General features: G+C 40.4%; 3 protein-coding genes across 3 annotated transcripts in view; all 3 read left to right on the top strand.

The window, feature by feature from the left end:
* The window catches only part of LOC124287954 (cytochrome P450 20A1-like), a 26,737-nt gene extending 3,633 nt beyond the window's left edge, over positions 1-23,104 (top strand). The window contains 11 exon segments of the mRNA XM_046724451.1: positions 4,506-4,558; positions 9,689-9,782; positions 9,784-9,859; positions 11,075-11,220; positions 12,919-13,086; positions 13,296-13,377; positions 15,104-15,280; positions 19,393-19,516; positions 20,340-20,451; positions 22,284-22,348; positions 22,705-23,104. Coding sequence (XP_046580407.1) covers positions 4,506-4,558; positions 9,689-9,782; positions 9,784-9,859; positions 11,075-11,220; positions 12,919-13,086; positions 13,296-13,377; positions 15,104-15,280; positions 19,393-19,516; positions 20,340-20,451; positions 22,284-22,348; positions 22,705-22,957 — 1,350 coding nt within the window. The 3' untranslated portion in view covers positions 22,958-23,104.
* Positions 23,105-43,473: 20,369 nt separating this feature from the next.
* LOC124288032 lies at positions 43,474-50,571 on the top strand. The gene is made up of 4 exons (XM_046724589.1): positions 43,474-43,661; positions 46,747-46,779; positions 50,044-50,162; positions 50,563-50,571. The coding sequence occupies exons 1-4, from the start codon at positions 43,478-43,480 to the stop codon at positions 50,569-50,571; spliced, it is 345 nt and encodes a 114-aa protein (XP_046580545.1). The 5' UTR covers positions 43,474-43,477.
* A 3,782-nt stretch (positions 50,572-54,353) lies between these two features.
* Positions 54,354-71,790, top strand: LOC124288042 (calpain-A-like). The gene is given in 13 exon segments (XM_046724605.1): positions 54,354-54,461; positions 63,110-63,412; positions 65,561-65,692; positions 66,167-66,363; positions 67,169-67,352; positions 68,118-68,183; positions 68,870-68,958; positions 69,753-69,916; positions 70,375-70,426; positions 70,428-70,483; positions 70,663-70,757; positions 71,086-71,297; positions 71,651-71,790. Coding segments are annotated over 12 exon segments (1,584 nt in total). The 5' UTR covers positions 54,354-54,461; positions 63,110-63,121; the 3' UTR covers positions 71,697-71,790.
* Positions 71,791-72,089: the final 299 nt, after the last annotated feature.

Below are 72,089 nucleotides of genomic sequence, written 5' to 3'. Positions count from 1 at the left end.
CGCCTCCATATGGCAAACGTTGGTTGATGTTAACGTCAGCATACCTCCCTCCTGGATGCCGATACACACGAGTTCTACCATCATTGAACTGTAGAGAAAACCTAGACTCATCAGAGAAAAGAACTGATGCCCACTGAGCACGTTGCCAACGAACATGGCGTCTACACCAGTCATGTCTTGCCGTCATGTGTCGCTGAAGGAGCGGTGGTCGTACTGCTGGTCGCCATGCCCGAAGATTGTTCTTCGTCAGTCTGATCAGATACCAGGGTACTTGTGGCAGTTCTCAGTTGGTCACGGAATTGTCTGGCAGTTACTCTGCGTTGTGGGAGGGCCATATTTGTCAGGTATCGGTCTTCTCTAGGAGTTGTTGATGGAGGCCTGCCAGAACGTGGCCGATTATTCAGCATTCCAGTGACACGAAACCGGTGTCATAACCTTCCAATGACACTCTGACTCACATTTAGTCTCTGAGCCACACTGCGTTGAGGTTCGCCATCTTGAAGCCAAGCAAGAGCTCTTCCTCTGTCTGTCATGCTCAGTTGACGTCTTGCTATTGTTGAATTTCAAGTGACAATAACAATGCGACAATTACAAGTTTTATAGGGAAAATAAGCATGCACAGCACTAATCCCACGAAGAACACATGCATATGTTGTTCATGATGAAACATCATCTTCCACAAGCACAGTGGTGGCGCTTCTGTGAAGGTCTCGATGTTTCAATTTGTTCATTTTTTAACACCCTACGAAATGATGACTATTGGCACCATGGTTATCTGCAGCTTTTATCCAGGTTCTGCAATGGTTTTGAATAAACTGCCATACACGGAATGTAAAGTTTTATTCATGCATAATGCAACCAGCCTCATCAATAACATTACATGATGACATCGCATGACCCTTAACTTGTTCTGAGTAGTATATTATAAGATAAAATTTAATTGGTTTTTCGTTAATTTCTTATCAATGTATTTGAGGCTTATACGGTTTAGATTTTCATCCACGGCAATCCCTGAGACATCAATAGGCACATCTGGGGTCAAAATACGGACCCCCTCGAGGCTTACTAAGGGGGCCGATCCTGGTTGTACGATGATACGGCAACGTTGGTAATTGTGTCTGTCTTCCCACACTATTCCCAACCCTTGTAAAGGGTTTACACCGATATGAGTGTTCCCGAGATAGAATTCTATGATGAGTGTGGTGTCTTGCCCCATAACTGAAAGCCCTCGCTGGTAATCGGGTGATTCGGACCCTAAAATTATATAGTCATCGTTTGGAGCTAAAATGTTGCCCGTGTAACCTGGTATTCGTATAACTTGGGTATTATCCGACGGAACAAAAGACGTGAGAATGATACCGTTGTTCTTAATTTCGGAGACGAAACCATTTGTTTTAAAGGAGATGTAAGGTGCGGTGAGGGTAATGTTGATCAACCATTCGGGTTCTTTAAAGTCTGCCAGAGACACCCGCTCGTACAAGTTGCCTTTTAAGTGCAGGACGTACAAGGCGTCTTCCTCATCGGGTCGACCGAACCCCTCCATGACTTTGAGTTTTGTCTGTGACCGAGGCATATCTATATCACAGTTAGAAATTCTGACAATGCTAAATAATGACGTTGCTGCTAAGTATTGAACTGAGAAAGTGACTCGGTAAGAAGAGGTGTGGGATAATAGTCAAATGTAATTATATAAACAGTTAAATCGGTGATCGACTGTCATAACTTATAAAAAGCTTGCGCCTGTGATATATCAACAAAACATTAGAAAAATAGCTCACATCAAAGCCTACACAGAGTACTCACCGCCAGCGAAGGTTTTCCGTCTTGAAATGTCGAACACTTCACTGGTTGACACATTGCTGAGTACATCTAGATCCTTAGCAAGGTTCTTTTATGTAACGAGTAAATTATTTACTATTTGTTGTTTGTGTACACAACCAAGATTAGACTACTCTTGCTCACGACCTTATAATCCGGGCATCCTGCTTGAAGCTGCACAAATGTATTCACTGCGCATGCGCTATAAGCGCAGCACACCACAGCTGTTGAAACCACTTTTCACCATCGCGTTATTTTTCAACTTTATAAGTTGAATTTGCATTTTTGATAATTTGTTACTGTAAGTCCAAACCGAAAGGTATCAGAATCTGCAAAGTTGTGTTTTGCGTTGCATATGACCTTTGAAGTTAGTTATCATAGATCAGAGAGATTACATAGGTCACAGGGTTCTCAGATCAGTGTGAGCATTTTCATGTGTTATTTGCAGGGTGCGATGTCCGTTTTTTTTTCAGTACCAGCACCGAGTGCAAACTGGCTTATAGGTTTGGCTGCACCTTCAAAATGTTGGTTGCACCACAAAATAATGTCACTGGTTCTAAAACGTAACATAAATACTTCTTTAGCAACCTTCATAACTAGTACTGGCTACCGAACAGTTATCGCCATGTTTTAGTGTTATTTACAAAATTACTCCGCCGTCCGTTAAATTAATGAAACAAAATTAATCATGATACTTAATTAGCAATTCACTGATGTGTCCAGCCCATTCACTGCCGCCGATCATGTTTTTATATAACGTGGCGGAAGGGAATCATGGCAGTATAAATAGATGTTTTCTCACAACTAACTGTAACAGTTATTGCCATTTAGGATTTCTCATGCCATTCGTGAAATAATATATATATTTATATCATTCAGTTACCTCGAATAATTGATTGTGTGACTACTTGTGTGTTTCTTTTACAGTATATTGATAGGGAATGAAACAATTAATGACTTGTGAGTGAGTGGGTGAGTAAGTATGATTTTATGCCGTTTTTAGCAATATTCCAGCAATATCACAGCAGGGGACACCAGAAATGGGCTTCACACACTGTACCCATGTGGGGAATCTAATAATGACTTGTGAACTTGAATTTGCTATTATATAGGTCGTGGGACATCCCCCTGACTAAGTATATTTATTGGATTCATTACTTTGTTTTAATTTTCTCTTATGTTACTTAACATGAAGAATGTTCTTATTGTTGTCAAAGACCGTGGGGGGGGCGGTGGGGTAGTCTAGTGGTTACAGCGTTGGCTCGTCACGGCGAAGACCAGGGTTCGAATCCCCACATGGGCACAATGAGTGAAGCCCATTTCTGGTGTCCCCCGCCGACGTGATATTGCTGGAATATTGCTAAAAGTGGCATAAAACCAAACTCAGTCAGTCAGTCAGTCAAATACCGTGGGGGAAAAATACCGGAATTGACTGGAACTGCGCACGTATGATACAGATGTATTGGCGATAATTGTTACGTGGCGATAACTGTTTGCTAGCCAGTACAGAACCATAACCTAAAGTCGTGGATAACCTTGATTTGTGAATCGCTGTAATTATCATGCTATCTCATAAATTAAGTCTCGACTGACGTCATGAAGCGGTACTTTTGATGTACATGCAATGCCACGCCTCGCTGGCAAAAATGTCCGATCTCTGCATTACACGAAAGTATACTAACTCAATTTCTAGCACTGAGATAAATAGCCCAAGATCACTAATGCCACCATTACCAAATTCTATTTTTACAAAATGTCATGTAAAAAGATACCAAGAGCGTCAACCTTGTCACATCTCACCGTCTGCTTTCCTTAGTGTCAATACTTACTGCGATGGACTGTCGTACATAGTTATATAAATATGATAAACTAACCGACTACGTAATCCATGAAACAAGGTGATGTCAAATTTGGGGGCACACAAATGGGTGATGATTGCAAATGGCTTTGGTAAACAAATGTTTCATTCACAAATGGAATATTAGGCTTTTTCAATTTGCTGATTCAGTGAATAAAATAATGAGTAAGTATACAAAATGAAATCGTGCATTTGAAATATGATTTTCGCTGCACTTCCCTTATATCCACGAATCAAGGTTACGCGAGTGTACTAAATATCAGATACATGCAACAGAACCAGATCCAGTGATAAATGATGAATGATTATGTGGTAGTTTTGCATTACATTTATTTAAAAATCTCAATTATATGATTACTGCTGCATAACTGATTAATGAATACACAAATGTTCATTCTTCTAATGAGTCTTGTTACTTCTTGCCACTTACTTCCCAATTAAGACACACCAATCACAAATGTTGGAGGATTTATTGTTACCTGCACTGAGTGCAACCTGTTTCTAAAGGCATCCTGCACCAGCTATTTTGAACATGCACTGGTGCAGGTCGTAAATAACGAAATCGCACCCTGATTTGTCACAGGCTTTAATTATTCATAATCACAATTATAACTTCATGATCTTGCTTCTGCCAAAATAAATGATTATTGACATCAACAACTGAGAGGAATTATGAAAGCTGATGAGTAACGTTTCCATGTATAATATGCCCTGACTACCCCTGCAGGTAATACATGTGTATTCTTCATTATTTTAGTAGGAGATGGTTAAAATGATTATTTACAAAATCTTTGTACAATCAATTTAATCGTTTTATAATTTGTTTCAGAAAAGTTCCGCCAAAGGGACGACAGTGCCTGGTCTGTCTCCAACCACTACAGAGTATGTATTAGTGGTGTTCCGATTAATTGAAAAAATCGAAGATTGGTCGCAGTGACCAAACGACAAAGCAATCGATCACATTTTCTCATAATCGAACACAAATGATTTTGAAACTACTGTTTTAGTCTTTGAAATACTTGACGATGGAACGTATCTTAGAAGTTGTCAGGGACTGAAAACATGTTTAATACTTAGAAAACTCACTTCACTAGCTGAAAAGTCATGACTGAATATTTCTTGAAGACTCCAGGAAGTTTATGTTCATGATATATTAGTCATCACTTTAATGTAGCATGTTGCAACATGTTATACTTTTCTGCAGTAACAACCTGGATAGGAAAATCTGAAAAATGACGCTAACCAAGTTTTTTCGATGATTGTTCGTTGGTAATGAAGCAATCATCAATTGTGAGATTTCAACCAATTCCTAACACTAGTCATTCTCTTCCCACAGAGGTTACTCCTGTCATATCTTCCTACGTAACCTCTGTTCTAATACGGCCCTTTCATGGTGTGAGCGTTCAAGACTTGTGATTGGAGGCAATCAGATTTAGTTGTGCAATCAGCGACGTTGTTTCAAAAGTGATCATTCGCAAGGCCTCGGTAATTTCCGTATGCTTCGAGAAAACTAAACTTCTTCCCCTGCGCGATGCGCAAACGTTTCTTCTAGACAGAACTCAGTCATGTTATGGCGGATCAGTGGCGCCGTCGTTGACAACGGACAAGCTAGCCATTAAACGTCTTGTGTGTAACATCAACACAAGTCCCCGGCAGATGGTGTATATTTGTGGCCCCACATTTGGTTGTGTTAGTCAAGTTGAATCTAAGTCGATGTAACACGTGTTCTGATTGGATAGAAAGAAGGGAGATAATTTGTGTTGCGATCTTTTGCCACTAGGGAATTTTACGAGAACCGGGAAATATGGCCGTATTAGAACAGAGGTTCGTAGGAAGATATGACAAGTAACCTCTGTGGGAAGAGAATGAACACTAGTATGTATATTCTATTTTTTACCATTTTGTGTGACATCCACGGTCACACAATGAAATATTGTTCTGTTCTTTTAATGAACAAACATGTCATATATACTAAAGTAGGCGTTGGGGTAGCCTAATGGTTAAAGCGTTGGCTCGTCACGCCAAAGACCCGGGTTCGAATCTCCACATGGGTACAATGTGTGAAGCCCATTTCTTGTTTCCCCCGTCGTGATGTTGCTGGAATATTGCTAAAAGCGGCGTAAAACCAAACTCAGACAGTCAGTACTAAAGTAGAGCAAGTTAACTCAATGGTTCATCACGATCTGTTCATTCTGATCTCCAGCCTCAAGCCTGAAGTAAATGTCTGTAAAACCTCCCTCACTAAACTTGACATTTCCTAATTCATGCTCTTTTGTAACTGCTGAGGTGGGGTGTGTGTGATGCTATGGCTTTGTATTTCTTTGATTAATGGTGTTAAGATGACATGTTGTTGAACGGTACTGTATTCACTGCCAACATCTGCGATTTTATCGTAGTCACTATGAATTTTAGCCTCAGACTATGCCAATATGATTGCGCTAGAAATTCTAAGAAATTTGGAGAAAATTCATTAAAATTAGGATAGATAGACAAAACCATATATTTTCGTCGATTAAATACATTTTTGCCAAAAAGAAACGAGAAGAAAGGTAATGCTGATAATGTGGAAATCTGCTGTTGGAGGTGTGTGAAATTAAAGCTTCACTCTTGATTAGTGTCATATTATCTTTCACAGAATCCATCATGATTTAAAGTTATTAGTTGACTACTAATTTTATGGTCAAACTACCAATTTTGATCCTTGAAACTACTATTTGCAACACTTTGGGGTTGGCATCTCTGCTTATCAGTCTCAAATTCTGAAACACAGTGAACAAAGGAGGAGTTATTTTCAGCAGAAGTGTGTCAGGGTGTGCATAAATACCTCTGGCTCCGACTATAGTTCGTCCATGCTTAGGTATGGGTGTTATGATCATCGTAGCACTAACATCGCTTTGTACAGCAGCACCATGGTGTATAATGAAAATTGCAGTTGAAGGTTTTATTGTCAGAATACGATAAATCATGAAATTAATGCATCACAAATTTAATGCGAGTGTGAGGGTCTAGTCTAAAATACGTCATGAAATTAATTTGAGCTCAGGAATCTGTGTTGATGATAAAATGTGACACTCTGAATCTTTGGTGTTGTTCTTTTTTCTTTTCACACTTGTTATTTACCAAATAACCTGAATTGAGCTTGTTAAGCAATGAATGGAAATGAGCTGACGATGTTTTGATTACGCTGCCATGTTTGATCACGTGATTGCTTGCTACTACTTGTCTTATGACTACATGTATAAACGTAATTCGACTTGAAAGACACAAGTCATCTACCTAGGTACAACAAACAAGTGGGGGGTCTTCTCGTTTATCCACCACCTATTGTTCTAGGTGGACAAGTCACTGAAGCGGAATAATCCTCAAGACAATAGATGTCCCTGAAATTTTGTTCCCTGTGAAATAAGATCCCCCCTTGAATGTAGTAGTAAAAAAAAGTAAGTCTTTCTACATTTTTTTTTATTTCAACAATACATACAATATCAAAATTAACAATACATTCAATATCTATGACAATCCTCAATAGCCTGTTAAATGGGATACTGCATCCCAATATGCATATACATCCATATGGCCAGCCAAGAATTGCTGTTTGATGTTACATAATCTGTTTGTTAAATTGACATATTTAACTTTTTGCGCGAGGAGGTTTGGCACCTCCTCTTAATTGCATACATGATGCCTCTACGCATGCCGATTGTTCTTTTTCAAGAATTCAATAATCTTGAAGATATTGGGATGGTTTTCTAAACAGGAAAGCTTCCTGTGCCAGCCCTCAAACATGATTAGTAGTGCTGGGGCCTTCGTGGCTTAAGTGGTTCCACATGGTCCTGCCATGGTCACCCTCCACCCAGTACGATGTCATATAGTCTGTAAACTGTTCCACCCCAGGAGGTGCATCTTCCAGGGCCTGCCACCACACATCACTCACACAGTCCACTGGTACCAGGGGTAAGCAATCGCCAGTCTTACAAGACGACCTATGTCCGGTTGTCCTTATATTCAGTTACCATTCCAAGCTTCTGAACTTTTCTCCAAACACTCTGGCTAAAGTGAAAGTAGCAACCCTTTAATATGGCATTTTGAAAAGTCATCTTGATGGCGCTTTGGAGCAGCTGACTCAAAATCAGTGAACACACTCACTGGATCCAATACAATGTTCTTAGAGGCCGCTACATTCTTCACATTTTCAAAGAAACGCTCATATGTCGATCGCTTTTTATCTGGGAGCAGACCATACACCAAAGGGCACATCTTATTTTGCACAAATGCATGAATGGTGTAAAGCTGGGTGAACACACCAGGGCACTTGTCAAATGTTCGTCACAGTAGTACACATCTGCTTCGGAGAGAAGTCGCGCAGTTCTCGCCAGTCGGAAGGTCAGGATCTTGTCATGGTCGCCGAAAACAGCAGGAAGTTGTCATTGGCATGCGCCTTAGTATATGCATCGGGAAGATCTATTGCTGATCTAGTTGCTGGCAGATGGGGATGTCTTTGGCTCGAGCGCGGTATAGAGCAGGGCGTACACTGTCAAAGATGGGCACTTCTGCAATGATGTCAGGATTCATCACTCAGACCTAGAACAGAGAAACACAATGTTAAATTCAAAGAAAACTGTTGTAGTATTTTAGTATTTAATAGTAATTAAAAAGTTGCCAAGTATTTATGTTAATATTTACCTGATAACTCCTCCTGATAAAGAGATGGAATTGGTTTGGAATCTTTTCGGACAAGGTCCTTAAGATTGGCCAAGAAAGAATCTACAGCGATTCTATTCTCCACAGATGCATGGTTATGCTGGTCTCTGTAGGACGTGAGAATATTATCTTTGGTGTTAACCGTGGCATGGCAGTTCTTCTGGGCGCAGTTCCAATGGACAGATGTTCCTCGCCTTCTTTAACTACAAACTTGTAATTTTGGAACACTAAGTACTGACCACCTCTACCATTAGGAATAAACTGGACATTAACCTGTTGGTTAGCCATCGTGACTGACCTTAAAGAACCTCATGTACCATTTTATAATCGTGTAATAGTGAAAAGTGTTCACTGAATTAAAAAAACACAAATAGCATAATCGACACAATTTAATTAAAGTTCACGAACACTGTTCACTGTAACAGGGCAAATCAGCTAATTAGTGTCACCCACCAGGACCAAATTTCAGAGTGAGCAGTGTAATCACTAACCCGTATCAACTAATCCCATCTAATCCCTTGTCAAAACTAAAGGGTGGTGGATAAGTGAGAATGAACCACAAGTGGCTGGAGAATGTCTGGTATGGCTGATGTGCTTGAGTGATTTTAAACAATGACCAGTGATTGTAACCAGTAATAATTACATGTGGTTTGAGATACCTGTAATGAGGAAGTGACCTGTATTGGTGTAATGTGTAGTGTCAACAGATTTACGTTTTATTAAGTTCTCAAAAGTAGACATGTTCAGACTGAAATGCGTCATTATAATAATGCGAGAAGAGTACAGATGCAAATTTTTCACATTAGTAAAATGCTCTCATTAATTTCATGATTTACAGTAATTAAACCTTGATATACTTTTGTGGCATATGTTTAGGTCATCTTGATATCATCAACATAACCGCTGATTTTTGTCTGTTGTCTTGGGCATGTTGGGTGACCTCCCTTGGCTGTGCAGAGTTGTGTCCCATAGTTGTAGGTGGATCTGGTCATTAAGAGTTTGAATCCAAGATAAATATGTAAAAGATAAGTAATAAAATATCAGTAAATAAATATATAAATAAATAAATGAACTAACAAACTGATATATAAAACAAATAAATGAATACATAAATTTAAAATAAATAAATAAATGTACCTGCTACATACTTTAAGACATGTGAAACAAACATGTCAGTGAGTGAGTTTAGTTTTACTCCGCACTCAGCAATATTCCAGCTATATGGCGGTGGTCTGTAGAAACAAACATGTCTTTGCCAATGTTAGTGATAGGTTTCCTTGATAAGTCCCTTGATGAGCTGTGTATTGTTGACAGAGATGGCAACCTGGCTGACATTGGAAGGGCTGGCAGCTTGCACGAGTTCTTGATGGACCTTCACCAGCAGTTTGGGCCTATCGCCTCCTTCTGGATGGGACCAGGAGCTTGTTGTCAGCATTGGATCTGCTGAACTGTTCAAGCAACACCAGAATGTGTTTGATCGACCTCGTGAGTTGCCTTGATGTAGTTTTAGTACAAATGTTGTGTGTTGTCAAACCACATGTTTATGGCCCGTGAAACTGCTACTTCTTTCAACACTGTTTATATTCAGAATTGTGAGTAAGTAATTCTATATGCTCTTTCACACTTTAAAATTATGCATTTAAGAAAGTAGGATACGTTCCTTCTTCAAAATAACCCGTGAAGGTCCGGGTTAGAATGTGCCTTCAGTACCCCATGCTTGTCGTAAGAGGCGACTAACGGGATCGGTTGGTCAGGCTCGCTGACTTGGTTGACATATGTCATCGGTTCCCAATTGCGCAGATCGATGCTCATGCTGTTGATCACTGGATTGTCTGGTCCAGACTCAATTATTTACAGATGGCTGCCATATGGCTGGAATATTGCTGAGTGCGGCGTAAAACTCTCTCAACTTCTTCAAAATATATCTTCCAAATTATTGACATTTTTTCTTCAAAATACATGTAGATAGATTGTGAGAAATATCTTTGCTATTGATGTTACATGTTCTTGAAATGAAACTTCATCAGTGATCAAATGATGTGATAAAAAAAATTATGTCAGCATCTTCATTCATTGTAGACTTCTACCATTCTACTGACAACTGGAGAGTGATTGTGTTTAGTTTTACGCCACACACAGCAGTATTACAGCTATATGGCGGTGGTCTGTAAATAATCGAGTATGTACCAGACAATCCAGTGATCATCAGCATGAGCATCAATCTACCCAATTGGGTTTTGATGACATGTCAACCAAGTCAGCGAGCCGGACCACCCGATCCTGTTAGTCGCCTCTTATGACAAGCAGGGGTCGCTGAAAGCTAACAAAAGAAATAAAAATACCAAAATGTGTTTTGATAACAGATTACTTTGATAAAATGGCATGTAATATTACTTGTAGAATCATTTTGGAGTGTCAATTTCTGAGCATACTCAATAAGAATGTCTCTTTTCCCTTCTCCCAAGCCATTGTTCAGTGACTGTCATGAGCGGTGGGGTAGCCTTGTGGTTATAACGTTTGCTCATCACGCAGAAGACCCAGGTTTGATTTCCCACATGAGTATAATGTTTGAAACCCATTTCTGGTGTCCCCTGCCGTAATACTGCTGCAATATTGCTAAAAACTAAACTCACTCACTCTTTCACAATCAAACATTGTATCAAATAAAAATTTATATTAACTTAAGTGTTTTTTTTCTAGCGAAGCTGTTCCGGCTATTTGAGCCTATCATAGGAACCAAGAGCATACAGTATGCTAATGGTAGTGATGGACGAGGTAGACGGGCAGCTTTTGATAAAAGTTTCTCCCATGAAGAACTGAAGATGTACTACCCTTGTCTGCAAAAGGTGAGATGTGAGACTGCACCTCGGAAGATTAAAGTCAGTGTATGAAATAAGGCCCGTCTGACCTCCCAAGAGGGGCTAGATTTCTCCCGGACGGTCTAATTTTACAGCTAGCCAGCCCGGTGGACGGGTGAAAAAAATATTCAGATAACGTGTCCACTGGCACTGCCTATTTAGGCAACAACTGGTTAAATCTCTTCTGGGCTGGTAATTTTTGAAGTTACCAGCCCAGATGTCTGGCTGGGTTTTTGGCTAATTTCATACACTGTTAAAGTGTGGTGTAATAATTAAGCAGCTCTCTTCAAAGAGGTTGTTAGTTTTGTGGACATATCATGGTTTGAGTAAAAGGATCTTTAGCATTCTTTGGCACATTTTCAATACTGTATAGTTTCTTCATCTCCCATGACTGCCTCTGTGGTGTAGTGGCTGAGCCTCTTGCCCTGGTATGCAAGTCGTTGATGAATTAATTGTGAAGGAAGTAAAGAGGTGGTACTTGTTGTTGCCCTGCCTGAGTAGGGTATCCATTTTAGACTGTGGCCTGGTATCTTAGTGGGCAAACCGTCCCAAACTGGAATGAGTAGGGACTAGAATATGCAGCTAAACATGTACGCACGATATATGTGAAGTAATCTTGACTTATAACAGGCATGGTGTTTAGGCACAATCTTTCTGCCCAGACTACAAGTCCTAGCACTGACACGTAACTCCCATACTTTTGTATGAGAGTAGCTGCAAAATTGCTGATACAGCAATCGGCAATATTCACTCACTCACTCACTCCCTCCCATACTTTGGCCTAAAGGTATGGCTGTCATACTCTTCAAACGAAATTCTCCTACTTCAGCACAGTCATAGCACAAAGATCTCTTTGTGAAACGGAGTCTGTACTCATCATAAAATAGATGGAAGTCCACTCTACTTTGCGCTGCTTCACCTCTCTGCTCTACATCGCTAAATTCAACTCCACTTCACATAGAATCACAATGCTCTGCCAGTCTGGTCCATTCCACTATGCTACTTGTGAAAATCCGGGTTAGAATTGATCTTCAGAAACCCATGCTTGTCGTAAGAGGCGACTAACGGGATAGGGTGGTCAGGCTCGCTGACTTGGTTGACACATGTCATCGTATCCCAATTGCATAGATTGATGCTCATGCTGTTGATCACTGGATTGTCTGGTCCAGACTCAATTATTTGCAGATCGCCGCCATATAGCTCGAATGTTGCTGAGTGCGGCGTAAAACTAAACTCATTCGCTCACTCATTCCACTATGCTTTTCCGTTCCACTGTCTCGCTCACTCACTCACTCACACCTGCACTCACTCACTCACTCAGTGGTGTAATGGTTAGAGCATCTGCCAAGAGAGCAGAAGGTCGCTGTTTCGATCCCCAGCTGCGTCATACCAAAATATGGTACTTATTGGTCCCTGCCTGGTGGTCAGCATTAATGGGTACAACAAGGACTGGTCGGCTCGGGAGTCAGTATATTGTGTCTTAGTGGGGTATTCATGCTTAACTGCGGCATGGTATCTCAGTGAGCTAACACTATAAAACCAGCTTAAGTCTGGGCTAGTACAAGCAGCCACACATACACACACTCATGTTGTCATATGAGCAAAATGTTCTTAAGTACACCGTTATACCCCATTTCACCTCACTCACTCGCTCACTCACAAACTCACTCACTCACTCTGTTTCAGGTGACTGACGACCTGGTCAGCAAGTGGTCCTCTATGGTCAAGGAGGAGCACATTCCACTGGGCCAGTACATGTTTGCCTTCGCTATGAAGGCAGCACTGGTTACACTTCTCGGGGATTTATTTGAAAATGACAAAGAAGTTTTGACTGTCAAGACCCACTATGACTTGGTAAGTAATCAAACTAATGTATTAAAGAAAGCATAAAACAATTTGAAATGTTGTGAAAGTTGGAATGTTTCATGATCAGCCAACAATCAAATTGAAAATATGTCATCTGGAAAGTTGTTTCAAACCCTCCTGTAATTCAAGAAATGGTTGTGATTGCTAATGACTTTGTAATGGGTGTTGTATTATTGTTTTGCTGTGAACTTTTTCAGGTGTGGTCCGAATTGGAACACCGATTGGCTGAACCTACCATTCCAGATGATGACTCCCCCAGGGCAAAAGCGTTCACTGATTGTAAGATTGTTGTCAGTATTGATTGTAACGTTGTAGGTAGTATTTATTGTAAGATTGTTGTCAGTATTGGTTATTGTAAGGTTGTGGGTGGTTTGGATTGTAAGATTGTAGGCAGTGTTGATTGTTAGATTGTAGGGAGTATTCATTTAAAATTGTAGGCGGTATGGATTGTAAAGTTGTAGGTAGTATTGATTGTAAGATTGTAGATGGTATTGATTGTATGATTGTAGGCAGCATTGATTGTAAGATTGTAGGTGGTATTGATTGTAAGGGTTGTAGGTGGTATTGATTATTGATTGTAAGGTTGTAGGTGGTATTGATTGTAAGGTATTGATTGTAAGGTTGTAGTATTGATTGTAAGATTGTAGGTATATTGTAAGGTTGTAGTTTGTTGTAAGTATTGATTATGTAGGTAGTATTGATTGTATTGTATTGGCATTGTTGTAGGTTGTAGTATTGATTGTAAGGTTGTATTTGATTGTAAGGTTGTAGGTAGTATTGATTGTAAGGTTGTAGGCAGTATTGATTGTAAGGTTGTAGTTGTATTATGGATAGGTAGTATTGATTGTAGTATTTGATTGTAAGATTGTAGGTTGTAGTATTGATTGTAAGGTTGTAGGTGGTATTGATTGTAAGGTTGTAGGATGTATTGATTGTAAGGTTGTAGGCATTGATTGTATTGTAGGCAGTATTGATTGTAAGGTTGATTGTAGCATTGTATTGCAGTATTGATTGTAAGATTGTAGGTTGTAGTATTGATTATGGGGTTATTGTAGTCAGTATTGATTGTAAGATTGTAGTGTATTATTGATTGTAAGGTTGTAAGGTTGTAGATTGCAGTATTGATTGTAAGATTGTAGATTGGCAGTATTGATTGTAAGGTTGTAGGCAGTATTGATTGTAAGATTGTAGGCAGTATTGATTGTAAGGTTGTAGGTATTGATTGTAAGATTGTAGTAGTATTGATTATTGATTGTTGAAGATTGTAGTAGTATTGATTGTAAGATTGTAGGCAGTATTGATTGTAAGATTGTAAGATTGTAGTATTGATTGTAAGATTGTAGGCAGTATTGATTGTAAGGTTGTAGGCGAGTATTGATTGTAAGATTGTAGGCAGTATTGATTGTGGATTGTAAGATTGTAGCATTGTTGCAAGATTGTATTGTATTGATTGTAAGATTGTAGTCAGCATTGATTGCAAAGATTGTAAGATTGTAGTATTGATTGTAAGATTGTAGTCAGCATTGATTGCAAGGTTGTAGGCGGTATTGATTTAAGATTGTAGTCAGCATTGATTGCAAGATTGTAGGCGGTATTGATTGTAAGATTGTAGTCAGCATTGATTGCAAGGTTGTAGGTAGTATTGATTGTATGGTTGTAGGTGGTATTGATTGTAAGATTGTAGGCAGTATTGACTGGTTTGAAAGTTTGCTGGCAGTAAAAGTTGAATGTGTACCAGATTTAGATGGTGTCACAGAATCACTACAGCTTCTGTGGTGTACATATACTTGTTGACCCATGATCATAAACATGAAATTATGGCTGTATAGATCATGATTAATTGTAGAATTTGTGTTGACTTTTGTTTGAAAGGAAATATTTGTCATATGTGTAATAGTGCAGAAACAATTCAGTTTAGTAAAAATAAGTATTAAATTGTTGGGTGAAATTTAATCCATTGCTTTTTATCAAACAACAATCACTTGTATACCCTTTTTCTTGGCAGCTAAGGGTGTGATCTTGAATACCGTCAAGAAGTCTGTGGAATATCGTAAGAAGCATGGCAACAAGGCTGAGGATTACCTTCTGATAGATCGAATCCTAGACTATCATTCAGAAATGGACACTACCAAGCTGGACTGTTTGACGTACCTTGTCGGAGCATTCCACACAACTGCCAACTGTAAGTTTGTCTGATGTACCAGGTTGGGGGTTCAGACATGTTGTCTGATGTACCTGGTTGGGGGTTCTGACAAGTTGTCTGATGTACCTGGTTGGGGGTTCAGACAAGTTGTCTGATGTACCTGGTTGGGGGTTCAGAGGTGTTGTCTGATGTACCTGGTTGGGGGTTCTGACATGTTGTCTGATGTACCTGGTTGGGGGTTCAGACATGTTGTCTGATGTACCTGGTTGGGGGTTCAGACATGTTGTCTGATGTACCTGGTTGGGGGTTCAGACATGTTGTCTGATGTACCTGGTTGGGGGTTCAGACCAGTTGTCTGATGTACCTGGTTGGGGGTTCTGACATGTTGTCTGATGTACCTGGTTGGGGGTTCAGACATTTTGTCTGATGTACCTGGTTGGGGGTTCAGACTGATGTACCTGGTTGGGGGTTCTGACATGTTGTCTGATGTACCTGGTTGGGGTTCTGACATGTTGTCTGATGTACCTGGTTGGGGGTTCAGACATGTTGTCTGATGTACCTGGTTGGGGGTTCAGACCAGTTGTCTGATGTACCTGGTTGGGGGTTCAGACATGTTGTCCTGATGTTGTCTGATGTACCTGGTTGGGGTTCAGACATGTGGGGGTTCAGTCTGATGTACCTGGTTGGGGTTCAGACATGTTCCTGTCTGATGTACCTGGTTGGGGAGGTTCAGACATGTTGTCTGATGTACCTGGTTGGGGGTTCAGACGTGTTGTCTGATGTACCTGGTTGGGGGTTCAGACATGTTGTCTGATGTACCTGGTTGGGGGTTCAGACAAGTTGTCTGATGTACCTGGTTGGGGGTTCTGACATGTTGTCTGATGTACCTGGTTGGGGGTTCTGACATGTTGTCTGATGTACCTGGTTGGGGGTTCAGACATGTTGTCTGATGTACCTGGTTGGGGTTCAGAGATGTTAGTCTGATGTACCTGGTTGGGGGTTCAGACATGTTGTCTGATGTACCTGGTTGGGGTTCAGAGATGTTGTCTGATGTACCTGGTTGGGGGTTCAGACATGTTGTCTGATGTACCTGGTTGGGGGTTCAGACATGTTGTCTGATGTACCTGGTTGGGGGTTCAGACATGTTGTCTGATGTACCTGGTTGGGGTTCAGACGTGTTGTCTGATGTACCTGGTTGGGGGTTCAGACATTTTGTCTGATGTACCTGGTTGGGGGTTCTGACATGTTGTCTGATGTACCTGGTTGGGGGTTCAGACATTTTGTCTGATGTACCTGGTTGGGGGTTCAGACGTGTTGTCTGATGTACCTGGTTGGGGGTCCTGACATGTTGTCTGATGTACCTGGTTGGGGGTTCAGACATGTTGTCTGATGTACCTGGTTGGGGTTCAGACATGTTGTCTGATGTACCTGGTTGGGTGTTCAGACCAGTTGTCTGATGTACCTGGTTGGGGGTTCAGACAAGTTGTCTGATGTACCTGGTTGGGGGTTCAGACGTGTTGTCTGATGTACCTGGTTGGGGTTCTGACATGTTGTCTGATGTACCTGGTTGGGGGTTCAGACAAGTTGTCTGATGTACCTGGTTGGGGGTTCAGACATGTTGTCTGATGTACCTGGTTGGGGGTCCTGACATGTTGTCTGATGTACCTGGTTGGGGGTTCAGACAAGTTGTCTGATGTACCTGGTTGGGGGTTCTGACCAGTTGTCTGATGTACCTGGTTGGGGTTCAGACCAGTTGTCTGATGTACCTGGTTGGGGGTTCAGACAAGTTGTCTGATGTACCTGGTTGGGGTCTTCAGACATGTTGTCTGATGTACCTGGTTGGGGGTTCAGATGTACCTGTTGTCTGATGTACCTGGTTGGGGGTTCAGACATGTTGTCTGATGTACCTGGTTGGGGTTCAGACATGTTGTCTGATGTACCTGGTTGGGGTTCAGACCAGTTGTCTGATGTACCTGGTTGGGGGTTCAGACATGTTGTCTGATGTACCTGGTTGGGGGTTCAGATGTGTTGTCTGATGTACCTGGTTGGGGGTCCTGACAAGTTGTCTGATGTACCTGGTTGGGGGAGTTCAGACATGTTGTCTGATGTACCTGGTTGGAGGTTCAGTCGTGTTGTCTGATGTACCTGGTTGGGGGTTCTGACAAGTTGTCTGATGTACCTGGTTGGAGGTTCAGACATGTTGTCTGATGTACCTGGTTGGGTGTCCTGACAAGTTGTCTGATGTATCTTGTTGGGGGTTCAGACAAGTTGTCTGATGTACCTGGTTGGGGGTTCAGACATGTTGTCTGATGTACCTTGTTGGAGGTTCAGATATGTTGTCTGATGTACCTGGTTGGGGGTTCAGACCAGATGTCTGATGTACCTGGTTGGGGGTTCAGACATGTCTGATGTACCTGGTTGGGGGTTCAGACATGTTGTCTCATGTACCTGGTTGGAGGTTCAGATATGTTATCTTGGGGGATGAGTACCTGGTTTCTGATGTACCTGGTTGGGTTGTTCAGACCAGATGTCTGATGTACCTTTGGTTGGGGGATTCACATCCTAAAGGGACAAGTTGTCTGATGTACCTGGTTGGGGGTGATGCAGACAAGTTGTCTGATGTACCTGTAAGGATTGGAGGTTCAGATGTGATCAGATTTAGTCTTCAGAGAAATAATTCTTGCAGCTGTATTCTGTACTTTCTGTAGTCTGATGTACCTGGTTGGGGCCAATTCAGACTAGTCTGTCTAGATGTACCTGGTTGGGCACATTCCGCTGTGATGTATTCCTGACAAGTTGTCTGATGTACCTGGTTGGGGGTCCGACATGTTGTATGATGTACCTGGTTGGAGGTTCAGATGTGTTGTCTGATGTACCTGGTTGGGGGTTCAGACCAGATGTCTGATGTACCTGGTTGGGGGTCCTGACAAGTTGTCTGATGTACCTGGTTGGGGGTTCAGATGTGTTGTCTAATGTACCTTGTTGGGGGTCCTGACCAGTTGTCTGATGTACCTGGTTGGGGGTTCAGACGTGTTGTCTGATGTACCTGGTTGGGGGTTCAGACGTGTTGTCTGATGTACCTGGTTTGGGGTTCAGACAAGTTGTCTGATTTACCTGGTAGGGGATCGTGAAAAGTTGTTTGACATATTTGGGTTCAGGTCTTGTCCAGTTGTCTGACGTATTTGGTTTGGTATCCAGACCAGTGGTCAAACTTCTGTCTACGTGACATGAAACCGAACTCAATTGTTCTCTAATGTGTAATTATCCCCTGCCGCGCGTTTAACATGAACCTGGGGATTAGGCTCCGTCGGTCCGTACGTACGAATTGGAATATCTTAAGAACCGTTGACTGGATTCTTTTCATATTTGGTACCTAGGTTCATCATAGTAAAAGAAAGGTCCCAGTCAGGGTTGGCGACCTTGACCTTCGTTTCAAGGTCACAAGCGGACTTTAACGTTTTACCCTTGTCAGCGAGGTATCTCAAGAACCGTTCACTGGATTTCTTCATATTCAACACCAAGCTTTATCTAGGGAAGGTGCAGGTCCCAGTCGATTTTGGTGACCTTCACCTAATTTTCAAGGTCATGGTGACGCTCTGAAGATTTCAGCATGTTAAGCTGCATGTTAAGATTGTCAGCGAGATATCTCAAGAACCGCCCACTGGACTTTCTTCATATTTGACACAAAGCTTCATCTGGGGAAGGTGCAAGGCCCAGTCGATTTTGGTGACCTTCACTTAATTTTCAAGGTCACGGCGACACTTCGAAGATTTCAGCATCTTAAACTGCATGTTAAGATTGTCAGCGAGATATCTCAAGAACAGTTCACTGGATTTTCTCCATAGACTTTCAAGACTTCCCTTGAATGCTTTTCAATAAGCAATTTCTTTATTACTATTTTTGCATATTTCATACACTAAGACATTCATGTCAAGGTCAAAGTGAGTCTTGAAAATATTTGTGCGTTTGAACAACTACAGAGCAAGATATCAAGAGAGGTTGACTGGTCATGTTTTTGTTTACATTTAACTTCATCTTAAATTACAACCTTCACTTTCATTACTCTTTAAGTTTGATTTGATAATTTGCGGCGGGGGATTATGTCACCTTAGTGACAATGCTTGTTATCAATGTTGTATGTGCTGTTTCAGTGTTAACGTGGGCCTTCTACTTTTTGGCAACCCACCAAGACATCCAGGAGAAAGTGTACAAGGAAGTCATCAAGGTTCTGGGTCAAGACGACTTGGTGGAGCATCACAATCTCAATGACCTGAAGTAAGTGTGAGCTCTTGATCTTAATGACCTGGAGAAAGTGTGAGCCTATGATCTCAATGACCTGAAGTGTAAGCTCCCAGTCACAATGACTTGAAGTAAGTGTGAGCCCATGATCTCAATGACCTGAAGTAAGTGTGAGCCCATGATCTCAATGACCTGAAGTAAGTGTGAGCCCATGATCTCAATGACCTGAAGTAAGTGTGGTCATATGATCTCCATGACCTGAAGTAAGTGTGGTCCCAGGATCTCATTGACCTGAAGTAAGTGTGGGCCCAGGATCTCATTGATCTGGAGTAAGTGTGGTCCCAGGATCTTAATGACCTGAAGTAAGTGTGCCCAGGATCTCATTGATCTGGAGTAAGTGTGGTCCCAGGATCTTAATGACCTGAAGTAAGTGTCTTCCCAGGATCTCAATGGCTTGAAGTAAGTGTGGTCCCATGATCTCAATCACCTAAAGTAAGTTTGGTCCCATAATCTCAATGACCTGAAGTAAGTGTGAGCTACTGGTCTCAATGACCTGAAGTAAGTGTGGTCCCATGATATCAATGCCCTGAAGTAAGTGAGATCCCAGGATCTCAATGACTGCTCATTGAATTATTTAACATTTAAAACAACAACAAAAAACACCCAAATAAATGAATCACAATGTGTGCTTTAGCCAATGAGAATATTGATCTGTTAATTCAGCCTAATTTCTATACCACATTGATCAAGAAATTTCGCTTTGTATGCATAAGAATCTACAGTTCCTTGAATCTTCTCAAGACAAAAAATTTAGATATGCCACTGACTCTTGTCAACCCATGTCGTTTTCCTCGAACAGGTATGTTCGACAGGTGATTGACGAGACACTGCGATGTGCTGTTGTTGCTCCTTTGGCGGCCAGGTTTCAGGACTTTGATACAGAACTGGGAGGACACAAGATTCCTAAAAATGTAAGGATAGTAAGAGGCTCTCAGATGCATCATTGCCTTTGAAGGTACAGGTTACAAGGGGTCTTCGGCAGCCCATATCAATGCTGCAGTCAGACTGTGTAATTGCAGGATTCCCGCTAATTGTACTTACCTTGGCACTTTATTTATAAATTTATGAGTCAACAATGGTGCAAATTCATTATTTATAATATGTTTTTATATATCGGGCGCGCGTAATCAATTTCAAAATACGACTATTTTCATTGAAAGGTATGTCAAACATTCGGAAATCAAAATCAAAATATTGAAACTTCTAGAATTCAAAACGAGGCTTCGTGAGCTCTGCACATTGCTAGTACGTCTATTTGCATACGAAACTGTAATATGAATTTCTGTAAGGAGCTCGTTTCGCTGTATGGAGCTCGACTTGATGTACAGAGTTTATCATCAGATCTTTTTTGGCTGTCAAAATGTCAAAGAGAAGGATTACACTTTTGGTTATTGGCCCACACTTTCTAAAGGAAGGGACCACCTGGAAATGCAATCTGTTGTGAGGCTACTAATGGGGTGAGAAAGTGAGGACCACTGACCTGGCCGATGCATGTCGTATTATTACTGTTGGGAATTAGTTAGAAACTGATGATAGGTACATTACAACAGACCAACCATAGAAATCATTTATGAAATTTTCCTGTTATGTTTGTTAATGCACAATTAAAATAAAGAAAAAACATGCAGTTTGTAGCACAAAATGCATATGCAAATTTCACATATTTAAAGGATGAGTAGTATGTTAGGAACATTAATTTCCTGGAGTCTTTGAGATAAATTGAATCATGACTTGGAACGAGCTTGTAGTGGTCATGAAATGTAAATTTAATGACACAGAGAAAACCAGCGTTTGGAAAAATTGTTGATGCAAACAAGTGTTCCAAAATTGTTTGTGTTCGATTTTGAGAAAACATGATCAATTGCTTGGTGGTTTGGTCTCTGCGACCAATTGTCAATTATTTCAATTAATCGGACTACCACTACTTGTTATCCTGTTTGCTTTGATCCATGCTGTTTCATGGTAACCTTAGTATATGCAAACAAAGTATAGGCTCTGGCAGTGAGTATTTATTGTAGTGTCAATATTCACAATTTGTATTGACAGAATCATCACTAAGATTTTATCAATTCATTGTTATCACAATATGGAAAAACATCCATAATATAACGAGTACCCATGAAGATCCAGGTTAGAATTGGTCTTCAGCAACCCATGCTTGTCATAAGAGGTGCCTAACGGAATCCGTTGCTCAGGCTGGTTGGCTTGGCTGACACATGTCACTGTATCCCAACTTTGTAGCATGATGCTCATGATGTTGATCACTAGATTGTCTGGTCCAAACTCAACTATTTACAGACCGCCGCCATATAGCTGGAATATTGCTGAGTGGCGCCATTTAACAACCAACCAACCAACCAAGAGAAAGTGCAAGTTCAACAACCAAGTACAGAGTGTTGTTGATATAATACGGAAACAACTTATGAAACCGATTGAGTGAGTGAGTGAGTGAGTTTAGTTTTACGCCGCACTCAGCAATATCCCAGCTATATGGCGGCGGTCTGTAAATAATCGAGTCTGGACCAGACAATCCAGTGATCAACAGCATGAGCATCGATCTGCGCAATTGGGAACCGATGACATGTGTCAACCAAGTCAATGAAACTGACCACCCGATCCCGTTAGTCGCCTATTACGACAAGCATAGTCGCCTTTTATGGCAAGCACATGGGTTGCTGAAGACCTATTCTACCCCGGATCTTCATGGGTTGAAACCGATTGAGCACATTTCCTTCTATTACAGACCCCAGTGATCCATGCCCTAGGGGTGGTGCTCCAGGACGAAACCGTATGGCCTCTGCCTAACAAGTAAGTAGCTGTAACTTGAAGTGGTGGGAAAACCCAGGGGTTAAAGGTTCGTTCATCACACCAAAGACCTGGGTTTGATTCCCCACATATGGTTTACCCTGCCGTGATATTGCTGGACTAAAAAGCGATGTGAAACCATACTTGCTTAATTATTTATATAGCTGGATTATTCCTGAATTTTGCATTAAACCAATATTTTAACAACCAACCAAACCTTCTGCAGTACGATAAGCGGCATTTGTAAGCAAATAAGCATGAGTCAGGATAAGTATAACATATTAATTTTATCATAATAATTACATTTTGTTTGATATTTATTTGATATTTTATGTTCCACTATTTCAATCTGTTTACAGATTTGATCCTGATAGACTGTCGACAGAACAAAGTAAAGATCGACCTACCTTGGCATTTTCTCCATTCGGCTTTGCTGGGAAAAGAGTCTGTCCAGGATATAGATTTGCTTATGTTGAGAGCACAATGTGCATAGCATCTCTCATACGCAAGTTCAAGGTCAACTTAGTTGAAGGCCAAGTTGTGAAACCAAAATACGGCCTTGTCACACATCCCGTTGATGAAATCTGGATCACAGTCAGTAAAAGGAAGTAGCTGTGCTATTGCATACTTTGCTGTGGAGGAAAGAATGAAATGATAGAGTAACTTCCCCTGTTGTTCTGTACACAGAGCTACAGATAACTTTTTGGGTCATTGAGTTATGTACTCGCTTGTCTTCATCTCAATTGGGTGTCCTAATTTTCCTTTGAGTAACGAAATGAATTGTACTCACCTCACTCAAACTCAGTTGGGGATTTTGCCATTTTCCATTAATTTTAAAAATATAATAAATTTTAAATGTTAGTGTTTGTTATTTACATTTCATCTGTAATATGGGAAACAAAAAGAAAGACTGGAAGTTGTCAAGTTCATGTCCTGAAATAGAACCTCTCAATATACTTCAATTATTTTATCTATCCACCGATACACGCAAGCTACGATTTGACATTTTCTGTGTACGCATGTAAGATCACATTTACTGAGTATTTACGACACTTCAAACGTACTTGTACGCAATAGACTTAATAGGAATTGAGTTTTCACATAAATATTTGCGTAATTTACGCAGATATGCAGCTTATCTGTACCTCTGTGTACAAGTGTGAATGCAGCTGGATTGTGTTGAACAACACCATATTAAGCGGGCTGAGTTATTGAATTTAACAAAGTAGGAATTTATTTAAACCATAAACCATTTAAAATTTTTTTATCAGAGATTGATTAGAAGGGAACAAACTTAAATCAAACATTGATAAAGCTAACCTTGTTTATAATAGTGGTTACTAGGCAATTTAGAACCCTGTCTACACTGATATGATCTGTCAACAAATCTGTGCTGTGAACACTAAGGTATGAACTTTGATGTTTGTTTTCCGATTATTTTGTAGAATACAGTATTTCCAGACCCTTCCAATACCAGTAGTCTCCTGTCCTTAAACAGATTAAACAGGTCACAGGTTATACAGTTACCGGATGTGCTGGTATTCACTATATAGAGTTGTGTCCCTTGGTCATGCCAAGATCCTCTGATCAGTGTTTCTGTTATCTTTTTGTGGTGAATATGATCCTTGGAATCTCAAGATTATCACTTTTCTGCTTTCCTCCTGCTTTCAGCTGAAAGCACGATATCTACTGCTTCAAGCAGCATTGCACTCAATTCACTCACTAACTGAAACCTACTAAATTATTGGTCAGGCCTTAACTAATTATATTAATATTGTTTGCTATTGGCATGTACGAGGGGATATCAAAAAGTTCTAATTATCACCAAGACATAATTATTCAGGGTACAAACTTTATTTCGCTTTCTTGTCCTTATGATTTCTCTACGTAGTCACCATCCCGAGTTACACATTTCTGCCACCGTTTTTTTGACCTTGTGCAGACCGGCTGAATAGAAGTCCCCTGATTTCATGCACCTTGGCCTTTTTCGGAGGGGTGACGTGGCATGTTTCCACTCTTTACTCATCTCTCTTGTCTCAGGATCATACAAATAGACCCAACATTCGTCCATGGGTACAAGACATCTGAAGAAATCCTCTTCACCCTGCTCCAGAAGCTCCAGTGCCTGTTGTAACATGTCCCGTCGAGTCTGTCTTTGAAGATGAGTCAGTAAGCGAGGAACCAAACGTGCTGGACACTTTGGACATGTGCAGTTGGTTATGAATGATGTTCCATGCACTGCCATAGCTCAAGTCGGTCTCATGCATAGCCATTTGTATTGTTGCACGGCGATCTTCCTGAACCAGCGCCTCGACTTTTTTTCCCGGTGTCCAAATCATCAGTAAGTGAGGGGTGTTCACTTCTTGGCTCACCTGTGAGGGACATGTGACCAGTTTGGAAATTCCTTTTCGATGTCACAACAGTGTCATAGGATGGGCTATCATGACCATAAACAGATTTCATCTCATCGTGAATTTGTCGTGCAGTGCAGCCCTTCAAGTGCAAGAACTTAATTACACTGCGCGCTTCAATCTTGTCCATACTTGTGGTTACTGGTGTGTAGGATCAACTCGCACATGACTGAATGTAGTGAAGAAGATAGTTCTTGGTCCATTAACTAGATAAGGATCACTGATGTTACAGTCAAAATTTTATCCTGATTGCTCAATAACCTCTTGGTGATAATTGGAACTTTTATACCCCCTCGTATATCCTAAATACACCATAAATACCATATAAACATGATAAAGTTAGTGCCTCTGATGCTGATATCCAGTCACAGGGATTTATCTAGACATAATCTGAGGCTGATATTTGACCCAAGGTCTGCTACATTTAAATGCCCAGTTTCTCTGAATTATGGGGTAGCAAAGTGGTTGAAGTGGTCGCTTGTCACACCAAAGACGTGGGTTCAATTCCCCACATTGGTACTAAGTGTGAAGCCCATTTATGGTGTCCCCCACCAGGATATTGTGGAATATTGCTAAAAGCTGCATAAAACTAAACTCACTCACTCCCTGAATTATCACAATTGGCAGATGATAACAGATCACAAAGTTGACAACAAAGTTGAATGGTATATTTCCCCGATTTACCGATTTGCAAATGCCACTTGGTTCTAATCCTAAATACATCCCCGAATCAGTAATCAGAATAGTAGTCCAGAATTATTGTGTATGAAAGTAGCCAGATTTTTCAATCTTCAGCCAAATTCAGCAAAAGTGATGTATTTTTCTTTCTTATAAGATATTTAAAACAAAAGATTAATAATCATGTTGACTTGTGTTTTGAATGTTTATACAGTGTTTGTGTATGAGGAAGAATCTGACAAGAGAGCACGTTCTGAAACATGTAAGTTTGAGAGTGCGAAGCTGCCTTGTGTGTGTCCTCTTTAATGACTGCCACTTGCGTGCAAGCTTAAAACGCTAGTGCTGTCTACCCACTTTACTGCCAAACTATGTTCCTGGTCCATGTTCCACAGAGCAATGGTAGCTGTATGATAATCGTAAGCCTATGTTAAAGGATGGGAGTTACGATCTCATAAGCACTAAGAGTGCTTTGTGAAACGGGCCCTTGGATTGTTTTCTGTTTATCATTCAACGGGGATTTCTGTTGTAGGGTAACTACAAAGTATATTGAAAGTACTGGGGTCCATGTTTTAATCATCATGTTTAGAGATACATAAGCAACAGTGTAAGACTTGGTCCAACTCACAGTGAGTTAGAACTTGCCTATGCAAAATTTGAATGCTGCTGGTTTCAAATAACAATTAACTTTTAGTTGTACAAGTACAAGTTATTAACTAGAGGGATACATAAAATCACGTAAACCATGCCTACCCTGAGGGATACCGTTGCAAACTTTGCTGATTTGTTTCAATCTTTTCATGGTTAATGGTTTGAAAAAAACCCAGCTGTTTGATTGAGCAAAGGTTAACTTGAGCTTTGTCTCATGACTTGTATTCCTTCTAATTCTGAACTAGATGCAGTATTTTATTTCATGACAGGCTGCAAGAGAAATGCACATGCAGTCTGTTTTCTTCGTGCCATGGTATAAAGAATATATTATCCTGCTCGGAAATATATATCCATCTCAGGTGAGATATGTAGTTCTTAATCAGAATCATGTAAACCAGTTAGATCTCTTCATTCTAAAATTTAGACAATATAAAATGATTTGATTCACAGTCATGCCATGCGAGAAGGATATTTAAGTTTCTTAGTGACTGAAAACCAACTTCATGAGAATGTGATTGGCTGTTCCTCAATCCAGTGCCTATTTTCCTTAATGGTTATAAGTAAAATATTTTATATATTTACATTGGATCACCATGATGAGCGTGGAAGTAAGTTGTCTGCAAGTGCTTGTTGAAATGTGATATTATATGGAATTTAAAAAAAAAAATAGATACTAACTACTGTTATTTCTGCCTCTGAACATCTGTCTTAAACACATTTTTTGGAAAACATGAAAAAATATAAAGAGTAGAGGTGTGACGATACAGAAATATCACGATACGATACGTATTGCGATATCTTGGAACGATACGATTCGATTCGATGCATATCACGATATGCTATCTTTAGTTATTTTCTTTCAAAATGTATATTTTGATAGCAAGTAACAGTGTCAAGTTTGACATAACCGCCAATTTCTGGTGAAAATTAATAATTTTAAGGTCAACGATACATATCACGATACGAAAAAAAGTATCGATATATTTATTGTCAGAAAAAGTATCATGATTATTGATACTACGATATATCGTCACAGCTCTAATAAAGAGATAGTCTCTTTCATCAATTTGAATGAAACTTCCATAATACATTAATATATTGTTGCTGCATGTAGTATAAGATATAGACAAAATATGTATTAAGTTAATACCCTACAAATTAGAATGTACTAGAATAGATCGAATATCAGTGTTCATGATACTTTGAACCAAAATCCTCAGTGAAAGGCATGTAAACTATGAAATTAGAATGTAGAAAAGAAAGCATTTATTGGGAACAAGGGTGTGTCTTTCTTTTTTTCTGATGAGAGCATGTTTATCCAGAAGTAATAATGGTGTGGTATGTGTGATTTGTGATAGGATGGTAGTGGGCTGTTTGAACAATGTCAGCATTGTGTAATATATACATCTAGCAAAATGTTAAGCACTGCCTACTCTTGGCCATGATGATGAGTCATTTGAATCATATTTCCTTAATGTTTTGACTGAAAAAGATCATGACTGACAAAATGGTATTTTGAAAGTAACTGAAATTAATAATTCAGTGACATTTGTTGTAAGTCAATAGATATTGGACTGCCCTATTTACAGGGATGAGAATTTTCCGCTGATCTGTGGAATTCCATGGATTTGATTGAGCTGGGGTCATTCTTGTGAATCGTCTAACTCTCGAGAAGAAAGACCCTTGGGCTCATTTTCCTCTTTTTTGGACTCGTACCCATTCTCATCCCTGTACTTAGTAAAGGTGCAGCCCACTGGTCATAGAAAACTGGTCCACAGCACATTGCTGAACAATTTTAGGTGAAAAACAACTTGTCATTTAGTTCTACGCTAATCTTGGACAAACAGTGTGTAACCATCTTTGTGTTTTTCTACTTCGAGATCATACAATAGGACTGAGCAGCAGGTACTTACGACTGTCATCATCAGTGTTTTGTGTATTACTGCAGATGTGGTGCTTTACATATTTCACAAAATGAAATCAATGGTAGTGTTAGTCATGAAAATGTACAAGAAGTGTTGCTTAACATGTTTCCAGGTGTATACATCCTGGTTTGTGCTTGGTATTGGGTGTTATCATCTTGAATGACTGGTTGCTTGAATTGTGTTTATTGCATGTGTCCATGTGGAAAAGGACCATTTTGGAAAATGATGCTTTCCTGAAAACTGTTTTTGTGTCATTTCCTTTTCCTTGGAAGCAACATTATGCACTGTATTCAGTCTGTTTTCACTTGCCTGTGTTTGTTTAATTAATTATGTATCTTTAACAGATTTATTGTTTTATTATTATTATTTTTATTGAATTATTTGTGATCATTGCTAGTTGTGTCTTAGTTACTGGTGTGAAGAGAATGTTCTTTCGTATGGTTAAACTGTAAACTTATTTTGTTCAGTTAAGACTTTTGCTGAAAAATCTGTTACTATAAAAAGTATACAGTATTGAGAACGATGTTGTGATATAAAATAGCTGTATCTAGACATGAAATCTTAATACATGTCTTATTTTCATCTTCAAAACTCACTTGGTAAACTGTTGGTTAAATTAAAATTGTGTCACGAACTCTAAGAAACACAAACAGATAACTCCACAGGTCATATGTACATAATATGTCATGCCTTCCTCATGTGACTATTGTTTGATATCAGGCCATGACCTGAATAGTATTATTGGTCAGGGGTGGGATTTTATTAAGAAATGATTTTTGTATTCCAGAAAAACAGATAATGGTTATTCTGTGAAATATATTCCAAACCACAATTGACATTACATTCTGAAAAATGGTGTTTTGATGCAGTGAATGAAATTTTTCTGTTTGCAATGCATTCCCTGTCTCTGTATAGAAGAAAATGGTGGATTGATGCACAGGCCCTCGTGTCTTTGCGAGGATTAAAGATGTTAAAAAAACATATAACAGTTGAGATGACCCCCGACTCGAAATGCTTCACAGAACAATACATTATGACAAGGCCGGACACTTCGGTGTACCCCACCCACCTGCTTTACCGATTGCTACGCTACTATCACATGTAGTCGATTAAAACTTAATGTAAACATAATCATGGATGATTGGCCAATTCTTTATTGTCATTACTGCTGGTCGATTGAAACCCGATTTTGACCCTCAACTAACGATCTTGACACAAATGGTGTTATGAGTGGTGATCGATAGGCCAATCATCCATGATTATGTTTACATTAAGTTTTAATCGACTACATGCGATGGTAGCGTAGCGATCGGCAAAGCAGGTGGGTAGGGTACACCGAAGTGTCCGGCCTTGTCATAATGTATAGTACTGTGTAACATTTTAAGTTGGGGGTCATCTCAAAATTAATTTAAAAAAAAAATCTTTAATCTTTGCAAAGACACGAGGGCCTGTGGATTGATGAGGCAACACAGAATATCCATGATCCACTGATATGGCAGTGAATAGAGAGAAATATACAACTTTCTGGACAGCAACTTCTTGTTTATTGCATAGAGCAATGTTTTGATATAGATACTTATACTGTTATTGTTAGCTTGATTACGGTGTGAAAGAATCAACATTAAAATGTTGCTCTATGCATGGATGGCAACTACTGATATGGATATTATTTAAAGTTGTAGTATTCATTATATGCTCACCGACTTCTGGAATGCTGGGTCCCGATCCTCAAAGTGTTTGTGGGGCTTTGACATTTTGTAAGCTTATGATGAACTATAGAATTACTATAGGTTGAACAACTACATATGCTTTGTGGATTTTTGTGAAATAGTAGGTCCTAAAGTACCACAGAAATATCTGTGCGCCACTTTTATGGTATTGAATCCCAGAATCGGTCTGGTCATAATCCATGTTCTGCCCACCACTCGTAAGTTTTTATTTACCAAAGAGGAATCTTCTAAGACTTCATTTTCCTTAGACTCTTTTTCCGATCAAGACGGGTTTGGTGGGATTTAGCTGTTTGTAGCATCCGAAAGAACTCACTTATTGTCTAATACTCTCAATTTATGTTTACTTCATTGTTGCAGCTAAGTTGCTTCAAGGAAACTACATTATACACTAACCCCACCATGACTGGTTTGATTCCATTTGATTATAATTTTTCTTTTGATGAATTTGATGTTTTGGAAATACATCAGAATGGTTATGGATCATGATGCTTCAACAAATGTGCTGTACTTATTGTTGCCTGATGGAAAATATAATAAATATAATAATTACAATAATTTGATTGTTATGTTTTCTTGATAGGAGCATGTGGCATTGCTTCAGTTACAGTACTTCACATTATGCATGCTATATGGACTAAGTTTCAATTTCAGACAGTATAAGCAATATCACAAGGGCATGTGTAAAATCACCACTATCCATTTTGTTACTGCTTTAACAAATAAATCTTCTAGACAAGTTTCAATCTTCTATAATAGAACAATTTAGACAGATTGAAATTGAATCTAAACAGCCATCCATTGAAGTGAAGTTTCCTTGTGTTGTGTAATTCAGCTTTTATGACTGGTAAAATATTTGCAGCGTTTTTATTCCAGGCAGTGGTATAAAGCATTTATTTTGCTAGATATTCTGCTGTCTGTTTACTTCTTGGTGGGGTATAAGGGATTTATTAGCCTTCTCAGAAATGTATTTCTTGCCATGGGAGACAGGCAGTATTTTATGACATATTCAAACGCTGACCTGCAGGTAAGATAAACATGTCTATTTAGTATTAAGGCAAAATACACAAATGCTTCAGCTTTCGTTTGTGGACTCTACATAAACATTCATACACACCCATATTTTAAACAAGAAAACTTTGATATGAACATGAATATCCACAAACCCCCATCATACATTCATTAAATGTAAAGCAAATTATCTACAATATCTACAATGACAACTGACAATTCAATTTTCATTAAATCAACACGGGTAGGTTAAAAACGATATGAATAATTCTGGTTTCAATTCATTCCCATTTTACAGGTGCTTTGTATTCTGTTACAGATCAATTGTCTCCAAATGAGTGAGATTAAATGCAAAATATATCAAAATGTATTTTTGTTATTTTCTAGGGGCGACTATTGAGGGGGAAACAACTATTGCGTTAGCGATAGTCTATTGCAACTTACTATTGCAATAGTTTTTCTCTCCTTGAATAGTCTCATTTGAAGTCATTTCCCAAATGAATGTATAAGTTTATATGAAATAAGAACAAGCTGAAGTAGTTTCAGTCTCTTTCAATAACTGACAGGACACTTGAAACCCAGATAAAGTTTCTTTAAGACGTAACTGGGGCGGATAACTCTAAATCAAAGTGAACGAATCTGGTACTTCCTGTATTTTGTGCATTTATCACAGTCTACTTACGATTTTGCGCAACTAGCGATAGTCACACATACTATCGATGCATCGCTAGGTATTCGTTGCTACCATCGATTAATTGCTATCGGAGACTCAACAATTGCAATCCGTCGATAGATCGATGCATCGTTACAGCCCTATTATTTTCATACCCAAAGTTGTTTAAACATAATGAACAAGAAGTCAAAGTCCTCAATATCCCCCGCAACAACAAAATACTCTTCCTAAATACTGTATGTCACCTAAGTATGACTATGTCAAATGTTTTGGTGTGTATAGTGGAAGGAGAGTATTGAAAGGTTTTCAAATTCTACTCCAGAAAGGAGCACTACCACCAATTTCAGTCACAGTCAAAGTTGTTGCCATGGAAACGCCAAATATATTTTATTTAGAAATCCAACACTACCAAAAGGCACCAGTTCATCACAAGACCTATCTATTTGAGAAGTATGGTGAAGAAATATTGATCGGTTTTAGAGTTCTCCGGAAAAGAGCGCCAACAAACTTGTTGCCATGGAAACGCAAAAAATATTTTATTAAGAAATCCAAAAGTACTCAAAAGGCACTAGTTCGCCATCAGACCTATCTATGTGCCAAGTGAGCAGAAACATTGATCGGCTTTAAAGTTCTGCTCCGGAAAAGAGCACCAACACCAATTTCAGGCAAAGTCAAGCCATGGAAACGCAAATATTGTATTAAGAAATCTAAAAGTACCAAACAGCACCAGTTCACCACCAGACCTACTTATGTGCCAAGATTGGTGAATAAATATTGAACGTTTTAAACTTCTGCTCCGGAAAAGAGCACCAACACTAATATCAGGCAAAGTCAAACTTGTTGCCATGGAAACGCAAAATAATATTTTATTAAGAATCCAAAAGTACCAAAAGGCACCAGTTCACCACCAGACCTATCTATGTGCCAAGTTTGGTGAAGAAAAATTGAACAGAGTCCAAAATAACACGCACACACACGCTATTGTTGGGGATGTGAGTATGGCTTTCGGGTGTCTTTTAGAAATATTCCAGCAATTTCACGGCGTGGGAGTCGGACACAAGAAATGGGCTTCACACACTGTATCCATGTAGGAAATCGAACCCGGGTCTTCGGCCTGCCGAGCGAACGCTTAAACTCCTAGGCTACCCCATCGCCCCATTAATAATGACACTGACGCTGCACATGGAACACTACAATGGCGGCAATCAAGGAGTTAGTGTCTTCTATGTACAGTTACAGTTCCCCCCAGTCAGTGACGTGTCAGTTATGAAAACGTATACATGTGCCCATATAAATTCAGTTCATATCCATCCAAACTTTACATTTCACAATTCATACCAGCTTAATCCCACATAATCAACTTCTGTCATTAAACAAGTGTAGAAGTGAGCACAGCTCATAAACCTCCGCTTCCCACTTTGGGACATAGAAATGACTGATATTTGAGACGGGGCACAGCTTACTTCCGGTATTACATTTCCGGTGACAAGCGTATTGGGCCCGTAAGTCTCGCGAGGCGCTACTTCCGCTACTAGATTTCCGGTGACAAGCGAATACGCAAGAACCAGTTGTGGTGCGAAATTGCGCGACCGGCTAATATGACCTCACTAGACCGGACCAAGTGTACTACCATGCTTGGCTGTCACAGCTGGTGACAGTCGTAATAATTGGATCATTTGGGGACGATAAGATCGAAAAATTATTATTCCTTCAAGGATTATCGGTTCCTTACTGACAACCGACAACCATGAGTCAATTCGAAAACATACGAGTACCTTTCTTTAGCTATAATATATTTTTGACAACCAGTGCAGTTCTATCGCTAAACGTGTTTCTTTTCGGTATCGCGGACAGTGTTTGTCACAAAACATATTTCGGGAATCAATGACATGGTTAACGTAAAATGCATTTGAGTAATCTGTATTTATATTGAATTAATAAAACTATTAATTAATATACTGCTTTTCAGTATATAACAGCCATGTGTTACCAACTTTATCAAGTTGATGTTCTATTCATATTTGGCCACATTGACTCTGTCATTTCCCTTTTCAATTAAAGTATGTAATTCCAAATTAGAATATTTTTGTTTGTTTAATTTGTTATTTATTTTCTAAATACATTTGTTATGCTGCAGCAATATTTCGTAACTATTCCAAATTAAAAACTATTTTTTACATATTCGATATATTGATATTTGTTAGGAACTATTTGATCTAAAAAAAATTGTTTTTTAATTTGGAATAGTTACAAAATATTCAATAGAGACAATTGGCTTTATGCAATGTAAAATGCATGTGTATAAATACTTGGGGTACTAATATAAATACTTTGTAAACTACTTGGTAGGCTTAATAATTTTACTCTCTTCCAAGTCCAAGGGATGATTGTATGCAAGTTCAGGTGACAGAATGACTCAAAGATACAAGAAATAATTTTTTTGTTTTGTTTCGCAAATGTGAAAGAAAATGCATTATAAATTTACTTTGGATAGATGACAGGGATCTGCATGTGTCAAATTGTTTCTTTGCCATGCTGTAATATACTGATAATGATATATTGAATACAGGGATTGGGATGGAGACCTTCGACAATTTCAGGATTATTAGCCATTTTCTGAATTTAGAATGGGCCACTGCCCTTGTATTAATAGTAAACTTCAAAATTTTAATGGGGCATTTATATTCTAATGTGCAAAATGGCCCCTGTCTTTCCCAATGCCTGGAATAAATAGCAGTTCTTGTAACATTATAATTTTTTTTATAAATATATGAACTTTCCCATTTATGGTGACGTTTTTATTCACACAAGAAGTCATAGTGTCACAAATCAATCAACAGCTCGACAAAATAACCTTGATGGCATGGTTACAATTATTTCGGTTACTACTGTCAGATATTCAAAACAAAAATGTGAAAACCCTCAGCCATATGAATATTCATCATGAAACAATTATTTATCAAATTATGTAAACATCATTTTAGAGGTGATATATAAAAACTGGTTGTTGGACAATATTTATTACACTTTGTACTAGATGTCTTGGAGTGAGTGAACTATGTACTATCATCTAAAGTACATGAGTGTTACTTCGTTCTTGGTTATGCAGGGGTGAGGTTCTGCTATGCTGTAAGCAAAATATGAAGCAGCACACAGCACCTTCAAGTCACAATTGGCAAAAATGCAAGACCAAATACACTCAAAATATGGAGTAATCACTCAAAGACATTTCCTGTATTGTAAAATATACTGATCAATACATGGGGAAACTAAATGTGCATATATACTATGTGATGACTGTAGATTCTGCAGACACTGGCTGATAGCAGCATGAGTATGATTACTTGTCATGTAATATAGTGTTTTTCACCCATTTTTAGTAACTTATATATTCCAAATATTCTGCCAATGAGGCCAAGGTTGGTAACTGGCATTCCATATTTTCCACTATACAGTTAGACCAATATGTTTTAAAATAATGGACAAGAATAATGTGTACTGGTTATTGTGCTGTGAACCAGTGTTGTAATCTTACAGCAAATAAAAACAAAGAATTTCATATTTCAACAAAATTCCATGTCATGTAGAATCACATGCCTATGCCATTGATTAAGTTTAACTTTTCATTGGTAAGCATGTTTTTTCATGGAAACTGGAGTAGTAGGGTAACCTAGTGGTTAAACTGTTGACACTTGTCACACTGAAGGCCCGGGTTTGATTCCCCACATGTGTGCAAAGTGTGAAGCCCATTGCTGCTCTCCCCAGCATGATGTTGCTGGAATATTGCTAAAAGCAGTGTAAAACCCAACTCTCTCACTTTGAAACCTTTGCTATATACACTGAAAATCTAATCTCCTACATCCATCGTTGTATATTTACTGTCAAATCAATATCATGGCTAAAAGCAGAAATCTTCCAAACCATTCAGTTTGTGCTTGCTTTATCCACACTTAAAAAACAATAAACAAGTTTTAGAACTATTCTGCAATTTTATTCCAAAGACATAATTACTCATAACATATCAAACATTCTTTGCATTTCCCAGATGCTAAACCTGAAAAAAAACTGTAACAGTATCATCTTGAATACAAATGTTCTTTCATGGTCACTCATCTAAATTCTCACTGAATTATCTGAGAGTCCCAAGATGTCACAAGACTTTCCACAACACCTTGCTGGTTACAAGCATTTCCTGTTCCAGCAAGTGTCCAAAGGATGATGTGTAGGGCTTTAATATGTTTTATAACTGTATATACAACACTTCAATGACTTGCTGTTTCTTCATTTGCAATGTACATGTACTAGTATATTGCTTGACCACCAGATGTTAAAAGAAATCTGAAGATCTGTTTCAGTTTGTGTTGCTCTTGATGTCAATGGTAATTGTGGTGATAAAGAAATCTATTCCTCCTTCTTTCTCCTCTTAAAGATGTGCATCTGTTCCAACTGAAAAAAAATACACAACACACGTGAGACCAAGTTTGATATACTTAATAAAATGTAAACAGTTCCTTACAATGTTGACATCAAGATATTATTGATACATTAAGCATGTGCATGTTATGTTTAACTGAACATGCTGCACCATAACCAAATGCTAAATGGGGTTGTAATAATATATTAATCAAGCTCATATTACAGAATACATTTGTGAGAGACACCTATTCAGTGTTTCAGAGCTATTGGTATCAATCAAAGTGTGGATATAATCATCATTGTTTACACGCTATTAAATTATTATTTAATTCATTATGTTATGTTAAGTCATCGCTGTGCCGGAGTGTGCGTAAGTAGGTCACGGCACTTCGCGAGAGATTACGTAGTTTAGATTTTCCGGTGACAAACAACGTTTTTCGGCAATGGCGATAACACTGTTACATGGGGTATGCCGTGGATAATCATACTCGACACTCGCTGTGTGAATCAGAAACCTATGCCATATAACAGTACTATGCTGGCTTGCCGCATGGAACTCTGGGTAGGAGAGTGCTACTTACGGGCCCTATACTCAAAAACCAGTCTGGTTCCAAACTGCGCGACCGGACCATGTGTACAACCATGCTTAGCTGTCACAGTGACAGTTGCCTGTCGTAAGAGTTGGCTAATTTGGGGATGGTTAGGACGGATTATCGGTTCCTTTCTGTCAACTGACAACCATGAGACCATCTGAAAAGGTACGAAACGTTGTTTGTCACCGGAAGTACTAAGGTCTCTATAGTTCCGATGCTTTTGTCACCAACCATTTGACGTAACCACGGGCCTAGCTGTTAGCGACTGACAGAGAATTTAAGAAATGGCGAAACGCTGAGCTTGTGGTATTGTCGTAATTGGCGTTTGGGCTTCAGTAAACCCTACCACCGTTACCGATTAATTATGGTCGTTCCACATATTCCTGGGAGATGGTAGCTCCTGCGCTCCACTCGCTTGGTCCGTTTCCGGATGCTAAGTCCCGGAGTGAGGGGTCGGACGACCGTGACTCCCAACTAGCCACATAACATTCATGTACTGGCCCACATACATGCATAGATAAACGCAACACCAAGCTATACTCACATAGTTTTTACTCTGTCTCAGTCCATCTCTAGATACAACTTCAACAACAGACAGGATAGGCTCGTACCACACGGACAACTGAGTGGCGTGGACTGGTTTCTGTCACTAAAAAGCGCGCACCCCTCGCTCAGTGCCAAACTTATCTTTTTATATGGTTCGAGCCTGGCCTGATCCTGATCACATGTTTCAACCCATCGTTTTGATTCGTTAATCCTATATCCTTCCCAGCACTCATGAATATTAGGCTATGATTGGAAATTATCGGTAAGTACAGTTCGGTAACTTTCCCCTTTTTATTGATCTGTTATTGTGTTCTGTCTCTAGCGACGTATATATTTCTGACCTACGACTGACGCCATTCTCTTTAGACTTTCTGTCTCCCAACAGGGTCTGGACGCCATCAACCATGTGCCAAACTGTGAATGTTCATTTTTTTACATTTCCGAGGCCCAAGCAAGGCTTATAGACTAGTGGTTTCTGACTCTTCAGGGAGGTGAACCCCAACCGGAGGTATAACAAGCCACAATCTACATTTATATCATGGTACATATCTATCCTTTTATTTAGGAAAAGTAAGGTTGTGGTGGCATGAAATAGGTATGGCACATGGTAACTATTAACTTCAGAAGTGTCCTCGTTGGATTCGTGCGTGTCTTTTGAGGCGATCATTATAATCTGGGAGATATGAAAATATTGCTTCTAATGAAAGATTTTGTTTATTTGTAAATCCAAAGGTATTAATGTTGTTGAAGATGAGTGGCATATTTTGTATATTTGTGAATGTTTCTCTGATGTTCGATAGAAATATATTGTGAAATATTTAAGTCAGTCTCCAACGATAAACAACTTTATACATATTATGCAATCAGCTAATGTCGATGTGATTAAGAAAGTTTCTTTATTTTTATATAATGTACAAATTAGAATTAAGAGCAGAACATTTTTATAAATCATTGTGAACCATTCATGTGATGTGTGATCATGCATTTGACTGTATTATGGGCCCGTGGCCTTTTTACTGAATAAAACTGTCTGTCTGTCTGTCTATTTTAATCTAGAGGCAAATCATAGCTCATGATGTCTGTGTTGTTAGTCATTGTAGCACATGATGTTCTATCTCTCGATACATAACGATATATCTTTGGACAATGTGTTTTCGGACATCATACATTGTAGCACATGATGTTCTATCTCTCGATACATAACGATATATCTTTGGACAATGTGTTTTCGGACATCATACATTGTAGCACATGATGTTTCTATCTCTCGATACATAACGATATATCTTTGGACAATGTGTTTTCGGACATCATACATTGTAGCACATGATGTTCTATCTCTCGATACATAACGATATATCTTTGGACAATGTGTTTTCGGACATCATACATTGTAGCACATGATGTTCTATCTCTCGATACATAACGATATATCTTTGGACAATGTGTTTTCGGACATCATACATTGTAGCACATGATGTTCTATCTCTCGATACATAACGATATATCTTTGGACAATGTGTTTTCGGACATCATACATTGTAGCACATGATATTCTATATCTCGATACATAACGATATATCTTTGGACAATGTGTTTTCGGACATCATACATTGTAGCACATGATGTTCTATCTCTCGATACATAACAATATATCTTTGGACACTGTGTTTTCGGACATCATACATTGTAGCACATGATGTTCTATCTCTCGATACATAACGATATATCTTTGGACAATGTGTTTTCGGACATCATACATTGTAGCACATGATATTCTATATCTCGATACATAACGATATATCTTTGGACAATGTGTTTTCGGACATCATACATTGTAGCACATGATATTCTATCTCTCGATACATAACGATATATCTTTGGACACTGTGTTTTCGGACATCATACATTGTAGCACATGATGTTCTATCTCTCGATACATAACGATATATCTTTGGACAATATGTTTTCGGACATCATACATTGTAGCACATGATGTTCTATCTCTCGATACATAACGATATATCTTTGGACAATATGTTTTCGGACATCATACATTGTAGCACATGATATTCTATCTCTCGATACATAACAATATATCTTTGGACAATGTGTTTTCGGACATCATACATTGTAGCACATGATGTTCTATCTCTCGATACATAACGATATATCTTTGGACAATGTGTTTTGGACATCATACATTGACATCATACATTGTAGCACATGATGTTCTATCTCTCGATACATAACGATATATCTTTGGACAATGTGTTTTCGGACATCATTTTCGGACATCATACATTGTAGCACATGATGTTCTATCTCTCGATACATAACGATATATCTTTGGACAATGTGTTTTCGGACATCATACATTGTAGCACATGATATTCTATCTCTCGATACATAACGATATATCTTTGGACAATGTGTTTTCGGACATCGTACATTGTAGCACATGGTGTTCTATCTCTCGATACATAACGATATATCTTTGGACAATATGTTTTCGGACATCGTACATTGTAGCACATGGTGTTCTATCTCTCGATACATAACGATATATCTTTGGACAATATGTTTTCGGACATCATACATTGTAGCACATGATGTTCTATCTCTCGATACATAACGATATATCTTTGGACAATGTGTTTTCGGACATCATACATTGTAGCACATGGTGTTCTATCTCTCGATACATAACGATATATCTTTGGACAATATGTTTTCGGACATCGTACATTGTAGCACATGATGTTCTATCTCTCGATACATAACGATATATCTTTGGACAATATGTTTTCGGACATCATACTTTGTAGCACGGCAGCGTTTGCTCTAGCTACGAAAATGTCAGGCATACATTTTAAATTTATTTCAAACACCAAGTGGAAATACTACTGTTTACTGTATTTTTATTTGTTCATTATTTTTTAGCATTTTGAGAATGGATTTCCCTTGAGAGAATTCCCAAATCCCATGCTTGCAGATCGAAGTGCCATCCAACCTATACCGAAGAGATGAGTGAGCCGTGGTATTCGGATCACCGTTACTTCAGGTGCGGGCGTTCTCTGTCGGGAGGTCATATGTCACTATGACAAGCAATCAGATTTGTGAGAATTCCTCCCACGCGATTACTGCTATCAATAACTATTCAAACTGTGGGATCTATGTATCAGTTCTAATGACTTAATGACTTATTGAACAACAGTTGTGAAACTTAATTCATATTGAGTAGATCTAGATCTGTCACCAGATACCATGTTTTACTGTATGATACAGCTGTTACAAGGTAGAACTACCCCCACTCTTCAGAGAGCATACAGAAAAGATATAAACGTATACTTTTAAAGGTTCCATTGTAAACCCATATGATGTGGGGGTACTCTCTGTTGTTTGACATTCCCTATTTGCTCTACCAGTGACATTCAAGAAAGAAATATTTGAGACCCTCGGTGCTGTAGCATATATTAAATGTGGAAGAGATCTGCCTCATATAAATTCTGTGTGCCAAGGTTTGATATTCTGGGTGAAACGTACTGAAAAGCACGAGTTCCTATTGTGTAATATGAGCAGCCCTGTCTTCTACCAGCTGAGAGCTGGAAGAAAAGTTGCTTCAACTTGCTTTGGACCAGAATGAGGACACTTTTTATGAACTTCTTCATCTCCTCAACTTTTAGAATGCATAATCAAAGAATTCCTTTGCACCAGGCCCTCAACGAGGTAAAAGATGATATACCACTACTGGGACCACAAGCCAGTCCTTATGTCACAATGCTAAAAACGAGAAAAGACCATGACGACATTAAGCACTGGGACATCAATCTGGCTGAGCATCACATCAAGGTCCTTTGTCCGCCTCAAACACTTACACTATCCTCAGCGAGTCGTACATCAGGCCTACCATACAAACAGCGAACAAATCCTCAAAACTGAACTCAAATACACCAAGACAGAACAAAAAATAATCAAAATAGGAAAATAAACTTCAGGCAACATTTCAGTTCATATTTCCGCTGAATTAAATACAACTCCATCAGGTCATCAAATTGAAACTCGCCGCTCCTATTCATTCCCACCTGTGCAGATCCGGGTTAGAATTGCTCTTCGGTAACCCATGCTTGTCGTAAGAGGCGACTAACGGGATCGGGTTGTCAGTATTGCTGACTTGGTTGACATATATCATCGTATCCCTATTGCGTAGATTGATGCTCATGCTGTTGATCACATGATTGTCTAGTGCAGTCTCGATTATTTACAGCTGGAATATTGCTGGGTGCGGCGTAAAACTTAACTCCCTCACTCACTCTACCTTTGTTGTCCGTAAAACTCTTCGCATGCCAATACTTTTTGGACTCGTTCCAAATTTTCAACATGGTTGTGATCAGTGATTCCCACCATGCATCAGCCCCCATCAAACTTCCTTCATTATATCTGCAAGGATCAAGACTTCGGTGACCGGACAATCCAGTGACCGACATCACTACACATTTGCGATACCATGACATTTGTCCCGAACCCTAGTCGCCACTTACGACAACCATACTAAAGACAGATTCTAACCCGGATCTTGGCGGGTTCTTGCTTAAAGGGTAGTCAGGAATGGAAGTAGATTTGTCTCATGCCTACCTCGAGGAGAAAATTGCAATAACTGAGTGGGTTAAACATAAAGTCATCAGAGACATGTACCCCGTGTTATAATGCAGTATAGTATTATTATTGATATTTTTTAATCGCGTAAACAGTTTCTAGTATCTCAGATTTGGTCATTATGCATGTTCGGCTAACAAGTAAGTGAGTTCAGGTCACCTGAGATTCAGGACAAAACGTTTCGCCGATGGTTTGCCTTGTGTTGCACGAAGCATTTATTAAACGACAAACGAAAGAGGTAAATAGCTGTGGATAATATTTCATTTGTAAGATGTAACAAACTGCCGGCAGCATCAGAAGTTGTTTTTAGACAGCGACTAGTACTTCATGAATCTGTCAACTACAATTTGTATATCACAATTCGGCACACTAACAAAAATTAATAACTGACCAAAAAACCCCGATTATTCGACAGTTGTTTATATGACGAACTTACGATGCAGTCTGTGTTCGATGTTAGACCTTTGAAGGGCATTTAGAAGTGGAATGCATAAGAAAAGCAAGATTTATGGATGTCAACTTCTTTATTGTGAATATCCTTTTTCTCTTTCGATGTAACTTTAAATGGTGCCTCCGTGAACATGTTCGGGTAAAATTCGAAATTTTAATGAAACGTGTCATTGTGTTTCCGTACATTTAAGAGGAAAAAATGAATACAAAATACCAGACTGAAAGCTGTTTTGATATTGTTTTAAACTTTAACATTTTTTTGTGATGTCTTGTCACATCAGAAATGGCTACATGCAGTTGGCATGTTGGAAGCTGAAAGAAGACGGGCATTGTGGTGCGAGCTAACGTGTCACTACAAAAAAGTAGGGTCCATGCAGGAAGCAAACCTACCGTAAGACCGTATGGTCCTAGTCTGGTGATCTACTTTCACTTTCTGTAGCTCGTTTTATATGTTGTCTATGTCTATGATTTTATATTTACATGCTGGTTTTACATCTGTGATTTTCTGGTTAGTTGATGTAGTTCTTCAAGAGGTCCTTATATTCTCGAGTTGTGTGGCATGAATGTATAACTTGTTTTAGTCACTATGTGGCTGAAATACAGCCGATGTGACTAGAAATCTTAGTCACTACAAAATCTATCTGACGTTCAACGACTAATGGAACTTATAGGCAGATGTACCTTTTACATAGCTAAAAAGGCCATTGTTGTGACACCCTTTTGTTGAATATCACCTATCTTGTCGAATAGTATATTTGTAGATATATTATAAAGGCTTTCTCTCTCACTGCCTGACGTCTTTCTAATAGTTTTGAATTCACCCTTTAATACGGACGTGCCTATTGCTGTTATCTGTTACATGAGACAGACAACAGAAGTATCTTATAGTCAATGCTAGTTGCACCGTCATTTCAGGTGCCCGTTGATAGTGCGACAGCGACTTAACGCTGAGCCCCTGAACTCGTCATTTTCAGGTTATAATGACCGTGTGAAGTTTGATACCCCACGTTCGTTATCAGGTGTCCTATGTTGTACTACGTAAGTAGTTTTTAATAGGTCACTTGATAGTAATACTTCCAGCGTCCATGGCTGAAACCCTCCAAGGATGTTCTGGCATTGTATCAATGATACGTGAATGAGTATCATGTTTCCTCAGGCGTCGTTTTTGTTAATATCGTTGCTGGCGTTTGCATCAAATGGCAATCAATATATTCGCTTTTGATAGGATTAATATCTATTTTATTATGAAAGGAATGCATGACACATCAAGGATTAATCTATTACGAAGCTAAAGCCACCCTACTGTACACAAAGTTTATATCATTGTAATTTGTTGGCAAGACAAGACATGAAGCAACTTCTTGGAAGAACGGGTCTTGCGTGGTACCTTTCACTTGTATGTGTTGCAAGTGCATTGGTGATTCCGGAGCGTCTGGGGATTCGCCTCTGTATGGTGCAATGTCTGAGATACAACCGCTGTTTCGGTGTCAAGATGAGCGTAGCTACGATGACGTGTACGCTGCTCGACAACAGACATACCGATGGCAACATCATGGACGTCTCACAAAGCAGCATCATACAGGTGCGTACATGTTGGGTGTATTTGCAATAGCATATTCATGGTGATTATCTTAAATTTTCCGATATTGTCGAATATAATACTTAGATGTACTATATTAGATGTATATGTGAGGTTTGATTTTTACGTTTCTAAATGAACGTGAAAGGATCAGACATTTGCCAGTACGAGGTGCAGGTAGCTTCAACACCACTGCATCAAAACACCAAATATAACATAATTCCAGAATGCATCACTTTAAGTTGGTGTCTTGCATTATGCCCAATAGAGGCAGGCGCGGCGGGGTAGGCTAGTGGTTGAAGCATGGAAGGCCCGGGTTCGATTCTCCACATGGGCACAATGTGTGAAGCTCATTTTTGTGTCCCCGTCGTGATATTGCTGGAATATTGCTAAAATCATCGTGAACCTAACTCACTCACTCACCCCAAACAGACACAAGTACTCAATCCCAAAGTAGTAATCCTGAGGTACTCTAACAAGGAATAGAAAGAAACTTTGATCTCATTAGTTTATTTGGCTATGGAAAACGAACACAACACACCGCAGCACACATAAAAAACTGAACCCATATAACCTCTTATAATTTACATTCAGCAAAGAGGATTGTAATGATCGTGCATTGTAAGGCTCATCATCAGCTGTGGGCGCCGTTCCAATAACCGATCGTATCTAAGATCAATCTTAGCAAGTTACGCCAATTTTACTATCGTCTTATCTGAAAGTTATGCCCGTTCCACTAACCGATCTGAGGCCGATCGTAGCCTGTCCCGATCTTACGATACTACGAGAAGATCGAGACTATCGTGCGAGAGATAGAAAAATGCGAGGCACGAGTCATCTCCCTTTGTATAGTCTAGCAGACGATGGAAGTAGTTTTGGAACAAAGTGTAAACATGGAGAAGATACCTCGAGCGAGAAAAAACAATTTTTCTCCTGAGGAAATAGCAATTCTGGTTGACGGAAGGATCCACCATCATTCCGTTTTGTCTGCCTCTTTCGGGCCAGGCGTAACAAAGAAATCTAAAGATTCTCTCCGGAAGAAGATTGGCACAATCACATCATCTGATAATGTATCTAGATAATGTGTCTAAAAGAAACACGCTCACAGTGTAATGCTCGCTCTTCATCTTCACATAGAATAATGAAAGCAGCCAGTTTGGTTCCCTACGATTAAGTTTAGTGATCCAAAGTTGGTCATGAGCAGCTTAGACTTTGGATCTTTACTTTACGATTGGCTTGGGTAAGATCGGTTAATGGAACGGTATGCCGATGGTAACGTCACGCTAAGATTTGGATTTTAGGGGTTTACGACTGGCGTAGGGCTAAGATCGGTTAGTGGAACGGCACCCTGGTCCTTTGCCCAGCGTTAGCCACAGATTAGAATGGACCAAACCTCAGGCATCAAGAACAGTGGGGAGTCGGACAACTTGGTGCTTGGTGACTTTTTATAACGAGGAGCGCATATTTGCCTTGTCTTGGAAGAAAGGTCAAGGTCAGGTTTGTTGGCTTTGTACATCTGTATGGCCCTTTTCCAAAACATTATATTATTATTACTTTCTTTGACGCCTTCTACATAGCCTGGGTTGTACCATAAATGGACGCCATGGTCAAAGCAATTAATGCTGATGCCACTATAAGTGTTGCTGCTGTTACTGCCTTCGCAACCACCACTACTTCTGCTACTACTACTGCTGCTGCTGCTGCTGCTACTACTACTACTACTACTACTACTTCTACAACAACTACTACTACTACTACTACTTCTACAACAACACTACTACTACTACTACTACTATTACTACTACTACTATTACTACTACTACTTCTACAATAACTACTACTACTACTACTACTACTACTACTACTACTACTTCTACAACAACTACTACTACTACTTCTACAACTACTACTACTTCTACAACTACTACTACTACTGCTACTGCTACTACTGCTTCTACAACTACTACTACTACTACTACTACTACTACAACTACTACTGATGTTATTTTTCAGACAATGCGTACGGGACATACATGTATTGCATCTAAACATTACAAGCGTCTCTTCTGCCTAGTCAACTCCAAAGGACAGAAAGTACACCTCCCAGGTGAGACAGAAGGTCGGTGGGGAGACAGACATGCATATCACCCAGTTGCCGTCCATATAAAACATATAGCCAGTATTATCATGTAGATACTGTTTAGAGTACGACTAAAATATGATATTCTTTCCCACTCTGGGATACAGAATGCGGTGAGTGAGTGAGTGAGTGAGTGAGTGAGTGAGTTGGGTTTAACTCCGCTTGGACCATTATTCAAGCTGTGCAGCGATGTGTGAGGAAAGCCCGGGGTGATGCAGGGCACGTGTTACTACGTTAATGTCTGGTACAGCTCCTTATTGTCGACCCCGAGAAGATTCGGGTTAAAATTGGTCTTTACTTAGTCATCCCCACCAAACCATTTAATCAAACAAGCATTGGTTGATGGTGACCCATTCTCAGAAATCCTGGGGGAAAAGGGATAAATGAAAAACGATTCAAAGTTTGGAAGGTACCAGTTCACTATGAAAATATACAAAATGCTTTGTCAAAACTACCAGCCTTAGTGACATACATTAAGAATGTGTATGGTGCCTATTGCTATTTTATTTCTTTGTTAAGTTTGTTTAATTAACAGTTGGTTGATGCATGTAAACTCCTTTATTTGTCCGTCATCCTTCAAAACAATTGTCTACACACCCATCTACAAATAAAGATGCGTAGATCGATGATCATGCTATTGATCACCGGATTGTCTGGTCCAGACCCGATTATTTGCAGAGCGCAGCCACATAGCTGGAATATTGCTGAATGCGGCGTAAAACTAAGGCCGCTCACTCACTCCAGTGAACAATTGTCACATAGGAGGGTCTTCTGCTGTTTGCAGTTTAATGTTGTTAAGCATTAAACAAAACAAAGACACCATTCACACACAGGCACAAGTGCATGCTCGTCGCTTCAGTGGTGACCCCCTCAACCCAATATTACCTCACTTCATTGTTTGTATGTAGACTGTGTTCAGTGCTAAATTATGACCAACCGACATTTCAGATCATACGGCTTCACCTGAGGACACGATCATCCGTGAGTAATGTAGCTGAACCCACAATGACAATGCCGTTTGCCATACATTCTTTTCATTAATGTAACTGTTTCAGTTTCAATTATGTAGAGCGTCTGTTGTATTAGTCTCAAATATGTAGAGCGTCTGTTGTATTAGTTTCAATAATGTACAACGTCTGTTGTATTAGTTTCAATAATGTACAGCGTCTGTTGTATTAGTTTCAAATATGTAGAGCGTCTGTTATATCAGTTTTAATTATGTAGAGCGTCTGTTGTATGAGTTTCAATAATGCAGAGCGTCTGTTGTATACGTTTCAATTATGTAGAGCGTCTGTTGTATCAGTGTCAATTATGTAGAGCGTCTGTTGTATTAGTTTCAAATATGTAGAGCGTCTGTTATATCAGTTTCAATTATGTAGAGCGCCTGTTGTATTAGTTTCAATAATGTAGAGCGCCTGTTGTATTAGTTTCAATTGTGTAGAGCGTCTGTTATATCAGTTTTAATTGTGTAGAGCGTCTGTTGTATGAGTTTCAATAATGCAGAGCGTCTGTTGTATAAGTTTCAATAATGTAGAACGTCTGTTGTATCAGCGTCAATTATGTAGAGCGTCTGTTGTTTGAGTTTCAATAATGTAGATCGTCTGTTGTATTAGTTTCAATTATGTAGAGCGTCTGTTGTATTAGTTTCAATTATGTAGAGCGCCTGTTGTATTAGTTTCAATTATGTAGAGCGTCTGTTGTATCAGTTTCAATTATGTAGAGCGTCTGTTGTATAAGTTTCAATTATGTAGATCGTCTGTTGTATAAGTTTCAATTATGTAGATCGTCTGTTGTATAAGTTTCAATAATGTAGATCGTCTGTTGTATTAGTTTCAATTATGTAGAGCGTCTGTTGTATCAGTTTCAATAATGTAGAGCGTCTGTTGTATTAGTTTCAAATATGTAGAGCGTCTGTTGTATCGGTTTCAATTATGTAGAGCGTCTGTTGTATTAGTTTCTATTATATAGAGCTTCTATTGTATCGGTTTCAGTTATGTAGAGCGTCTGTTGTATGAGTTTCAATTATGTAGAGCGTCTGTTGTATCAGTTTCAATAATGTAGAGCGTCTGTTGTATCAGTTTCAATAATGTAGAGCGTCTGTTGTATCAGTTTCAATTATGTAGAGCGTCTGTTGTATCGGTTTCAATTATGTAGATCGTCTGTTGTATAAGTTTCAATTATGAAGATCGTCTGTTGTATAAGTTTCAATAATGTAGATCGTCTGTTGTATTAGTTTCAATTATGTAGAGCGTCTGTTGTATCAGTTTCAATAATGTAGAGCGTCTGTTGTATTAGTTTCAAATATGTAGAGCGTCTGTTGTATCGGTTTCAATTATGTAGAGCGTCTGTTGTATTAGTTTCAATTATATAGAGCTTCTATTGTATCGGTTTCAGTTATGTAGAGCGTCTGTTGTATCAGTTTCAATTATGTAGAGCGTCTGTTGTATCAGTTTCAATAATGTAGAGCGTCTGTTGTATCAGTTTCAATAATGTAGAGCGTCTGTTGTATGAGTTTCAATTATGTAGAGCGTCTGTTGTATGAGTTTCAATAACAACACTATTTGTTCGATTCAACACAATCTCCCTGTATTGTGGATGTTTACTGTAAGTAATGGAATCTGGACCAAACAATCCACTGTATGATTTGGTCAGAACAGCCCATGCCATCAGGTTGATGGTTGACGTGACACGCGGTCATAAACCGGACCTGGCATCGTGATACTACGCTTGCTAACATGTATTATAGCAGGGATACTCTACAACTATAGTCTCCCTGATTATAGCTAAAATACATGGATTTATCATGAAACGGCCCTTCCATTATCAGAAATTTGCGGGCCGCTGCAAATGATATTGGACCGCTCAACCTTAACGACGGGCCACTATCAGTTCTGTTGTCAACTGACGTCATTGTGGGTGCGTGGGCTTACGGTTCATTCGACATTAATTGGCTTTCGACTGGTAGATATTCTTGGTGAAACAAGTTAAAGCAACCCGAATTCCCGCTTTAAATAGCGGTACTATTGGCTTTCTTGTTGGTGCTAACCTTAACAATTGCACTATTAAGTTTGTTGATGGACCAAAACCGAACACTGACATAGTTTGACATGTTGCAGGCTATGATCTTGTCAAAGGCAAAGGTCGAATATCGTCACTTTCTGTTGTGACGTCACTTGAATTGTTCGATGACTTAATTGCATTCGGTCAGTCAACCCCGTCAGAAGTTGGTTTTGAGTAAACTTACAGTCAAATTCTTTCATTGTTTCCTTTTTCTTTTCAACACAAATTCCATGTATTTTAGCAATAATAACGGTAATGCTATTTTTGAAGGGAATTATCATTTGCAGAAACCCTCGGTCTTTTTAATGGAAGACCTCGGGCTTTTGCAAATGATAATGCCCTCAAAAATGCATTACCCTTATACTATAGGACCTAAAGTACATGTTGCAGTTATGGCTATGCTACTAACACTTGTGTAAAGGTTTAAAATATGGTATGATACTCTAAATGTGTCAATTTCTTTTGTAACTTTTATTCAAACAATCAAAAACTTTCAAAGAATAAAAACGTATACCCTATATCCACGTATGATATGATATTGACCAAGGCTAAATGTAGGTACTGAAATTGGTTTCATGAAAAAAAATATCTGAATGATAATGCCCTCAAAAATAGCATTACCCTTATACCACTGAAACAAATGAAGGACCCCCCCATTCTTACTCATTACCGGGGGCCGTTCACTCGTCACGCCGAAGACCCGGGTTCAATTCCCCACATGGGTACAATGTTTCACCCTTGCTGGACTATTGCTAAAAGTTCCGTAAGACTAAAATCACTCACTCATATTACCATACTTTGTCGGCCATATCATGAATCAAAACGTATATTCTACTACTACTACTACTACTACTACTACTACTACTACTACTACTACTGTTACTACTACTACTACTATTACTACTACTACTACTGCTACTACTACTATTACTACCACTGCTACTACTACTACTACTACTATTACTACTAACCCTAACCCTAACCCTAACCCTAACCCTAACCCTAACCCTAACCTAACTACCCTCACCCTCACCCTCACCCTAACCCTAACCCTGTATGACGTCCATCATTTATGTCTCCCGCTGTTAGAGTCAAGGATTATTGTTAAAATCGGCTTAAAACCCAAAGCAGTAACTAACCCTTTATTTTGTTCCTGGTCAAACAATGCATTTTATGTATTTCCAGGTGATGGCGTATGCTTCAAGAAAGCACCTCTACACAACTGTAGGAGTTCCGTGGGTTCTCTTTCAATAATTCCTGAGCTTGCTACCCGGCTCCACGTCAATGAGACATATGTGGGCATGGTAGATAGAGGCATTCTTCCCGGGACAAGGCATTTAATAAATTTGTTTCCTTGGTTTGAATATCCGTCCTTTGATGTGGCAGAAACTATAAAGTTGAAATATAAATTTTTCACTGTAGCAGTGACGGATACGCCAACTGTAAACTTCAACCGTATGGGCTGGAACATCACCTACTTCTATGATTTCACTTCCGGGAAGTATGAGGCACAGTATAATAGTTTAAATCGGTCAAAACTGAAAATGAATATTACTAAATTTGACCTTACCATATTGTTGGACAGATCATCTTCCGGGGATGTTCTTCTGGATGTTGACACTAAAACTGAGACTTTACTAGGAAGCGCACCGGGGCCGAATCTGAACCAGACAATGTGGATAGTAATTCAACTGTACCTTCCAGCAAACGTGAGACTGAATAAGTCATTTAAACCTCCCAGTAATCTGGAAAAGATATTGTATGGATGGTACCAACATCAAGTCATTTAGAAGACTTTTCCCCCGATACCTTAAAGGCACAATGTCACATATTATCTACAATATTTTGGTCTATATTATATATATTGGGGCATATGGACTCACTTTAACTTCCCATGGATGAAATACAAGACTTATTATTCCCTACGACTTGCCTGAAATCGATAATTGAATTTTCGAGGCGAACAGCTTCCAAACAGAGAACGCTTGCCCTGTATGGAATGTAAACAATTGCTCCATACATCGAAAACTGTCGCACGCAGTGTTGTCGCTGCGTAAGGCTTTTTGCTAGACATTAGCGTCATTTTGGGTAATACTGTGTTCTGTCTCCAAAGGAGTTTTAGAATATTCGTAAAGAGCGCTCCAAGGGACATAACTCTATAGGATTCACATGAAATAATCTTCGGCCGGTAGAGGGCGCGAGAGTCGATTTAATGCAACGTTACATTAATTCATTCGAACTTTTTAATTTAATATTGTAATCTAAATTCGTAATTTTTGGGAATACATTATGTGGTAGCTTCTCTGAGATTTAGTAGTATGGTTAGTATTATCTAGAGAAATACATTATATATTTTTGGAGAAGTGTGGTGTGATAGAGTGCAAGTGTGACGCATGGTGCCTTTGTGTGTTGATGATTGTCCACGAGACACACACTTTTAGACTGTGTTGACACGGCTTTGATACGTGAAACATATTTCAACGTTTCTACTTTAAAGCAACTTTTTCACACAATTTCTCACATAGAAACGACGAAACCCTTTCCACATCCATAAGAAAGCTCTGCTTAAAGCAGAGCCGTTTGTACAATTGTGTCTTTATCTTGAGTATATATTTGTTTCAGCAGTATTACAGTAGCACGATGTTGTTTGTAAACAAATGGCGTCTGGACCAGACAATCCAGTGATTTTTACCATGGGATACGATTACAGAGCATGTATTTACGTGTATGTGTTTAGCCATACGGTTTTATCATGTTTATAAGAAATCGGTCTTTATGAAAAGATATAGCTATTAGCAAATCTGATATATATCATCCTTTCAGTACTTTTCGTTATGTGCACATGCTGGAGGGACGGTATGGTAGCATAGTGATTAAAGCGATCGCTTGTCACGTCAAAGGCCCAGGTTAGATTCCCCACATGGGCACAATGTGTGTTTCTGGTGTTCCCCGCCGTGATATTGGTGGAATATTGCGTAAAACCCATTTCACTCACTCACATGTTGGAATTCATAGTTACTGGTTCTCGGTATCTTATGTAATCAATACTTGTCGTAAGAGGCGACTTAGTGGATCGGGTGGTCAGGCTCGCTGACTTGGTTGACACATGTCATCGTATCCCAATTGCGTAGATTGATGCTCATGCTGTTGATCACCGGATTGTCTGGTCCAAACTCGATTATTTATAGATCGCCGAAATATAGCTGGAATATTGCTGAGTGCGGCATAAAACTAAACTCACTCACTCACGTGTTTTCCAGTAACTTTTTCCTAACTTTTTTGTATGTTATTTGAGTTACATTTGGGATTACATTTCCTTGGTAAAGTACAGATTCTAGTACTTTTGAGGGGTTAAGTCCCATCCGGGATTCGAACCCACACACACAAAGTCAGCCGCTTAACCCGCTCAGCCACCACGACTTCCCCAAATTGCATTGTGTAATCATGTTATTTGAGGTCTAAACCAGCTAAAGATCAGTTGTAACCCGGATCTTCACTGGTCTTTTTCCCACCTAACTCTGTTACATATTTAAAGTATCTTTGTCATTTTAGACTTCGCGGACGTTGCTTCATGTCAATGGTATATTATGATTATCCCATCTATAACATGTGCTATTCATGATGTTTTATGTATTTTCATCAGATGTAGTATATTTTCTTTATAACATATCGTGTATTTAGTGAATAGAACAACGGGAATAAAATTTTATTTTGGAAACTGAATACATTTATCTGTTGTGTCTATTGTCGATGCGGTTTTGTGACAGTACCGGGGAAAGATCTCTGGTGTATAAGTTACATGTGGGAACGCATCCGTAATGACTGCTTTTAGAGTCCCGGGAGAAAAACTCAGGTATATAACTTAAATGTGGCAACGCATCTCTAATGACACGTTTGGCGCACACGTAACGTAGCGGTACACAGGCATTGTTACCAAGACAAAGCTCTGGCTTGTTGTGCCGTGAAGATCCGGGTTAGAATTTGTGTTCAGTAACCCATACTTGTCGTAAGAGGCGACTTACAGGATCGGGTGGTCATGCTCGCTGACTTGGTTGACACATGTCATCGTATCCCAATTGCGTAGGTCCATGGTCATGCTGTTGATCACTGGATTGTCTGGTCCAGACTCGATTAATTACAGACCGCCGCCATTTAGCTGGAATATGGGTGAGTGCGGCGTTAAACAACAAACCATCCAACCAACCAACTCCGGCCTATGGATACCTGAAGTAATGTCCCCTCCAGTCAGTGCACCGCCCACTTCCTACCATTGAAAATAAATAAGAAATAATATTTTAAACACTTGAAAAGTAAGCCTGGCCATAACGCCATGTGCGTGGGAAGACTACAAACAAAAATAGCATAGGCCTTTAAGTCATAAACAGTTTAATGTTTGCTTAACATGCGATATTGATTTTGATTCCCCGAAACAAATGTTATTGACAACGCACGATAAGGGCCCAAATTTTACAATCACCATCGCGAACTCTGGACATATAACTTGTGTTGTCATCGAGATGTGTTCCATGCGTATTCGTATACATTTTTTAAAGGTACATACCATTTTTAGATAAAAACGTATTTTTTGGAAAAGTTGGTTGGTTTGGTTTGTTGTTTAACGCAATATTGCAGCTACATGGCGGCGGTCTGTAAATAATCGAGTCTGGACCAGACAATCCAGTGATCAACAGCATGAGCATCAATCTACGCAACTGAGATACGATAACATGTGTCAAGCAAAAGTGTTACATTGGATCGTCGTGTAAGGTAATCAGAAAATATTATTTATAATCGTAAATGCTAATACATGTTTCGGACTAGCAGTGTGTAAGAGACAAGTGGACCGGCATAGAGATGAACGTGATGGGGTGGGTTCTCCCCAGTCATGATATTTGACATGGTTGCACGAGGTTGTGTATGATCTATGGTATGGTAAAGCAATGGCTTTCAAGGTAATGAAGGCAAAGAGGCATGTGGTTTATAGTATGCATTGAAACCTCGTCAGTTCGGACCATCTATTGTCTGACATACGTCCCTCTGAGTTAAAGACGTATTGTCTTACATAATTTCCTTTAACGAGTTAACGATTAATGTCTTATAAATGTACCTGCTACAAGTTTAGGACTTGTAGTCATATGTGGGGCGGTGGGGTAACCTAATGGTTAAAGCGTCTGCTCGTCACGCTGAAGAGCCGGGTTCGATTTCCCCACATGGGTACAATGTGTGAAGCCCATTACCGGTGTCCCCGCCGCGATATTGCTGGAATATTGCTAAAAATGGCGTAAAACCATACTCACTCACTCTAGAATTTTGACGATAACACAGACCTTACACACGCATGCACGTCGTCATATGAGCGAAATATTCTCAAGCACGACGTTAAACCCAATTCCACCACCACCACAGACCTTTAAAACACCTGTAAGTCGATATGGGTTCGACAATCAAGAGGCCAAGTGGCCTTGACATGCGTTGGTTGCGGTATTATTTGCACAGAGCGATAAGACGATGACATAAATTCGCTGTAATCATAATGCACATTACACGGGTATTCAGAGCGTATTTTCCGGTAGTTCCTGCCCCGACTGTTCAATCGCTGGAAGGTAAGTAACGTTGTTAACTATAGCTTGTAACTACACCAGTAGTGTTTGTCATGGAATACTGTATAACTAAAACAACTAAAACAACTATAGTTCATGGATTGAGTGTACCTTTTACTAACCTATGCATTGTGTACGCTGACTATTCTCGTATAAGTGTTGACTGTTTGGAAGGAGAACCCCGTGTAGCCGACATATCCAGATCACACACGGGGATATCAGTACGGTAAATACTGATATCATGATATGTCATGACACAAGCATGTTTGACCTGTAAATGACAGATTAGAATCTGGATGTTGATAAGAGAAAGTGGTGTGTACAGAGAATGTATTTTTTCATCTTAGGTAGTTCGTTGGTTTAACTCCGCACTCAGCAATATTCCAGCTATATGGCGGCTGTCTGTACATAATTGATTCTGGACAAAGCAATCCAGTGATCAACATCATGAGCATCGATCTAAGCAATTGGGATACAAAAACACGTGTCAACCAAGTCAGCGAGCCTGACCACCCGATCCCGTGGGTTACTGAAGATCAGTTCCAACCGGCATCTTTACAGCTCTCTTAGTTAGTATTTAGATTTGGCATTAGGGTACACCTGTGATGAGGGATCAGGGTACACCTGTGATGAGGGATCAGGGTTCACCTGTGATGAGGGATCAGGGTACACCTGTGATGGGGATCAGGGTTCACCTGTGATGAGGAATCAGGGTACACCTGTGATGAGGGATCAGGGTTCACCTGTGATGAGGAATCAGGGTACACCTGTGATGAGGGATCAGGGTTCACCTGTGATGAGGAATCAGGGTACACCTGATGAGGGATGACCTGGGATCAGGGTACACCTGTGATGAGGGATCAGGGTACACCTGTGATGAGGGATCAGGGTACACACCTGTGATGAGGGATCAGGGTACACCTGTGATGAGGGATCAGGGTACACCTGTGATGAGGGATCAGGGTACACCTGTGATGAGGATCAGGGTACACCTGTGATGAGGGATCAGGGTACACCTGTGATGAGGGATCAGGGTACACCTGTGATGAGGGATCAGGGTACACCTGTGATGAGGGATCAGGGTACACCTGTGATGAGGGATCAGGGTACACCTGTGATGAGGGATCAGGGTTCACCTGTGATGAGGGATCAGGGATCACACCTGTGATGAGGGATCAGGGTACACCTGTGATGAGGGATCAGGGTACACCTGTGATGAGGATCAGGGTACACCTGTGATGAGGGATCAGGGTACACCTGTGATGAGGGATCAGGGTACACCTGTGATGATGAGGGATCAGGGTACACCTGTGATGAGGGATCAGGGTACACCTGTGATGAGGGATCAGGGTACACCTGTGATGAGGGATCAGGGTACACCTGTGATGAGGGATCACACACCTGTGATGATCAGGGTCCACACCTGTGATGAGGGATACACACCTGTGATGAGGATCAGGGTTCACCTGTGATGGGTTCACCTGTGATGAGGGATCAGGTACACCTGTGATGAGGGATCAGGGTACACGTGATGTGTGTGAGGGATCAGGGTACACCTGTGATGAGGGATCAGGGTACACCTGTGATGAGGGATCAGGGTACACCTGTGATGAGGGATCAGGTACACCTCTGATGAGGGATCAGGGTTCACTTGTGATGAGGAATCAGGGTTCACCTGTGATGAGGGATCAGGGTATACACCTGTGATGAGGGATCAGGGTACACCTGTGATGAGGGATCAGGGTACACCTGTGATGAGGAATCAGGGTACACCTGTGATGAGGTATCAGGGTACACCTGTGATGAGGGATCAGGGTTCACCTGTGATGAGGGATCAGGGTACACCTGTGATGAGGGATCAGGGTTCACCTGTGATGAGGGATCAGGGTACACCTGTGATGAGGGATCAGGGTTCACCTGTGATGAGGAATCAGGGTACACCTGTGATGAGGGATCAGGGTTCACCTGTGATGAGGGATCAGGGTACACCTGTGATGAGGGATCAGGGTACACCTGTGATGAGGGATCAGGGTACACCTGTGATGAGGGATCAGGGTACACCCTGTGATGATGGGGATCAGGGTACACCTGTGATGAGGGATCAGGGTACACCTGTGATGAGGGATCAGGGTACACCTGTGATGAGGGATCAGGGTACACCTGTGATGAGGGATCAGGGTACACCTGTGATGAGGGATCAGGGTACACCTGTGATGAGGGATCAGGGTACACCTGTGATGAGGGATCAGGGTACACCTGTGATGAGGGATCAGGGTACACCTGTGATGAGGGATCAGGGTACACCTGTGATGAGGGATCAGGGTACACCTGTGATGAGGGATCAGGGTACACCTGTGATGGGGATCAGGGTTCACCTGTGATGAGGGATCAGGGTACACCTGTGATGAGGGATCAGGGTACACCTGTGATGATGAGGGACCAGGGTACACCTGTGATGAGGGATCAGGGTTCACCTGTGATGAGGGATCAGGGTACACCTGTGATGAGGGATCAGGGTTCACCTGTGATGAGGGATCAGGGTACACCTGTGATGAGGGATCAGGGTTCACCTGTGATGAGGGATCAGGGTACACCTGTGATGAGGGATCAGGGTACACCTGTGATGAGGGATCAGGGTTCACCTGTGATGAGGGATCAGGGTACACCTGTGATGAGGGATCCGGGTACACCTGTGATGAGGGATCAGGGTACACCTGTGATGAGGGATCAGGGTACACCTGTGATGAGGGATCAGGGTACACCTGTGATGAGGATCAGGGTACACCTGTGATGAGGGATCAGGGTTCACCTGTGATGAGGATGAATCAGGGTTCACCTGTGATGAGGGATCAGGGTTCACCTGTGATGAGGGATCAGGGTACACCTGTGATGAGGGGATCAGGGCAGTACACCTGTGATGAGGAATCAGGGTCACACCTGTGATGAGGGATCAGGGTTCACCTGTGATGAGGGATCAGGGTACACCTGTGATGAGGGATCAGGGTTCACCTGTGATGAGGGATCAGGGTACACCTGTGATGAGGGATCAGGGTACACCTGTGATGAGGGATCAGGGTACACCTGTGATGAGGAATCAGGGTACACCTGTGATGAGGGATCAGGGTACACCTGTGATGAGGGATCAGGGTACACCTGTGATGAGGGATCAGGGTACACCTGTGATGAGGGATCAGGGTACACCTGTGATGAGGGATCAGGGTACACCTGTGATGGGGGATCAGGGTACACCTGTGATGAGGGATCATCAGGGGTACACCTGTGTGATGAGGGATCACCTACACCTGTGATGAGGGATCAGGGTACACCTGTGATGAGGGATCAGGGTACACCTGTGATGAGGGATCAGGGTACACCTGTGATGAGGGATCAGGGTACACCTGTGATGAGGGATCAGGGTACACCTGTGATGAGGGATCAGGGTACACCTGTGATGAGGGATCAGGGTACACCTGTGATGATTGATCAGATTCACACTGTGTGATGAGGATCAGGGTACACCTGTGATGAGGGATCAGGTACACCTGTGATGAGGGATCAGGGTACACCTGTGATGAGGGATCAGGGTACACCTGTGATGAGGGATCAGGGTACACCTGTGATGAGGGATCAGGGTACACCTGTGATGAGGGATCAGGGTACACCTGTGATGAGGGATCAGGGTTCACCTGTGATGAGGGATCAGGTACACCTGTGATGAGGGATCAGGGTACACCTGTGATGAGGATCAGGGTACACCTGTGATGAGGGATCAGGGTACACCTGTGATGAGGAATCAGGGTACACCTGTGATGAGGGATCAGGGTACACCTGTGATGGGGGATCAGGGTACACCTTGAAGGGGGATAAGATTCCTGTCGTCAGCTCGGTAAAGAATGAAGCATGACCCATAATTGAAGTGTGCTTCCCATCTCAAGACTTATCTACTTCATTTTTAAAACGTCGAATTCGATATTCTGGCTTCAGAATTGAGCATCCTGCTCAGATGCTGAGAACGTGGGTACGCCGTCGGACTGTTCTTATCGGTCTTGACGTGGGTGGGGATGGGGGTTTGGGGTGACCACTGCTTGCGGGTGACCACTACAGGGGCGGTCTATAAATTGATTGTTTTGCTGAAAACGTCGCCATATTGGCCAAATGGTGCTTCTACGGGCGTTGAAGGGCCAGGTAACGTCACGCAGAGACGCACCTGACTGAAGCATACATACAGCCCTCCACCTGTCATTTTCCCGAGTCGTGGCATGTCGAACTTGTTCCAGAACGATGAAACGAAGGTGTTTCTTGCTAATTCTAATATCTAATATTCATTTTAACACTCTCTTTCTCTGATTTAAACCTAAAACTTCATTCGGAGTTTAGCAATATTCCAGCGCTGTCATGGCGGGGGTCACCAGAAATGGGCTTCACACATGGTACCCGTGTGGGGAATCAAACCGGGTCCTTGGCGTGACGAGCGAACGCTTTAACCACTCTGCTACCCCACCACTCACTTCATTCAGAAGAGTACCAAAGAAAATATTCCATGTAAAAAGCTTTGTCTTTGATTATATCTATTGCCCAAATATTTTACTCAGTGTTCGCGGTAGATTTTGTACCAGTGCATGCAGAAATAAAATTATATATATGCGTGTGAAATTGTCATTACAATGACATCATTATCATAACAAATAATTTTAATTATAACCTATGACTACTAATGATGTCGACTGCTAAGACATAAACGACTTCTATGGATAATTTTAATAATATGATGTTATTGTTATGTAATCCGTGTATGTATTAAATATATTCTTGTGTAATGTTTGTGACAATTCTTATTATCTATTTGAATGCCAATTATATTCAGTTTAGACAGAAATGTCTAATTACACAGTATTGTCAATAACAATATAAACTGTAAATCAGAATCTGTGCGTGCAGAACACGCACGAAAAATATGTTTTGCGTGTTTTTATGATGTTGGGCGTGAAAAACGCAGGTTTCTGCGGTAACGCGAACACCGTTTTACTCTATAACCTACTTACCGTGTACAGTACAGATTCACTGACCATAATACACACCTGTATTCTTCCGACCACGTAAAGACTGATCGACTGAGTTTGCCGCAAACATTCTGGCTATTACTCCAAGGCAGTCGGGTTTCTCGTGGAAAAAACATCATTTATCTGCCTCACTATCTAAAGACTTCATAGAAATGACCGTGTTGTCACATCGGCAGTAGACCCTTACTCACATTTTCACAATGTGCACCATTGACGTTAAGAAAACTGTCGTTGTGATCATTTGAAAGAAGTAGCAGTTGTTGACATGAATGTAACGACATGCATGAATTCTTTCCAACACAGCGTCTTACATTTGAACACACACTTGATCATATATTGACAATATATATGCTGTAAAGTGTTTCTTCTTTCTGTCTTTCTCGTCAAGCACTGACGCTTGACATCACGCAGAAATGAATAAGAAATTACTTACCCTCGGGCTATTTGTGCAAAAATAACAATATATCCAGAGCACTTGGAAAATTGTAAGGTCATGTTTGTGGGTTTTGAACTATCCAGACCTGTGAGGTTTGAACATTATATCATGGATACATAAAACGTATTTGAATCACGGGATGTGAACAGTGAAGATACGATCATTTTATGGATAGATCATTTCACATTATGGGAACTTTGTAATACACGGAGCAACGTACATGTAAGTATTTAAAATAACACGTTGCATATCGATAATGTAGTGGCGTATTATGAGTAGCAAGCATGTAGTATGTTGATATTGCTACGTCTATCATTAATAACTAACAGGTTGCATGTCGATATGCTAATTAGAAGTTTATAAATGACATTTTACATGTTGATATTTCCATAATGCCACAGTGTTAGCAGTGTCGGTGAAACAGAAACACGTCATTACGTCAGCATTGTGGAGTAGGTAAGTGAGTGAGTGAGTGAGTTTAGTTTTACGCCTTTTTTAGCAATATTCAAACAATGTCACGGCGGGAGATAGAAATGGGCTTCACACATTGTACCCATGTGAGGAATCGACCCCGGTGTAGCAGCCCAGAATACCCCCCACCAGATTATACCCCGGGGTAAACTATGGGCTAGCCCAGTTTGTATCCAGGGGGTATATTCTGGACCAGGCCAAAGTATACCCCTCCAACCCAGACAATACCCCTTAAAAAATTATGTTGACAATTCACTCAATATGAGTGTGTGACTCAGGGCAATGGTCTTGGTGTCATTTAAAGGAATTTGTACGTGCATTTTATTTACATTACTGCATAATACAAAATTCATGAAGCATTTGTTTAGTGCCTCTCTGCGATGTGATATTTTCGACTTTGCGTAACCCAGCCATGCTGATATATCATCAAGGTTAGTAGTTAGTTATCTGCTTTATCTGCTTTAACTAAGGTATTTCGGCGACGGGGAATTACACTTATTAAGAAATGAGGTGTGGAACAAAAATAGAAAATTTGAGAGAAAACTGATTTGAAAAGTTTAAAAAAACATATATACATATTTATAACAATTTTAAGATGGTAAAAAGTGGAATTATTCTATTATTGTTTTGGGAAATTTGATGGTCTATGGAGATCATCAAGGTGTTTGTGGAATTATTTTATACCTACCTTCTTGTTGTGACATAAATTAGTTTGACTTTTAGAGAGAAAACATATAAGTTAAAAAAATTAAACAAAACATTTTGACAAGTGTTAAACCAATCAAATGTGAAATGAGAAAGATTAAACCACATGCTACAAACTAAAACATTTCCTGAACCAAAATGTCAATGAGTACATCACAGATTCGGGAATTTCACGAGATGGAGTGTGGGCAACAGATGCAGAAGTTATGTCAACAGCCAGTCTGTTAAAATGTGACATTTATATTTACAGTGCAGTTGGTCAGTCAATGCAATGGCTGATGTACCCTGCCAGCTTCAGCTTGAAAACTCACACTGATTATGCTTTGTATCTGGAAAATGTATCGGACCATTTCAATGTTGTAACCAGTGTTTAATTGTGTGAGAAGTACAATAAAATTATAGTAGTATCCTTAATCACTTGTTTTCTGTAGGGGTATAATCTGGGCCTGGTGTGTGTGTGTGTGTGTGTGTGTGTGTGTGTGTGTGTGTGTGTGTGTGTGTGTGTGTGTGTGTGTGTGTGTGTGTGTGTGTGTAGTGTGTGTGTGATACTATGGCCTAGTTCAGAATATACCCCGGGGTATAAACTAGGCTAGCCCAGATTATACCTGGGGTATAGTCTGGGCTAGCCCAGTTTAACCCCGGGTATAGTCTGGGACAGGGGTATACTCTGGCCTGTTACACCGGGTCTTCGGCGAACGCTTTGACCACTAGGCTACCCACTGCCCCTGTGGCGTATGTTCCTCCACCTTTAATACGACAGTATTATTGAAGACATTATTTCCCTCGCTCGGCATCTTTGCGGTATCGTTATGAACCCTGTCGAACGTTTTATGGTAGTCTCAAACATCATACGGTCTTGTCAATCGCTAGAGTCACAGTGGAAGAGAATGAGAAATTGAAAGGGTGAATTCTGTTCTGATGTGCCCAACTATAGCGTCTAAAGCCGTATAAATACTAAATGCTTTGGTAAACGTTCAGTTTGTTCCAAATGGCAGAGGTGGTAGAACTTTAGTGTTTCAGAGATATAAGTTTCGAATTAAGACTAGCAAGCGTGACACAACACATTGGAGACATCCTCCTAGTGGAGAGACGATTAACACCAGGGACGACTTGATCACAAGCTACAGAGATGTCCATAACCATGCCAGAATGGATTTTTATGTTCAGCATACATTGTCTTTCTAATTAACATGGTCTGGTGATCCGCTTAACCCCTAAATAAACAACTTGCAAAAGAGGAACACCCCAAATAGATCAATAGTGTAACTGAACAAACCGATCTACAGGCAAGGTGACAAGACCAGCCTAGTGCACCAGCACCTAAAGCCTAGCTGTTGCCAGCTCAACAGCCGAGTCGAGCCCATCCCGGGAATAAGGACGTTAAAAAGACCGGGATATCGTGTGGTTGATCAGGGCCCCATACACACAACAATGGGCCGTTTTTAACAGGCGACAAGAATAGACTCCTAGTACGCCATGACGCTATTGTTTGTGGAGGCGGATGTAATAGTGATCCGGTTTAGAGACTCCGTATGTTCTAACTGTAAGGTCCAATGATTATAGGCGACTATAAAGACCTGTGTGTATAGGCTCGGTGACTTGGAGAATCTTCTTACCTCAAACATGTGGACCGTAGCTCACTATATTTACAAACCGCGATCGTACATGTGAGGCGTTAAGCACCTTTAACCCTATAAACAACAACAACAACAACAACAACAACAACAATATCAGTTGGATTATGTTTATGAGACAGTGTGATGTCATTCTATAAGTTAAGAAAAGCTCCAATACTGAACATTTAACAACCTTTAGCAGCTGCGTTCATACAGGTGAGGCGTTAAGCGCCAGACCAGCTGAAAACAACAAAAACAACAACTACAACAACAATATCAGTTGGATTATGTTTATGAGAAACTGTGATGTCATTCTATGAGTTAAGTTCCAATACTGAACATTTACATTCCTTATTTTTGAAGTTACAACATACGATGGGGTGTACCTCCTCAAAGTACGACGACGACTATTTCCACGACATCAACGATGAAGAAGCCTGGGAGGACGACTTTGATCAGGACGCAAAAGAGCAGTACACAGACGACCCTCAGAACTTGAACCTAAAGCACTACACGGTGGACTTCAGAACGTCATCGGGGTCAAATGACGTCAAGCCACGCCGTCCCGAAGTCCCCCCTGGTCAGATGTGGACAGACATGGACTTTACTCTCCCAATAGCAATAAAAGAATACGAGAAGCTAAAACTGGATTGGAAGAGACCGCAGGTACTAATAACATGGTATAGTAATTAGGTTATCTTTTAAGCGTTTAGTTTTGGATTGACTTGGCTTTGCATGTGTTTGTGACGGGTTTCACTGGCGGGGAAGGGCACGCTAGCCTTTTTGTGAACACCTGGTGTCACTTCTTCTTGATAGTGTTTCAGAAACACGTGCATGCGGCAATCGGAATCGTGCAATCGACTTTTCTTTTAAGCATGAAAAATGTCTTGTTTTATTCAGGCATTGGTTTAATTGTTGAAGATATTCAGTTTTACCACCACAGTTACCGCCTCATCTCTTTCGTGTTTGCTCAAAGGTTGAGAGTGACAGTGAACTATGATGGTGACTTTCCAAATTTCCTATTACAATGCAACCGCAGCTGCAACATCTGAGATATTTGGGACTTATTTTGTTATCGTAAATTTTCCTTTTTGTAAGCCCAGAATAAAAACCAAATGATGTGACGTGATTGGGATTAAACAGCAGATCATAATGCCTTCTATTTCTGCCCAGCCAGGGTAACAACAATTCCCATCTTTAAAATCTGGTATTCTGCAGACTGTACGATAAAGGTGGGCAATGGCATACACCATTGTTCAGACATTTCTCTATTTTACTCTGAAGATACTCAATTTCCTTGGGATGATACGTTATGGGGCACTTACGGATAGTTGAATGGGATATGCATGCTGTATCACCTTGTTCCGAGTGTATTTCTGTTGTGTGCGTTAACGTGGGATGTGTCGTATACATGTCTGTGTATGAACAAATATTAAGTAAAGTTATTGAGATGCCTTGAATTCAAGCACACACATGAAACATTCTGCCGTAATAATAAGACATCTGTTCCAGACGCATCTTGAAAATAGAAGCGACAAGTCACATCCATAAGAAGTCTCTGCTAAAAGCGAAGCCGAGCATGTGTTTGTTTGCTTGTTTGTTTAACACCTCACTAAGCAATATTACAGCTGTAAGGCGGCGGTCTAGACCAGCTAATCAAGTGACGGACATCATGAGATACGATGACTGAGCCATCCTCGATAATCCCCAGGGTATAGGTTACGATCACTCTCCACTATACCCTGGATGCATCCACGGCTTGGCCCGATAATTATATTACCTCCCTTTGCTGGCTCCGCATTCTCACAGTATCCAATCAGCTAAGCCGCCGTTACATCCGAGCTTGCCAATGTCAAAAAGAGATAGCGGCCGCAGCCGCGAAGGTTTGTTCACAGTGCCACTCAGATTGTTTAGGAAATAATAAAGACAAATTGACAGATCTGAAACTTTCAAAATATATATAAAAGAACTCCTTCCACCTCTTTCAGAGTACCTCTGCATCAATTATGTTGCCAAGTTTAAACGGTTAGATAATTTAAGAAGCGAAAGTGATTTGTGACTGGTTCGCTCAACTTCCCAGCGTAGACACCTGATTGGACAAAAAAGCCAGCAAAGGGAGGTAATACAAATCATCGGGCCAAGCCGTGGATGCATCCAGGGTATAGTGGAGATTGATCGTAACGTATACCCTGGAGATTATCGAGGATGTGACTGAGGATGTGTACATGAATCACTATAGTGATTATACGTACGCTTCAGAGACTTTAAGGGCATGATGGGTAGTTATCTTATCTAAACTGTTGTTCAGCCATACATTTCTATTTGATACCAAATCTTATTTGATATCGAATTTTGTATCTTTCTATATTACTTGCCCGAGTATCGAGTTACAGCGACTGAATGGTATACATCACACTACTGAATTGTCTTTATATATGAAGCTCATGTGTCACACATTAAAGGACTGTTTCGATGTAATTTTGTGTTCCAATCATTATCGACCCGTAAACACCGTCAGCAACCCATACTTGTCGTAAGACACGACTAACGGGATATGGCAGTCAGGCTCGATGACGTGGTGGATGCATGTCATCGTATCCCCACTGCATAGATCGATGCTCATGATGTCAATCACTGGATTGTCTGGTCCAGACTCGATTATTTGTAGACCGCGATGATATAGCTGGATAATTGCAACAAATGAATAATCCCACCAATTCAACAACGTCATAATTGTTACTAATGCTAGATACGGCGAGAGCATTATGCTCTCTATCCCGATTTTCTTATTAATTCTATTGTGATATTTTATAGGAAATCGTTCGTAATCCCGTTCTCTTTGCTGATGGGACTTCAAGATTCGACATCAAACAACGGAGCTTTGGAACGTGTTGGTTCCTGTCCATGATGGCAAACCTTGGTGACAAGCCTGACCTCTGTAGGAAGGTAACCTATCACCATGAGTCATTTAATGTTGTCGTCAACACGTTACAATACACATCTATTGCTACGCTGAAATGTGGTCCAAATATTTGACGTCAGTGGAATTCGAGTGTCTGACAGGACTGGGTGGTCAATCTGATCCCGGCATTTTACTGTTAGTTCTTCTACGGCCTTCGTGAAGATTGGAGACTGTGAGTGAGTGAGTGAGTTTAGTTTTACGCCACTTTTATTAATATTACCACAATATCACGGCCATGGACACTAGGAATGGGCTTCACAGGTTGTACCCATGTGGGGAATCGAACCCGGATCTTTGTCGTAACGAGCGAACGCTTCATCCACTAGGTTACTGGATATAGAGTTAGAGTGAATGAAATGGCCAAGCCACATGACAAAACATTATGTGGCAATGGATAAGTCATATATTTAATTATCACGACACTTATAAATATGGAACTGCTTCATGCAATAATTCAGGTGATCAACGAGGATTCGTACACTCCAAGAACTGACGGGATCTGTCACTGTCGACTGTGGAGGTTCGGGGAGTGGGAGGACGTGTACATGGACGACTACCTCCCCGTGTTTGCCGGCAGCAGGTGCTTGTACGGAGCACTATCTGGGACGGACACCAACGAGATGTGGGTCTCACTACTGGAGAAGGCACTGGCCAGGTAACCCAGCCATTGCCCCACACGTAGTGCCGTAATTTTTTATTAGCGTTTTACCAGGATTAGAATAGGTTACCTGTCCTTCACGAAGACGTTTTAGTATAATATGGGTCTAATTTGCAGTAAATATTTATTGTTTTCCTGTTTCGGATCGGGGTTCGAACTCATAGCTGTATGTCGTAAGATGTCACTGAAATGAATTCCGTGATCAGTGATCTTACCCCATGATGTAGATCTTTGCTAATTATGTCAATCACTGTCTTTTTTTCATCCCAGACTCAGTTATTTACAAGCTGCATTTACCCGTGAAGATTTGATATCCACTAACCCATGCTTGTCGTAAGAGGTGACTAACGGGATCGGGTGGTCAGGATCACTCACTTGGTTGACACCTGCCATCGTATCCCATATAGTTGGAATATTGCTGAGTGAGGCACTGATAAAGTTGGAATTTCTGTTTCTGCGCCGAACGACAAATAGAAACTTGAACATTTAGTGAGTGAGTGAGTGAGTTTGGTTTTACGCTGCTTTTAGCAATATTCCAGCGATATCACGGCGGGGGACACCAGAAATGGGCTTCACACATTGTACCCATGTGGGGAATCGAACCCAGGTCTTCGGCGTGACGAGCGAACACATTTACCACTAGGCTACCCCGCCAGCCTAACATTTAGATCTTTGATGGATTCATATTGAACCGTTTAAACAAAAACGAAACGCGCATTACAATATGCGGGTGGGATTTAAGATGGTATTGTTGTCCAACAAACCATCTGCATCTGTGCTCTGAACTGCATCTGTTTTATAGGCTGCATGGTTCGTACAACGTGGTGAGCGATGAGGGTGGTTACCCTAGCGACGCCTACATCACCCTGACAGGTGGCGTGGCAGAGAGAGTCAGCTTTAACTACGATGATCCTGACCCTACCGAGCTGTTCCGTCGTCTCAGGAACGCCCTTCGTACGGGCGCTTTGGTCACTTGTGCAGTTCCGGTAAGTCTCTCGCGCCCATTTTATATCTCAGCTTCAAAGTCCTGCATGGGACGCAGTTGCCCAATTGTACATGTTGACACATGCACTTTAGGTCATCACCATGGAGTAGCCAATCACGGAGCTAGAATTCGATCTCCGACATGTTTCGTTATAGTTATCTGTAAATGGTTTAACACTATCAGGTGTTTCGTGTCAGTGAGCCAGTTGAGTGGTCCATGCGATGTATGTCTCCCATCAGGATACAGATACACAAGCATAGGTTCCCAGGGAGGTATCTTAATCAGGAATCCATGTGGGTTCGAATCCAAATTCACCCTGATCATGTGTCTAGGTTTATCAGATCAGTCCCAGTATGAAGTTCTTGACGGGCATTTAAAAGTGGGACGAACATCAATACATGACACGTTTTTGATGAATAAAAAAAAGTTGCTATCCATAAACACGTGTCACGTATTCAGTCACAGTAATTTCATCAAAGTTCTAATTCTAAGACCACCCCCTCTGGCACCCTGCAGCATTAAACAGACGTAATATAATAATTATTACTGTTGGAAGAGACGCTTCGACACTCACTCTCACTCCGTCATAGAGTTTTACGACATATACTGAGAGAAACAAATAAAGGATCATAGGAAAATTCAAGCGTTCCTTAAATATTTCCCAGTTTTCATCACCAGCTTTGAATAGCGCTGTGGCGACGAAAACTGGAAAATAATATATATATCCAATTCACTGGATGCAATATTTCAATCTTGTATATTGCAGTCCAAGTTCGATGGCAAGGTGGGGCTGGTGGGAGGACATGCCTATTCCTTGACAGGAGCCTATGTGGTAAGTTTAAACATCGTTTGAGGATATGCGTACCTATTTCATTTCAATGTTGAGACTCATTTTCCATCAATGTCATGCTGAAAGACCTTAGGATAGCATTGTTCCATCAAGCCAAGTCTGTGGCTTTAACTCCCTTATCGGGGGCCATTTGGTTGTCCATTATTTGTGAGACTTCAACACTGACCAGTGTCGGTGAGTTGGGTCAACTCCGGCTACTCCGCTGCGGACATTGCATGAAATCACTGTAAATAGCAACGTCAGAGCTTGTATGACATGGCGTCCATTTTGGACAAAGATATTTCTGTTCTTAACATTATCATGTTAAACCAGTCTAAGTTAGCTGAGGCTCAGTACTATTCGCTATACTGCTATGTGTATACTGAGTCTCAGTATATCAGTGTAACGAATAACACTGAGGCTAAGTCTACTTAGGCTCCAGGTTAAACACACTGAAAAGAAGATAGGCGAACGAACACAGTTAAAGTTATACAATTTTCATGAGTGAACCAGTTTATGTAGACGAGTGCGATTTGATATACTCACGTGCACGAAACTAAATCCAAGATGGATTCCTAGCCGAAATTCTATTGAGTCATTTTTGGGCGCAACAGTGATATAGCCGCTCACTACCGTCGTGTTATGTATATGTATCTTGTCCGAGGTCTGTCATTCAAGTTATGTTCAAGGTGACCAGAAGTGACGGAGAGAAGGTTCCCTTAGTGAGGATACGCAATCCTCATGGTACACACGAATGGCAGGGGAAGTGGAGCGATAGGTTAGTGACTCTGTTACTTCCTGGAGATAGGTCACCTTTAAATACGTATATGTAGTGAGTGAGTTAACATTTTATATCGTACGGCAAATTCGTGACGATAAATAGGTATACAAGTATACTGAGAATACATATAATTATACTTTTTAAATGCTGTCGTCAAAGGACAACTAGATTATCACAGATTAAAATTGAATCTAGTTTGAGATCATTTTAAAATGCGTAATACAACAAAAACAATATAAAATCGGACAATATTACGGCGGGAGACAGTAGAAGTGCCTTTACACATTGTACCCATGTGGGAGTGGGAGTGAGTGCGTGAGTTCAGTTTTACGCCACACTTAGCGATATTCCAGCTATATGGCGGCGGTCTGTAAATAATCGAGTCTGGACCAGGCAATCCAGTGATTAACAGCATGAGTATCAATCTACACAACTGGGATACGATGGCATGTGTCAGCCAAATCAGCGAGCCTGACCAACCGATCACGTAAGTCGCCTCTTACGACAAGTATACCCATGGGGGGATCTAACTCGGGTCTTTCGCCTGACAAGCGAACGCTTAAACCACGAGGCTTCCCCACCACACCACACCTACATGGATATATTTCAAGATGGCTGAGCTTCAATGATCCAGTCATATCATTTCCATCACTGTGGACGCCCATTGGACAATGTTCATGCGGATGGTTGAGACCGGAAGCTTCTGACGTTGACTGTGTTTAGTGTTCTGTTGGAAGTGGTGTTTCTGTCGGAAGAAGTTTAAGTTTTTCTTTACAAAATGTTTTTTTCAGGAGCAGAGAGTGGGGGGAATTGTCCGAGGGAATCCAAATACAAAGAAACAAAAACGACGGAGAGTTCTGGATAAACTTGGAAGACTTTCTCCATTATTTTGACCAAACTACAATTTGCTCGCTGACTCCAGATTTTGACATTGATGGAAGATCAGATGGTCTCAGTGAGTAATCTATATAGTATGTGATAACAAAAGTGTCGTTTTATTTGATAAAGACCACCATTCATAAATGCATTCAATTTGGTAAAAATGATTAATATTGAATGATGGTCTACTATGAAATTGCAAACTTTGGTAAACCATGGCAGAAAATATAGTTGTACCTCCAAATTAACACCGTTTTCGATTCCCATGTGTACCTTATCAGCGCTTAAAGTTGTACAACTGTTATGTACACTTGGAAACTGGATCTTTCAAACAATTTAAATCGTTTAAACGTGAGGCTGAAATATTTGCCGGTATGTAAACTACCCGAATGAAATACAAGACATCGAATCACCATTTCGTGTTAGTTTACGTTTTAGTCAACCTCAAATGTGTCTGTATACTTTCTTTTGTCCGGTACTGTATATAGGTTATAGTTGTTCTTCTGGGACATGTCTGCCATTATTCTGCAACAGATCATGTACTGAGGATATTCGGGGAGTGGCGAGGAGGAGTGGGCCAAGGGGGGCACCTTAAGGGCTCGAGTCAGGAACCCCCGGTTTGCATTTACAGTTCCAGAAGAAGGTTGGTTCTATTGTCAAATTGTGAAAGAATGATGTCATTGTTCATAAGTCTGATTGGCACCTCGTAAATTAATCCTGAATATATATTAGTTTCAGACCAAATAAGAATGGTATTCATGGTATCATTCATTCACTCAGCTCGTTGATGATATTTTCTGAAAGCTGGACTTTCGTTGTCAGGTTTAACAGAGGATGGATATGTTCCTATCGTTGTGCAGATAATACAGAAGGCTCACCACCTGGATTATGAATCTATACGCTGTGACTTATACAAGGTGAGTCAGGAAGCGTCATTGTCTCGAAACGTTCTCGTTCATACATTTTTCAAAGACTGTTTCCTTGAAAAGGCTCTTTGAGAAAACCAAGAGAAGAATCACAGAATAGACATAGATACAGTTATGCATTTCTCAATTTCAATTTGTTCCATCTATTTTCAGGTAAACAATTGACTTGCCTTTGCATGTGTTTGTGAGGGGTGCCACCTCACTGTCACATATTCATAAACACATGCTGATGCTACAGTCAGAATCATACAAAGGACTCAACTTTTAGTACAGATTTCTCATAATTATGGAAATAGTTTGTCGCTTATATTTACACCAGGTGGTGAGGGGCAGTGAAAAGTCCAGGATGCTCTACGTGGCCAGGATGAGAGACACTGAAGCCAAGGATTGTTATTACCCCCGCCTGCAGTGCACGTTCCGATACAGGTTGAAGCCAGGCCGGTACTTGGTTATCCCCTCCACCTACCAGCGCGGCATCACCAGGGAATTCCTTCTCAGGGTCTTCTGCCCCTGTCCGGTGTACTATTGCAGGTAAAGGCTTCAGTGACTGAATGTTGTTTAAAGCCGCGGCCACCCGGTCAGAGTCAGAACAGGTCCCCTGCTTGTGGTAAGGGGCGACTTAATGGATGGCCCAAATGGGATCCAGGTAGAATGATTTCCCAGCACATCATACATGGCCTTCAGAGGCTTTGAATTGGGCTTACTCTGAAGATCAGGGTTCGAAATGATAGTCACGAATGAATGTTGTTTGTGGTTAGAGGCGAGTAAATTGATCGGGATAGTGAGACCTTTTCTATTATGTGTAAAGGTTGTCACGTGTATTGTTGATATTTTGTGTATTAATTATTACCAGTAAACTTTATATTTCTCGCTTCTGTCAACAGGAATGTGCCCAGACGGAAACAAATCATGGTTGTATCTAGGTACTGAATCTAGCATCAGGAGAGCATTGGATATAATACTACGGATAAAGAGCACGAGGAAGAACAATCTCAGGACCACTTGTAAATGCTCCATGAAGAGCTGATTAAGACAATTAAGACATGTGTGAGGATGAACAGCTGGGTGTTTGGTAATTGGCTATCCAGCAGATACCAGGACCATGTTTACAAGGGATACAGAGAATGAGAAAGAAATGAAATGGCACCACCGAGGACGACTGCTGGGGCATGTAGATGACACTGCGTTAGTTGAAGAACAATGCAAGACTGTTTCAATATAATTACCCATTTAGCCACAGTACTACGGTAGTTTAATGACATCATTTCTCCATTGTAGATTACCTTGCATTTTTTGACATACCATGACCGTACAAGTATTATA

The sequence above is a fragment of the Haliotis rubra genome, unplaced genomic scaffold (genome assembly GCF_003918875.1).
Source record: "Haliotis rubra isolate DU_JTF1 unplaced genomic scaffold, ASM391887v1 Scf41, whole genome shotgun sequence".
NCBI lineage: Eukaryota > Metazoa > Mollusca > Gastropoda > Lepetellida > Haliotidae > Haliotis > Haliotis rubra.
The sequence above is the reverse complement of the archived record's forward strand: the minus strand, read 5'-3'. Positions and strand labels throughout refer to the sequence as shown.

Coding starts and splice junctions, on each gene's coding strand:
- LOC124288032 (XM_046724589.1), top strand. CDS start 43,478: ATGTGTTGCAAGTGCATTGGTGATTCCGGAGCGTCTGGGGATTCGCCT. Junction 43,662..46,746: donor CACAAAGCAGCATCATACAG/GTGCGTACATGT, acceptor CCGACATTTCAG/ATCATACGGCTTCACCTGAG. Junction 46,780..50,043: donor ACCTGAGGACACGATCATCC/GTGAGTAATGTA, acceptor ATGTATTTCCAG/GTGATGGCGTATGCTTCAAG.